The 57,729-nt window shown below is 41.4% G+C and overlaps 1 protein-coding gene across 1 annotated transcript; it reads right to left on the bottom strand.

The window, feature by feature from the left end:
• Nucleotides 1-15,515: 15,515 nt before the first annotated feature.
• LOC131839355 (thioredoxin reductase 1, cytoplasmic-like) lies at nucleotides 15,516-56,933 on the bottom strand. Its single transcript, XM_059186714.1, has 4 exons — nucleotides 56,770-56,933; nucleotides 25,694-25,866; nucleotides 19,558-19,618; nucleotides 15,516-15,718 (listed from the first exon to the last, which is right to left on the bottom strand). Exons 1-4 carry the CDS (start codon nucleotides 56,858-56,860, stop codon nucleotides 15,612-15,614), a joined length of 432 nt encoding a protein of 143 aa, XP_059042697.1. The 5' UTR covers nucleotides 56,861-56,933; the 3' UTR covers nucleotides 15,516-15,611.
• Nucleotides 56,934-57,729: the final 796 nt, after the last annotated feature.

Here is a 57,729-nt window from a genome sequence, read left to right as displayed (position 1 = left end):
AGGACTTCCCCTTAACCTCCTTCCTCCTTAAGCCACTCAGGTTTGGGTTTGTTATGTTTGTTTTAGGGAAAACTGTCTTTGATTCCAGCCGTGCCAAACCACCTGCCGCCGCCCGAGTGAGCCGCGCTCCCTCACACTTCCTGCTCTTACTCAGACTCTTACTCAGCACCTTGCATCAGTAGGTAGCTGCGAATATTTGCTGAGTAAATAAATGAGTGCATGAATGTCTCTCCCACTTCTTTGTCTGGGTGCCCGCCCAGGGAAGCAGGCGGGGGTGAAAGGACTGTTGGCTTCTTAAGGCTTCAGGGCAGCCTTGCCTTCTCTGAAGTGGCAGGTGAACCACAGTTCACACCTGTGGGTCCATTCATAAGCCCAGGTTAGAGGTTTCGTATAATGCCTGTCAGCTTCTGAACACACATGCACTTGTGCAAACACACACACACACACACACACAGAGCATACTGTAATGGTCACTCTCCTTGCAGGTTGATTGTATACCCCAAAGTGCATGCCTCACCTCCTCTGGGGTCCTTTGAACAGAGTATGGGTCTAGAACAGGTGTTCAGGAAACAACGAGATTTAAGAAGCAAAGGATGAACAATGAGAGGGCAAGAAAGCCAGGACTCCAGAGTGGAAAACATTTCCTCCTGGCTGCTGGGCCCAGCTCTGTTAACCATTTTTATATGCCTTAACTCATTTAATTTGCACAGGTAATGACCTATGAACCAGGGTCATAAACTCCTCGTTCCTAAAATATATAGAAACTACAGCTTCCTTCAAAGGTATGTCTCAAGATAGAGAGGGACTGTAAAATCACTTAACTGGAAATAATATACTGAAAGCAAGTGATAAGGATTGATTTCTATGAGCCTCTTATCATAGGTCAGAGTTGCCATAGTTTGCATCTTATAACAGCGTAACAAAAAAGGCATTTCTAACTTCAGTGTTCTTAAGTGAGCAAATTATAACACAAATACTTAGAGTTGCTCCATATAGCTTGTTTTTTAAGTTAACAAAAATCACTTTCAAAAATCATTTTCAAAAATCTTCACTTTTCTTTCAGACCTTTCTTGCTGCAGTTAAGGGCTCAGATGCCTTACGCTTGTCACAAAATACAGAGAACTCCTTAGCTACTTAGTTTCTGGGTAATGGGAGAAGTACCTCATCTCCCACCATTTCTCATCACACCGCATTTGGTCTAGACCTAACTCTAACATCTCTTGACTGAGCTCATGTTATTACACTGCCTAAAATAAGCTTCCTCCCTAAGGCCTACTCCTTCAAAGCTCATCTGAAATGTCATGTCTTCTGGGAAACCTCTGATTCCTACCCAATGCTGATAGCTTGTTCCCTATTCTGGGGGTTCCAAATACCTAAAAATAATTATAAACCATGTAAATCCAAGAGGGTTTTGGGGAGGCCAACTCCTGTCCCAGAACCTGCTATATGTAAGTTACTCAGGAAAGGCTGGAAAAGATCCTCAATGTTCCGGAGCTCTCCTGTAAGCACACTGTAAACAGAAGTAGGCAGGTATCTGATTGAGGGCCCTATTGTATTAAACTACCATTCCTCCTATAATAAGTTTCTCTCACACACATATACACCACACTGAGCTAGAACAATCTTCCTGACCTTCAAATCTTCTCTGCTCAAAACTTGTAGCTCTCCAAGACCCTCAAACTCCAAATTCCTCAATTGTACTGACAAGGCCCACCCTTGTTAAACCTAGCTCTCCACAAACTCCATACCTTACTAATACAACAAAACATTACTAGAGAAAATACAGAAATGAAAAGTGATGTCACTTCAAAGTCAAGATCCCAAACTTCAATGTGTCCCCAAAGCTGCCCAGCAGTCCTTTGTGTCTCTGGTAGATTTGTTTTCTTAGTTTCCAAAGTAAATACTTCATACTTACTCCTCTTTTCTCAAACCTCTCATACACCTATACCTTGCCATTAACTCATGACCTGCTTTCTACCTTAAGAAAATAGAATCAGTTGCCTGACTGATTGTTCTGTCTAGAACTCCCTCCCATTTTCCTCTCAATCACCAAGCTGCCATATTCTCAACCTTCACCCTTGTTTTAATGAAGGCCGATTCCTCCACTTGTGTACAGATTCTCCTTTCTTCCTGCCTTCTCAGTCTTCAATAACTTCACCCCTGAAATTAGCTTCCCTCTCCGGCATCATCAATTTCATGTTCTCTGCCTGATCATTCTCTCATCATATAGATACTGTAGTTTTCCCATTTAAAAAAAAAAAAAAAGTCTCCCATGAGCCCATGTACCCAGCCCCATAGTTACCATTTCATTGTTCCCCTTCACGGGGCGGGGGGGGGGGGGCCTGTTTTGAAAGAATTCTTTGTACCCTGAAGAAGAAGTAAGGTACAGAAGTTAGGAATGATCCAAGAATATGGCACTTGAACAGAGACCAGAGTGAAAGGAGGGAGCAAGACTTATGAGGGGGGAGATCTTCCTAAGCAGAGAAAACAGGAAGTGCTCAAGTCCTAAACTGGGAGCCTGCTTGACTTGTCCAAAGGTCCACAAGAGAATCAGTGTGTCTAAAACCCAGTGAACAAGGAAGAAAGTGGTAGATAATAAAGCCAAAGGAGTAGCCAGAGGCCAGAACGCAAAGGCCATAGGACTTTGGATTTCATCCTAAATGTGAAAAAAAGCCAAAGAATCACAAGATAGGACAGGGAAGTAATCTAGTTTGTATCTCAGAAGGTTTGTTCTGCTGTGTGAACAGAGTAAGGCAGTAGGGACTTGGAATGGAGGAGCACAGACCAGCTAGAAAGTTGTTATGGTGGTCCAAGCTAAAGATGAGCAAGGCTTGGGTTGAGGGGTAAGAAGAGATATTTGAAGGTAAAGCTCATAAATTTTGCAGGTGGGTGAAATGAGGGACATAAAAGAAGGAGAAGATTCGATGACTCCAGAGTTTTAGCCTTGGCAACTGGGTAAACAGGGTTTGGGACAAATCCACAGTATGGTTTTGAGAGACCTGTTGTTATCCAAATGGAGATGTGGGTAGGCAGCTGGTGTGCAAACCTGGAGTCGGTGGGGAGCAGGGGGGTGGGGGTGGAGGGGGGGGGTCAGTGCTAGAAATAATAATCTGGGAGTCAAATATAAAAGATCTTTAATACTGTGTATATTAGTCAGGGTTCACCAGAGAAACAGAGCCAACAGCATGCAGAGAGAGAGAGGGAAACAAATTGGTCCTCAGGATTGTGGGGGTTGGCAAGTCCCAAACCTACAGGACAGGCCAACAGGCTGGAAATGACAGCAGTCTTAATGTTGTGGTCTTGAGTCTCAAGGCGGCCTCAATTCCTTCCTCTTCAAGAGACCTCGATCTCTTCTCTTAAGGCTTTCAACTGACTGAACAAACCCCACTGGCATTAAGGGAGAGCAATCTGCCCCATTCAAAGTCTACTGTTTTCCATATTAATCACATCAGAGAATACCTTCACAGCAACATCTGCCCTGGTGTCTGGCTAAACAACCAGATTAAGATTAACGATCATACATCAGACTAGGTGAAATGACACAGGGAGTTAATATAGTTAAGAAGTGGAAGACATGGGGCGCCTGGGTGGCTCAGTTGGTTAAGCAGCTGCCTTCGGCTCAGGTCATGATCCCAGCGTCCTGGGATCGAGTCCCACATGGGGCTCCTTGCTCCACAGGGAGCCTGCTTCTCCCTCTGACTCTGCCTTCCACTCTGTCTGCCTGTGCTCGCTCTCGCTCGCTCTCTCTCTGAAAAATAAATAAAATCTTTAAAAAAAAAAAAGAAGTGGAAGACAGTCGGGACTGAGCCCTGGCAGAGTGCAGAGGAGGGGAAGGGTCCATTAAAGGAGCCGGAGAAGAAACTCGAGGGAGGTGGGAGGAAAACCAAGAGAATGTGGGGTCTCAGAAGCCAGTGAAGAAGCGCTCCCCAAGGGAGGGAGACCAACTATGTCAAGTACTGCTGAGAAATAGTCCAAGATACAAACTGAGTCATGGATGTCATTACTGATTTTTGTGAAAATGAGGGAGGAAACAAAGCCTGATTAGAGGAGGTTCAACAAGAAACAGGAAAAAAGGACACGGAGGGAGTGAGTATAGCCATATATTCTTTGTTTTTTTTCTATAAAAACAGAAAGGTAGGGGTGGGGGACACCTGGATGGCTCTGTAGGTTAAGCCTCTGCCTTCGGCTCAGGTCATGATCCCAGGGTCCTGGGATCAAGGCCAGCATTGGGCTCCCTACTCAGCAGGGAGTCTGCTTCTCCCTCTCCCTCTGCCTGCTGCTCTGCCTACTTGTGCTCTCTCTGTCTCTATCAAATAAATAATAAAATCTTAAAAAACAAAAAACAGAAAACTGGGAAAGTAGCTGAAGAAGGATGTAGGATCAAGGAAGGTGCGTCGTTTAGTTTTGTCCAGGAAGGAAGTTATTAGAGCTGAAAATCTATAATATTATATATATAAATACAACAAATATTAAATACAATAAATATAATATGATATAAATATGAAATATAATACATTTATGCTGAAAAGCCAACCTAGTAGAGGGAAATCTGGCAGTTTTCTAAGAAGAAAGGAGTGCGAGGAGGTCACTACAGAGGCAAAGTCCTCTGACTATGCATCTGTGATGCAGCACGAACTTCAATCAAACCCAGCATCTATCAGTGACTAGACTGTCCAGTTACTCAGCCTCTCAGCTCCTTCATGTCCTCTCTAACAAGATCCTCTGCGGTACTTGTACCTCTCTACCACACCCAAACCTGCCGTCCATCTCTAGACCCCAGCCACTGGCCTTTTTCTCAGTCTCTTTAATTACCTAACCATGGGTCTGTGCCAACTGCCAGTCGTTCAGCAGATCTGAGGTCAAGCAAGTAGTCCTTGAGGAAGCCATCACACAGGTCACATCCCCCAGTGAAATGCTCGGGTCGCCATGTATGCTTTCTGCTTGCTACTTATCATAACTGCAATTATATTTTTATTGATGATTATTGATCAAAGTCAGCCCCCCAGGACAGCACAGTTCAACAGAATTTTCTATGATGACGGAAATGTTCTGTATCAGCATGGTCCAACCCAACCACTGTCCAGCCAGCACTGTCCCACTAAGCACATGTGACTATTGAGCACTTAAAATATGGCTAGTGCAATTGCGCATCTGATGCTTTTATTTTATCTAAGTTTAATTTGTCTAAACGTAGGTTGCCCCATGTAGGCAGGTTCCAGGATTATTTATGCTCACCACAGTGTTCACCAAAATGTGGTGGTCCATCAACTTCAAGTAGGGAAAGCAAATAATGGTATGAGAAAATTGGAGAAGGCCTCACAAAGCAAGTGATATTTGAAACATATCTTGAGGAATAATGAAGGTAAAAGTAATAGGAGTGGGAGAAATGCCGGGAGAATGTTTCAGTGCTTGCCAAAAAAAACCCCTGAGGTATTAAAAAGGATAATTATCTCGCCCACTGCGGCCTAAATAACAATTGGCAGACCTGAGACTGACCCTTGGTCCTTGGCAATCATCATGATGCTATTCTAGCTCTTCAACAGAATTTGTTCTAGGGAGAGAGCAGTGCATACAAAGACACAGCCATAGGAAAGAAATGGTGCGTTTCCGCATAATGGGAGATGAAACTATAAATATATGTTGGGCTCACTTTGGGGTTCACAAGGCAGCTAAGCGTCTGGTTCTTTTCCCTACATTCTCAGTTAATCCTCAAAAATCATCTAAGCATTACACCAAATTAAAACTTAGAAACTGAGGGCCACCTGGGTGGCTCAGTGGGTTAAAGCCTCTGCCTTCGGCTCAGGTCATGATCCCAGGGTCCTGGGATCGAGCCCCGCATCGGGCTCTCTGCTCAGCAAGGAGCCTGCTTCCCCTCCTTCTCTCTCTGCCTGCCTCTCTGCCTACCTGTGATCTCTGTCAAATAAATGAATAAGTAAGTAAAATTAAAAAAAAAAAATTAGAAACTGAAATTTCAGGAACTTAAGAATCTTGCCAAAGGTCACAAAACAGGTATGCTGGAGTTAGGATATAAATCCAGGTGTGCCTGGGACAGCTAGGTGGCTCAGTCAGTTAAGCGTCTGTGTTGGGCTTAGGTCATGATTCCAGGGTCCTGGAATCTAGTCTTACAGAAGGATCCTTGCTCAGTGGGGAGTCCGCTTCTCCCTCTGCCTGCTGCTCCCCCTGCTTGTGCTCTCTCGATCTCTCTCTAATAGATAAACAAACAAATCTTTAAAAACAAAAAAACAAAAAATCATGTGTGCCTATCTCCAAATACATTGTCTGTCTTACAATTCAACAATATCTAATGTGGTAGTAGCCAAAAAGAGGCAAAAGCAACATGCTGTAGGGACAAAAACAAAATAAAACAAACACACAAGCAAAAAACCCATTAACGTCCTGACAAAGACCAGGGCAGACTTCATCTGTGAAACATCCTCTCTGAAAATGTCAAAATCCTGCCTGGGGGATCACGATCTCTGTGCTGCCTTCTCTGATCAAACACAGAACCAGTCACTCTTTAATTTCTTACATCAACCTACATTAAAACTGTTTACATGTCTGCTGTGCTGAGAAGAGTCACTTACGGAGCATGTCTGGGTCAGGAGCTTTACGTGTTCTCGTTAATCACGGCAATAACCCTTTGAGATGTGTATTACTATTTCCATTCGCAGACGAGGAAAGCAAGTTTAAGGGAGTGGGCCAAGCAAGGTCTGACGGCTAGGGCAGGATTTCCGTCTCATACTCTCCCCTCTCCACTACGGTATTTTTCACCTGAGGGCCGGGTCTTCGTTGCTCCAGTACCTGGCACAGTGCCTTACCCACAGTAGCTCACACTTGGGGTTTGAATTCAACTGGCACTACAGCAGGCTTTCAAATGTTAATGAAGTGAAGAAGTCCAGAGTGTTCTGGTCAACCAGCTTGGGAGGCTAGGGGCAGAATTTGTAGCCTTTGCCAATTTCTGCGGTATAAATACTCCCACTTTGGCTGATTTCCAGCTGTCAACCTGCTTGCAGAATTCCTCCGTGTTTAACAATGGAGCAATTCCATCCAGCACAACCCCTAAAGGCTCAAGATCATCAGGTACTAGCTCTTTCCCCTCCTACACCTCCTCCTCACACTTGACTGCAATCTCAATCTCAGAAGACTATAGATCATTCTACCTCTGTTTAAGCACCAGAGCCCCACAACCTATTCCTATTCCAGTTCCACGCGGTGTTAGGGGAACCCACATCCTTTACACATCCTCTCCCTATCTTCTGTCCAAGACTGTTCAAGCCCTCCTACCTTCAAACCTGTCCAGGTCTCCTCTTTTGTAAATATCTGACTGACCCCACAGCATCATCCAGCTTTCTAGTGACAGTAGTTGGCCCAGTAGTTGGGAAACATCCTTTGAAGTCACAGAATCAGGCTTCTCTGCGCAAGATGCATGCCCTTAGGCAAGTTCTGTTCCCTCTCTGTTTACTCATCTATAAAATGGTGATAAATCTAGCACCCCCACCTCATGGGGTAGCAGCAGGAATTAGATGAGTGAGGAGATGTAAAGGGCTAGGAATGTGGTAGGTGTTCAATGTCCGAGTTATTATCATCATTATGTGCTCACACACAGTGTAAATCTAGGAAGACCACAGAGTGGTTAAGAGATAGGATTTCCTCCTTTGACAAATTATTCACAGTAACCATCAAAAACGTGTTACCTGAGACGCTATTCAACACTTAATTCAGGGGGAAGCTATTCATCTTCCAAACTTAATCCAAGGGCAACCTAGTCATCTTTCTTTTAATCAGCAATCTATGGCTAAGCATGCCATTTTCCCCCAGTTATCTATGCCCATTACTCAGAACTTGTTCTTTACCTGCAGGAAGACAAATGCAATTTCCTTAAACAACTTGCTAAAAGAAATGGAAAAGACGTGAGGAACTTCTCAAGGAATCAGTACGTGGATCTCGAATTGCACGTCCATGTACACAAAGTATACACACACTGGAGCACGTGGAAAGAGCCCCCCACTGCACTCCCTTTGTTTTAGGTCTCTTGGTGTCGCATCCCAATTCTCGAGGAAAGAAAATTTTTTTTTTGTTTTCTGGTTTTTATTTTTTATTAACATATAATGTATTATTTGTTTCAGGGGTACAGGTCTGTGAGTCATCAGGCTTACACAATTCATAGCACTGGCCATAGCACATGCCCTCCCCAATGTCCATCACCCAACCACCCCCTCCCTCCCACATCCCTCCCCTATGGCAACCCTCAGTTTGTTTCCAGAGATTAAGAGTCTCTTATGGTTTGTTTCCCTCTCTGGTTTCATCTTGTTTCATTTTCCCCTCCCTTCCCCTATCATTCTCTGTCTTGTTTTTCAAATCCCTTATATCAATGAGATCATAAAATAATTGTCTTTCTCTGACTGATTTATTTTGTTTAGCATTTCATATATATACATATATATCTATACATATATAGATATATATGTATATATATGTCAGTTTGCATTCCTACCAACGGTGTAGGAGGGTTCCCCTTTCTCTGCATCCTCACCAACACCTGTCATTTCCGAACTTGTTAATTTTAGCCATTCTGACTGGTGTGAGGTGGTATCTCACTGTGGTTTTGATTTGTAAAGAAAATGTTTTTAATACAGAAAACCACTGGCCAGCAGAACCTCAGGAGACACAGGCTCTCTTGAAGTCAACTCTTAGATGTCTCATCTGAAAAAACCTGGAGATCAGCCACCCTTACCAGCAGCCAAAGGGTGGTATGAGTACTAATTAATAGTGGTAAATAGTTTTTAGATCCTACAGATGAAAGAGGAGCCATACAGTTTATTACCATTGTTAACCTCTAACTTCTTGAACCCTATTAGGTAGCTGATATTAAGAACATCCGCCTCTGGGATGCCTGGATGGCTCAGTCAGTTGAGCATCTGCTATAGGCTCAAGTCATGATCCCAGGGTCCTGGGACCAAGTCCTGCATCGGGCTCCTTGCTCGGCGGGGATCCTGCCTCTCCCCCTGCCTGCTGCTGATCCCCCTGCTTGTGCTCTCTCTCTCTGACAAATAAAAAAATAAATAAAATCTTTATAAAAAAAGAAGAAAAGGGGGGCACCTGGGTGGCTCAGTGGGTTAAGCCGCTGCCTTCGGCTCAGGTCATGATCTCGGAGTCCTGGGATCGAGTCCCGCATCGGGCTCTCTGCTCAGCGGGGAGCCTGCTTTCCTCTCTCTCTCTGCCTGCCTCTCTGCCTACTTGTGATTTCTCTCTGTCAAATAAATAAATAAAACCTTTAAAAAAAAAAAAAAGAAGAAGAAGAAAAGGAATGTCTGCCTCTAATTATCCCAGGAGCCCAAATTCCAGAATCCCTAGACAGTTGATGACTACAAGTTATATTTAAGACTACTGTCACCTCATGAAGTGGCCTTGGATCTTCCTGGATGGCAACTGATCATCCAGAGTCTGATTTGAGCTGAGAGTGATCTATGTCTCATTTAAAACCGTAGATGTACTAAGACCAACTTTTTCCACTATAAATGAGAACATTGTAGCTCTCCACCAAAAGATTTCTGAACTTCTTTATCTATGGATTTACAATATCTGTAATAATCTTTCAGAAACTCTTTTGAGGCTGTGTTGCAGTGGACAAGGTTGGACTACCTCCTACTCATCCTTGAAAAGTCAGGTTCAGTGTTAGCCATTAAGTGAGATAACTAGACCTCTAGTTCAGTCATTGTTCAGTCACTGGCCTTTCTAAGACCGCAAAGTATTTTCCAGCTACCATCATCTAATGACCATAGCAGGGTGCCTCTATACTTTTGATTTAAATAGGAGACAAATGTACGGCTCATATGGAAATTATTGAACTAATCTGCAAATGAACCAACCTCAGCTGGCAAATTCTGCTGGCAAACCCAGGATGTTATTAGCATCACTAACCAGACTCTTGATTTTTACCTGTGACTTGACTCCCAAAATAAAGGTTTCATTTCTCTGTCTCCCTTCAGCATATATATGGCTAAGGGACTCAATTCTGACCAATAAGATATAAGCGAACTATCAAGTGCAACTTTCAGGAAATGCTCTTAAAGGGAAAGAACAAGTCCTCCTTCAGCTCTTCTTTCAATTGATAGCTGAAGTTTGGACCCTCCTTTTTGGAACACAAGATGGAAGACAAATGCTGAGGAGTGTGGAACATGAACACAGGATTCAACATTGGATCTAGCACTGTGGAGTACCATAAAAGCCCTGGACAGACCATACCATCTAGACTTCTTTTAGGTGAGAGAGAAATAATAAGCTTTTTTTGTTTTTTGTTTGTTTGTTTTTAGATAGAGTCCAGGAAAGAGAGCCAGCAATGGGGAGGGGCAGAGGGCGAGGGAGAAGTAGACTCCCCACTGAGCAGGGAGCCCGAAGAGGGACTCAATCACAGGACCCCAGGATCATGACCTGAGCCGAAGGCAGATGCTTAACTGACTGAGCCACTTGGAGAAATAAGCTTATATCTAGTATAAGCCACTGTTATTTGGGGTTTGCTGCCACATGTGGGCAAACCAAATCCTAACTGAAACACTTTTATTACATTACAGGAAACATGTTGACATTATAGGAATTTTTAAAAATACATAAATAAAGCAAAGGAAGAAAAAAAAGTCCTTCAGAATCTCAGCATCTGGATGCAATCACGATCTAAGTCTCCTGTTTCAGTCCACAGACTTTCCCTGAGTGCTCTTCCGCACCTCCCCTAGAGTCAACCTGCCCAGATCTGTATCTCCCACTCATCCTGACCTATGTACCTACTGGCCTAGAATCCATGTTAGACGATCGTAACATGTCCAAAACCAAATTCACCATCTCCCCTAGACTAACTCCTGCCTCCTTCCTCAGTGACTGCTACCAGCATCCTCCATTCTTCCTAACGGAAAGTAAAGCAGCTCCCTCTACTTCATCCTACACTGAATTGTGACTGTCTCCCTTATTTAAACTAAAAAAAAAGAAAAGAAGAAGAAGAAGAAGAAGAAAAGCCTTTTCCCTGGGGCACCTGGATAACTCAGTTGGCTAAGCGTCCAACTCTTGATTTCGGCTCAGGTCATGATGGCAGGGTCACATGGAGTCAGCTTGAGATTCTCTCTCCCTCTCTCTCCCTCTGCGCCTCCCTCTATTCTCTCTCTCTCAAATAAATAAATATATAAATATATAAATAAAATCTTTAAAAAACGACAACTTTTCCCTGACGAAGAATCAGATCCTACTTACCTCTATTTCCTCAGTGCCTATTGCACTAGCAAGGTAGAGACACAAATATTTGAGGGATTATTCATATCTTGTAAATTTCTCTCTAGTCCTTTTCCTTTTAGAAACAAGATAGGACTATTCTATAAAGACTATTTTAGGGTGCCAGGGTGGCTCAGTGGGTTAAGCTGCTGCCTTCAGCTCAGGTCATGATCTCCGGGTCCTGGGATCGAGTCCTGCGTCGGACTCTCTGCTCAGCAGGGAGCCTGCTTCCCTCTCTCTCTGCCTGCCTCTCCATCTACTTATGATCTCTCTCTGACAAATAAATAAATAAAATCTTTAAAAAAAAAAACATTTTAAACTCTCCACTTTGTTTCATTAAACATTATAGTACAGAAAATTTCCCCATGCTATTAAAAACTCTGTGCATCCTTTTTTTAAAGTTTTATTTATTTATATATCTGTCAGAGAGAGAGAGAGAGAGAGAGTGAGAGCACAAGCAGGGGGAGTGGCAAGCAGAGGAAGAACTCGACCCCAAGACCCTGGGATCATGACCTGAGCAGAAGGCAGCCTCTTAACCAACCAAGCCACCCGGGCACCCCAGCAAGAAGCCCTTCATGGCAGTATCCATGAGCCACTGCCCTAAACACGGCCGGTGTTAACCAGTTTAACCACACAGTTCTGTGAGGCAGATATTTCTATTATCTCCATTTCACACATGAGGAAATGAAGGCACAAAGAGGTCAGACAACTTGCTCAAGGTCATACAAGCAGGCTCTTCCTGCTGAACTCTGATCTGACCCACGCTAATGACCTTACAGGTCCTAGTGCTCCTCACTAACTTACATACATACAGCCCTCAACCCCAAGACTTCTTTCTACACCTGTTTTTTTTTTTTTAAGATTTTATTTATTTATTTGACAGAGAGAAATTACAAGTACACTGAGAGGCAGGCAGAGAGAGAGAGAGGAGGAAGCAGGCTCCTTGCTGAGCAGAGAGCCCGATGCGGGACTCGATCCCAGGACCCTGAGATTATGACCTGAGCCGAAGGCAGCGGCTTAACCCACTGAGCCACGCAGGCGCCCTCTACACCTGTTTTGGTGCTGTCTGTGGAGATATCCACTGCACTGACTGAACTGCTTGTGCATGCTTTGCTCTTATATAAAGAGCACTGAGAGCACAGAGACCAATGGGTATGTAGCATTCACGTAAGAATCTGTGCATATACACTTCTATTCAAGTACATTTCTGTTTTGGAATGAATGCAAGGTGGGTGGGGAAGCTGATTATTTAAGAAAACGACTCATACCTTTTATGAAAGGATTTCTCTTAAGTAAGAAGTAGAAAATATATTTTGGTATCACTCAGACCTAGGTTCAAATCCATGCTAGGTGGGATAATGCTGTCCCTCTGTTTCAGTTGGAAGGATCAAATAGGATAATGTTTGCCTCTTAAGTACAAAGAACAGACTGGTAGTTGCCAAAGAGAAGAGGGGGGATGGGTAAAATGAAGATGAAGGGGATTAAAACTGTACTGAGTAATGTATAGAATTGTTGAATAATTATATTGCACACCTGACACTAATATAACACTGTATGTTAATTTTACTTCAATAAAAATAAATTTAGAAAAATAAAAAATAAACAGGATAATGTATATAATGCATCTAACATAGTGTTTAATTAATGTCTTCTTCCCAATGTACTTGCATATGAAAAAGCTAGATTTATAATTTTTTTAAAAAGATTTTATTTATTTATTTGACAGAGAGAGCACAAGTAGGCAGAGCATCAGGCAGAGGGAGAGGGAGAAGTAGGCCCCCTGCCAAGAAGGGAGCCCAACACAGGGCTCGATCCCATGATCCCCGGGATCATGACCCCAGCAGAAGGCAGACGATCAACCGACTGTGGCACCCAGGTGCCCCTAACTCGTGTAATATGTATCCATTAAAAAAGATTCACAGAGGGGCACCTGGGTGGCTCAGTGGGTTAAAGCATCTGCCTTCGGCTCAGGTCATGATCCCAGGGTCCTGGGCCTAGATCAGGCGAGGAGCCTGCTTCTCCCTCTGCCTGCCACTCCCCCTGCTTGTGCGTGTGCTCTCTCTAATAAATAAATAAATGAATCTTTTAAATAAGGGGGGTTCCTGTTACTATTATTATTCCATGATGAACATGAATACACAATTCAGATAATGAAATAAAACTCAGAAAATGTGCTACAACATATAGAAAAAACTGCCTCATTAATAATCAAAGAAATACAAATTAAAATAAAGACTTTTTTTTAACCTCTCAGATTGACAAACGATAATTTTTTTTATTAAAACCTCTTATTTCTTAATACTCAGTAAGTATGGGAAAACTCATTGTGAAAGGATTTAGAAATTTAGAAATGTTAATACTCTGAGCCAGGTATCGATTCTAGTAATCTATCCTACAATAAAGAATTTTAAATACAACAAAAAATTTAGGTACAAAGAAAAATATTTCTAACCTATTATTCCATAATAGCAAAACATTGGCAAAGACTTTGTCCACCAAAGAGGGATAGCTAAATAATAATATTACATGGAATATTTTACAGCAACCGAGAAAAATATTAAGAACGTCTCATAACATACAAAATATCTTAAAGTAACAAAACAGAACACAGGCTACATAAAAGGCATACAAAAATATTAATAGTGGTTCTTTTCTGGATGTAACTATATGTGGTTTTTGTGTTTCATTTTCTTGCACTCTACATAATCTCTAAAATGAACATTTTTACGGGCAAAATCAAAGTGTTTAAAGAACATTTTGAGCCTCATTCATCAAAATAAACAGAGCCACCTCCCACAGACCCCCACTTCTGTAGCATAAAGCCTCTTTACTTTTCCACTTTTGTCTCTCATCATTCTCCCTGCCGGGCACGGCTCACTAGAGTCGCTTTAAATGAACAAGCCCGGACGTTCTCTGATTTGTTTTGTTTACAGCTGTGAATTCCTTACTCACCACTTTGTTCTATCAGGAAAACACCTGTGCAACATGCGATCACAAGTACTCTGTGATCCTGCAGCCTCTCCGGGTACCAGATCACACTGAAATTAGAAGGGAGGCAGATGCCAACAAACAGAATGACCTTAAAGAACGAGGCTGTGCCTTCTTCATCTTTTTGCTTCTGCCAGTGCTTAGCACATAAATAGGTGCCCCAAACACACCTGCCACATGAATATACATCGATACCCATGTGATGAGCCCTGAGCTGGCCTAGGGTACCTCGGAATGTGAGGGGGTTTTGTTTGTTTAAAGAAAGCGGTCCCTGAAGAGGCAGCTAGGGAACCAGACAGACCTGGACTTGGCCCAGCAACACCGAGCAAGTTACTAAAATGCTGAGTATCTGCTTCCTTGCTTAAAAAGCAGAATTGCGGGGCGCCTGGGTGGCTCAGTGGGTTGGTTAAGTCGCTGCCTTCAGCTCAGGTCATGATCTCAGGGTCCTGAGATCAAGTCCCGCATAGGGCTCTCTGCTCAGCAGGGAGCCTGCTTCCTCCTCTCTCTCTCTCTCTGCCTACTTGTGATCTCTGGCAAATAAATAAAATAAAATCTTAAAAAAAAAAAAAGCAGAATTGCATTCGGCAAGCTCACAAGGTCATTGTGAGGATTAAGTCAGAGAGATGTGAAACATAGGCATTTTTTAAAAATGCTCATCACTATAACTTTAAATGTGAGTAAGTCAAGGCCAGTTCCTGTCCCTCTTGCTGAAGGCATTAAAGCCGTGCCCTCTGTAAGCAAGCTGGGGACAAGGCTGACACCCATCAGCACCCCCAAGCCGGTGAGTGACATATGGCATCCAGATACACTTCTGGCAATGGTCACACGAGTCCTCTCCGACCTCGTATCTGTTTTCTACATGGACAGCTGAAGAGCGGCAAGCAGCTACCCGACCAAATGAAGATGACTACACCGCTTCTCAAGATCAAAGCCAAGAGCGAGGCTTCCTAGACCAATGAGCTCTGTGAGTGATGGCCCTTCCACAGGGCTACCTGAGGTGCAGCTAGCACGGCGGTAGCTAGCACCACCTCCGGGCACAAGAAGCCACCGGCCCATCCAGGAACAGCCATCATAGTATCAATACCACAAACATCACACATGAGGCAGATCGGGTGAGTCATGAAAGCCTCTGAGGAGGTAATCAGAGGACCCCGAGGGGAGGCATCAGGAATTACCCGTGGGCTCACTAGCGAGCCAACCTCCCTCTGCATGAATACTTTTCCACATTTTGTTTCCTCATCATAACAAGGTGACATCACTGCCTACCTCCCTGATGGTATTCTGAAGATTAAGGACGAGGACACGCATAAGCCTCTGGCGCAGCGAGGAGGGCGTGCGTGCCCATTACCGCTGCCCGCGCACAGATTCTAATGCCATGCCTTCGGGTGCGGCGCTCTTCTCTCCAATACCAGTCCTGGTTGATCTGAGTTGATCCTGATGGTTGTTCTCAAATAATAACCTTCATGTATAGAGACTGGTCCAAGTACAGCCCAAAATAAGGAAGAAGAAACTGTCAGGGTGAGAGGGGAGGTTCCCTACTCTCTTTCCCATGCTTCATACTGAGCCTAGCACTCAGCAAGTACTCAGTAAACACGCTGGATGAAAAAATGCACCCGCTTGACTCTATCCCGAACACCCCCGCCTACCAAATGACGCTCTGGCTCCATGAGAGCCTACCAAGATCCAAGCACTGGGGAGATTGGGTAGCCAAGACTGGTGACAAAGTAATGCCTGTGGAGCATTCTCCGTGGAGCCAGGCCAAAACAGTAAGGGGCTGTTCATTGACAAAACCAGCAGGTAGAAAATAATAATAATAATAAAATTAAATTAAATTAAAATTAAAAAAACAAAAACAAAAACAAAAACCAGCAGGTAGAGACCGCAGCAGCAATTCCAGCTCTGTAATGAGGAGCTGCCTGCAGACATCACTACCTACCTCATCCCTGATCCCGCATCTCTCCTGTGTGACTGGCTGAGGCCCAGCACATGTTGTACAGTAAGCCTCCAGTGCTGGAGACTGGTCCATCACACAGAATCCAAATTTCTCAGATTTTTTTAAAGTTTGTTTTTTTTTAAGCACTCTCTACACCCAACATCAGGCTTGAACTCACAATCTGAGATGCAGAGTTGCACACTCTTCCCACTTAGCCAGCCAGCTGCCCCCAAAGTACTTAGAGTAACACTCACACTTCCTACTTGCCTTGGGATTCAAGATGTCAAACTTCTGGTGTCGGTACCCCTTTACACTCTTAAATAATTATTGAGGACCCCAAAGAATATTTTATATGGGTTATAGCTATTAATATTAATACACATTAAAAATTAAAACCGAGACATCTTAGAAATATTTTTATCCTCTTAAAATTAATAATAGTAAACCCATTATGTGTTAACATAAATAACATGCTTTAATTAAAAATAACTATATTTTCTAAGTCAAAAAAAATGTAATGAGGTTAGCACTATTTTACATTTTTGCAATTTTTTGGTGTTTTTTTTGTTTGTTTGTTTTGGGGTTTTTTTAAAAAGATTTATTTATTTATTTATTTGACAGACAGAGATCCCAAGTAGGCAGAGAGAGAGGCAGACAGAGAGGAAGGGAAGCAGACTCCCCACCGAGCAGAAAGCCCAGTGCCAGACTCTATCGCAGGACCCTGGGATCATGACCTGAGCTGAAGGAAGAGGCTTTAACCCACTGAGCCACCCACATGCCCCAATAGAAGACAGATTCCCATATCTGCTTGTGCATTCAATATATTGCAATATATGTTGTTTTAGTAGAAGTATATGAAAAAAACCCATTCTCACAAACACAAGTAGTTGGAAAAAGGAGAAATATTTAGTAGTATATTTTCAGATAACTGCAGATATTCCTTGATACTACACCAAAACTCCACAAGTAATAGCTGATTAAGGTAAGTTGCAATGTAGAATCTGAAACCACATCAATGAGCTTTTCATACTCTGTCACATGTGGTCTATCTTCGACTTTGAATGGCTCTTTTACCCATGAACAACTTTGTAAGATCATACATTGATCATTCAGAAAATATGCATTTCCTGAGTTATACAGATCTTTCAAACATTGACATATTTTAATCCACAACATCAAAAAATTACATTCATAAATATTATATCCAGCCTCATCAGAAAAATCTTTAAGTACTGAAAAACTATTGAGCTCACATGCCAGGTACAACTTCCAAAATTCTTATTTTCAATTGAAAGCTCAAATTTTATCATGGGCAACGAACACTGTCAGTAGTTTTTCTTGAAGTGACAGACTTGCTTTGTTCATTTGAGGGAAAATGTCTGCCAGATACCAAAGTCTGAATAATCCAAATCATTTGAATAATCTGACTGTCACTGACTCTTCCAAGTATATATGGTATCCATGAGAAAAGTAGCTAGTTCAGTTTGCAACGCAAACTATTAACTGTACAGTGCTTTTCCTTGAGAGAACCATCGTGCTTCATGCAACAAAAATACTTGATGTGCAATTCCCACATCACACACAATATGAAAAGATGTACTCTCAAAGGGTCGAGACTTAATAAAGGTAATGATTTTACTTCTTCCTCCAGAATAATCTTAGGTAAAATCGCCGTTTTCTTTTTTTATCAGCTTGATGGTGAAGACTATAATATAACCTAGCACCATCTGGCACCCCTAGTTTGGTTCACATTAAGCCTTGGGAATTTTGCCCACAACTGCTTTCTCATCGCACCATCAGTGGAAATGTCAAAACAGTAAATAACATCTTAAACATTAACAGATAACAGTTTTGAGTTTGAGGAACCCCCAAAAAGTTGCAGCCCCCCGCCCAGGGGTGTGCAGACGTTTTGAGAACCACTACCTTCCTCTATAAATCCTGATCTGTTCCTACAAGCTCTTCCTATTAGCCTTGAGTCCAACCTCTAAGTAAGCATGAGACAGAAGACAGCTTTTTTGGGGGAAAGAAGCAGCAAGTGAGGACAAAGAGGATGCCAGCTCTCTCACTCAGCAAGAGGCTCCCCACTTTCAGCTACAGAAGCTGGTTTGGGTCAAACCTATCCCAGCTCACATACTTCAGGTTTTCTTAGCTAGGACTTCACCAAGGGGTGAGTGGGAGCTCTCAGCTGAGATCTGCAGATCCACAGCCACTTCCACAGTAAAGGGAAAGAGCTTCCGGTCTGATTAGTGTTGCCAGAGTTAAAATGTCAAGAGTACACGACACTCACCTTTACTGGTCTCCCATCCACTTTTGGCACTTTGGTCATAGTCTTTGCCTTCTTACCCCAAAGCACCTGGTACCTCCGCAGTACCCAAACTCTTCCATTATTACGTCCTGTCATTTTCCCATCCTTAACAGATACGTTCATTTGCTTTATCTTGTTAGTTTAATTAGCTTGTTGCGAGTTTTCTGATTCACACCAAGCTGCAAGTTGACTTACCTCTCCCAGGAAAACATACATTTTTAAAAGTCTACTTTTGGGCCCACGCGAAATTTTAGTTATTGGGCTTTCCTTCCATATACTATGGAGTGTTGGGACCAAGAACATTCCTTGACAGAGAAACAGGAAGTTCATGATGTCATGCTAGGGGAGATAGCACAGTATTATAGGAAGAACGCAGACTTTGGAATTAAACAAGCCTGGGTCCAAACTACAGATCCACTACTTACATGACTTTAGGAGATTTGATTTTCCTGGAACTCAATTTCCTCATCTGTAAAATGGGGATAAGTTCCTTGCAGAGTTCTGGTGAGGATTAAGGGCTTTGCATACAAGCCCAGCACAGTCTCCAGGACCCACCGGCCCTCAATAGGTGGCAGCTATTACCTGACTCTCTATGCTCAGGAACATGCCTTTAGAAGCATCAAATAAGAGTTTCCTGACCCACAACTACCTCCTTCTTCCTGACCCTAGAAATGAGCTTTCTATCCCAATTACCATATCTTTCTAGCCAAGTCTCTTCTCTCTTACTTTCAAATACTATTTGGTATGACTTACCAGAAAGGTGGCAAAGTTACAAAAATAATAAAGTTATTATGAAACCAGCAAATACTGTAACTAGACTCAAGGCTAATAGGAAGAATAATTTCAACAACAGGAAGCTCCTAACAAGGCTATAAACAAGGTAGACTAAAGCCACATATGATCATTAGTCCCAAGGAATGGCCCAGTCACAGGGTCAAAAAGAGGAAAAAGCTCACTAAACAATAAAAACCTCACCAAAAAAAAAAAAAAAAAAAAAAAAAAAAAACAACCACAAAGTAGATTAAATAAAATGTACAGTCAGCAGATGTAATTCACATATTAAGCAGAATCTTACCTGCTTGATCAAGTTCAAGCAAAAAATAAGGAACACACATCGACTTAAATAACTTCTTCACCTGGAAAAACAAGGGGAGAATTTTTTTTAAGCCTTCTCTCTAGCTTTTTACTTTCCTCTTTAATCAGCTTTTCCTTTGCAAACTTACCAGCCCATTTTTAAACAACCCACAAGACTCTCCCTGTCGACAGTAATGATAATCAATGGGTATCTGAAGTCTGTTGGTTCTACTCTATGTTCAATGATTCACCTATATAGCTTCATAAAATACATTTTGAATGTTTAGTGACTCCGTCTACCCCACTATAAATGGGATTAATACTAACCATGTTTTCAAAGGCACTGGAATATGTAATATTTCCAAAACATATGTGGAAACTCTAAGAAAAAAAACTATATTCTACAGTAGTATTATTTATTTTTTAGCTGAGTAAAAAACCTCAACCAACAAATCAACAAAAGTCATACATTCAAGATCACACAACTTATTTTTTTAAAGATTTCATTTATGTGTTAGAGAGAGCATAAGCAGGGGGAGTGGCAGGCGGGGGGAGAAGCAGGCACCTCCCCTAGGCAAGAAGTCCAATGTGAGACTCAATCCCAGGATGTTGGGGTCATGACTTGAGCTGAAGGCAGATGCTTAACCAACTGAGCCACCCAGGCATCCCAAGATTACACAAAAATTGTAAAAAAATTTTTACTGAAAGGATAAGAGTTACTTTTGCCAAATTTGCACCACTAAATAACACATAAATTACTGATTTAAAAAAAAACTTTAAAATGACATTTATATGTAAGACACAATAGCCTGTCATTAATGCCTTAGGACAGCTAAGACCCACATTTCCTCCAGCTTCTACAATAAAAGGAAAAAGTTCAGAACTATGGCCTGGAGTTCACAAAAATTAACAATCGGAGAATGTGTTCTTTTCCCATTCTAATTTAACTATTAAAACGGTAGGTTAAAAGATTTCTATCAATTGTATAGGGCCAAAGACAAGATTTTGATAAAAATGGGAAAGTAGATTCATTCACACCGCTCTGGTGGCCCTCCTCTTATATTCACTGAGCAATATCTGTGCCCTGGTTGGAATTTAGCTCCCCGGCAACATACAGTTAAAAAGATAAGAATCCTTTTGAAGAGTGATGCGGTGAGTAAGGAGGACTTTAAGGAAAGGGCAGGGAAAGCTACAGCTGAGAGACCATCTGGACAAAAGTCAACTCATCTTCCAATGCTCATTTCCTAAGACTAAAAATAAAAAAAGTTCAAACACATATAAAATCATGGAGTCTTAAGGCTTCCTCAGCCACTTAATTTTAGAAATAAACCATTTGCAGTTTGTTACAAAAAACAAGTTTCCCAGATTTAGAGAGTAATCCTAAAAACAGCTCCTAAAAGTATCAAAATTTGACAATATGGGAAATGTAGAAAATATCAGCTCTAGATTCTAGAATACACGTGACCCCACTTCAAGAAACTCTTTGGTAGGTAATTTTAGCTCTGATGAAACTTTCATACTGCTCCACAGTACAAGATTAAAGATCTGTATTGAATTTCATTAGCACCGGTTTCCAGAATATTCTAATTGATAAAAACAGAGGATGGTCAACGTTGCCTGTAACATACACACACTATGGGGAAAGGGCAGTGGATCTGGGTGTCAGGCAACCCATAAGCTATATGAGACGTCATCTGCTAATTCCAACTTCCTACTTCTAACTTCCCATTCAAATACCTGTAAGAAACAAATAATCGCATTTTCTGAAAAGGTAGAAAGTTGTCTTTGCATTTTAAAAACCCAGTCTTCACAGCAGGATGCAGCAAATCACACTCTGTAATGTGTTATGCAACAAACAGGAAACTAACTTGCGTAGAAACTCATTTCTTTGTGGGCATTTCCCAGCTTGAATCAATGCAAATTATATTACTCATCCCAGAGAGAAATATAAATTCATCAGGCCAAGTACAGATATAAAAATGAAGTTTCTCCATCCTGATTTACTCACATCACAGCTGTTAAAAGATAAGATCAAAACTGAAGGAAGTAACCTGGGGAAATGCTACTTCAAGGTAGTTTTTAAAAATAATAAAATTAAAAATTAAAATAAAATAAAAAACCATGAATAGTCAAGTCTGTAAGTTGTACCCTCACAGAAGAAAATCACTATTTTTACCAGAAGAGACACTTCACCATCCTTCACAGCCAAAGACATTGAAAGTTAATTTCCATATTAATTGGCACAAATCTGAAAACAGCTTATATATTACCTATTCAGCAAAGCTTAAGAACTGGTATTTGTCAAGGTAAAACCAGGGTATATTTGTCCAAAAGACCCGGCACACCCAGGAATTACTCAGATAATGACATTAAATAAAGTTTCCAGAATTAATATACATTTTAATACAACAGATATGCAAATACCTACCACAAATTTTACAGGAAATGTTCATCATTCCTAGAGTATACTTAATTGAGGGGGAAAAAAAAATGCTTTGCCTTTTTAGAGTCAGGGAGGAGAGTCAGGAAATGAAGAAGTTAGTTGAATTCAGGGAGAAGATAGTAGAAATAAGAGCGACTACAAGTCAAAGAGATGGGAGACCGCAGAAAGCAAGCACTGAAACTGCCGGTCACCACTAGCAATCTTAACCACGCTGGCCCTGTCCTTCACTGCAGGCCTAGAGCAGAGTCAAAACTGCAGTTTTCCAATTCTTTAGCAATGTTGGAGCACCTGGGTAGCTCAGCTGGTTAAGAGTCCTACTCTTTTTTTTTAAAGATTTTATTTATTTATTTGTAAGAGAGAGAGAGAGTGAGAGCAAGCACAGGCAGACAGAGTGGAAGGCAGAGTCAGAGGGAGAAGCAGGCTCCCTGCGGAGCAAGGAGCCCGATGTGGGACTCAATCCCAGGACGCTGGGATCATGACCTGAGCCAAAGGCAGCTGCTTAACCAACTGAGCCACCCAGGCGTCCCAAGAGTCCTACTCTTGATTTCAGCTCAGGTCATGATCTCAGGGTCAGGAGATGGAGTCCCGTGTCAGGCTCCATTCGGAGATCTGAATGTCAAGGAGACATCCGCTCGCAGTCTGCTTGAGATTCTCTCTTTCCCGGTCCTGCTGCCTCTCCCCGCCGGCCCAACACACACACACACACACTCACACACATGTGCACGCAATCTCCCTCTCTCTCTCAAATAAATAAAAATTTATTTATTAAATTAAAATTAAAATTAATTTAATTAATTAAGAATTAATAAAAATAAATAAATATTTTTTTAAAAAATGAGGAGATTGACCAAACACCACCTGGCATATAGTAGGCTCTCAATGGTGGCTCCTAACACAAGCCTACACTGGAGGCTTCCACGTGCTTTCACAAAGACCTGAAATTCTTTGGTCCTCAAGCTGTGTATTACCAAGTATAGCAGAAAAGGCAGCATTGTCAAACTTATTGTTGAGAAAACGGATTTACAGAAAAGATCTGAGCCCTTGCAGCTGCGAATGTTCTCTCCATTACACCACCATGTCCACAGAGTTTCGAAGGGAGAGGTTAGTTTAGAAAAAGAAAGAAGGAAAGAAAGAAAGAAAGAAAGAAAGAAAGAAAGAAAGAAAGAAAGAAAGAAAGAAAGAAAGAAAGAAAACAGCCACTTTTTAATAGGAATAACTATACTGGGACTAGAGTGAGATATCTGTTGATTTCCACTCGACTGAGGCTCAGTACTGATGGAGGAAGATCACCATCCAACGCGTGAAGTCCTGATAGGGAAACAGGAAGGGCAGGGAGTTCTTTCATTAAAAAAAAAAAAAAAAAAACCATTAGGGAGCATTGACTATGTGCCAGGCATGTTCTGTGGCTTCTATAAATATTAGCTAATGTGATCGTCATGACAAACTTACAAGATATGTGTATTATTACCCACATTTTATGAGAAAACTGAGACACAACAGGTAAAATGAGACACAACAGGTAAAACTGAGACACAACTGGTAAAAAACTTAACCAAGTTCACATGACAAGGTCGAAACTCTGACTTCGAGTTCAGGCTCCTCACCATTATTTGGAAACAGAAATGACTAGACAACTCCATGATTTCAGAACTAAAAGGAATCTCAATGGTCAACTAGTCCAAGCCCTTCATTTTACAGATTACACAAATGAGGGAGAAGAGCCTTAAAAGACCACTAGGGCTATATAATGAAGCTCCCAGAGGCCAGGAATTATACAGTGTTTTTCTTTTTCTTTTTTTTTTTTAAGATTGATTGATTGATTTGACAGAGAGAGAGACAGCAAGAGAGAGAAAGCACAAGGAGGGGAGCAGCAGGCAGAGGAAGAAGCAGACTCCCTGCTGAGCAAGGAGCCTGATGTGGGGCTTGATCCAGGACCCTGGGATCATAACATGAGCGGAAGGCAGACGTTTAACGACTGAGCCACCCAGGCACCCCTGCAGTGGATTTCTAATACCCAACCCTCTTCCAAATTCTCTAATGTTTACCGCTGATGCTAATTACTTAGAATTTAGCATGGGTTACCTTAGATCATTTTTCTTTTTTTAAAAAAGATTTATTTATGTGAGAGAGACAGAACACAGGCAGGGAGTGAGGCAGAGGGAGAGGGAGAAACAGACTCCCCACTGAGGGCAGAGCCCAACTTGGGGCTCTATCCCAGGACCCAGAGATCATGACCTGAACCATGAACTGACTGAGCCACCAGGTGCTCCTGATCATTTTTTTTTTTTTAAATATTGCATTCATTCATTTGACAGACAGAGATCACAAGTAGGTAGAGAGGCAGGCAGAGAGAGAGAGGAGGAAGCAGGCTCTCCGAGGAGCAGACAGCCCGATGCAGGGCTCGATCCAAGGACCCTGGGATCATGACCTGAGCCGAAGGCAGAGGCTTTAACCCACTGAGCCACCCAGGCGCCCCGATCATTTTTCTTTTGAAGCCAAAGGTCTGCCTTCTCAGTTTGACTAAACCTCCTGGGGATGGGACTGGTGTCTCCTACCTCTTAGCAGCCCTGTTCCCAACATAATGTCCTGAACAAAAGGCTCCATGATGGCTTGGACAGGGATGAAGCAGACTATATGTTGGGTGAGAAACAAAGATGAAAATTTCTGCCTACTTTCAGTGTTTCCACTGCTTACCCATCTTCCCATTTTCCTTATTTAGAATAAGGGAGGGGCACCTGGATGGCTCAGAGGGTTGAGCATCTGCCTTTGGCTTGGGTCGTGGTCGACCCTGCTTCCCCCTATCTCTCTGCCTGCCTCTCTGCCTACTTGTGATCTCTCTCTCTCTGTCAAATAAAAACATTTTTTTAAAAAATCTTAAAAAGAACAAGGGAACATACACACACATCCGCACACACAGAATCTAAGAAGCATGTTTCTGCATAACCCTTCCAGAATAAAAAAGTCTTCTAAGGTCAATCTCTCTGAGAGCTGCAAAATCAGTCAAGAAACTGAGAGAAAATTGAACTTAATAAATTACCCTACATAGATGAACCCTGACTGAAGGCCAGTTATGTTGACTTAAGAATCCACATGTCTAGTCCTAGAGCTACCCTGAGTAAAATTTAAAGCTAAGCTTCAGTGACATTCAAACATCCTCAACCTTCCCATACAGCACCTGATCAGGTTTGTCTTTCAATTCTCCACATCATTCTGTGGTGAAATCGGGTGGACTAAACCACCCCTCTCCATAGCTGTGATCACTGACCTTTCCTCTCAGAAAATCTAAGACTAAGAACCAAGTGGAAAGCACAGTTTTTTCTTTGGGAAGTCATTTTTCCCATAATGAGCATGAAGAGGTACTTATCAAAATTTAGGAGTACCTTAAGTAACAGCTGCTCAGAAAATACTCTCTATAGAAGTGCCTAAAAGAGCAGCCAATCAACTGCTTTGGGAGCTCGCCCACCCCTAATCTGCCTGAACTTGAGAAAACATCTAGTGTTTTATAAAAGCTCAGGAGAAGATTACTCAAGCAACATTTTGTTCTCAAAGCATCACTCTCTAAAGACTCTGAAGCAATTTACACCCACACAAACCCCTTCCTCAGGTGAAATCCAACTGCTTATAGCAGAGCTCAGAAGTCTTGACTTTCTGGAAGCCAACAATGTGTCCCCGCTCCTGGAGGCTGAAGCCTTACCTCAGCACAGCGCTTGCACGTGGACTTGCTGAAGATGACTACAGGGTGGCTGTCTATATAGGCCCTAAGCCGGGCTCTGGGGTCCGAGACGCCTGGGCCGCTGGATCCTGAGGGGCCACTCACACCAGTGGCTGGGTTTGCTGGCAAGGGTTGACTAGGGAGATGATCCTTAGCTAGAAGTAATGGAAGCAAAGACGGTAATTATCAGAAAGGAAAACATGATGACGCATTCCCTAATATTAGATTCACTCGGCGAGCCTTATAATTTTAGCCCCAACCACCAAAATAAGAAGTCTGAGGAAGGATTCGAAAATGGATTACAGATGAAGTTCTGTCATCTGACTGCAGACTCCTGGCAATGCTCTGGGCATCTCCAATTTGTTTTTGCTTTATTCAAGGTCAGTTCTCAGGGCCCCTGAAAATGACAGCAGAAGCCTGAACCTCCCTGAGGTAAGAGACTAAGTCACAGGTTCTGCCACCAAGGGCCACACATTCCTCCACCCCACCCTACCCATGGTTTAAATGCAGAGGGGCCAGAGGTCAGAGACTGCCCCTGCTTCTCACACAACCCTGCCCAGAGATACAGGATTGGGCAACTCAAGCCAAGGCTTACTCCTTTTTCTCCAGTGAACTTCTGGACAAGCAGACACAGGCTCTTCAGGCCACAGGCACAGCAAGATTTTAAAAAACAACTTTCTTCAGATTCTGCTTTCCTCTCCAAGATTTTTCTGCAGCCGAATCTGGCAGCATAACAAACGTGACCCACCTCAGTGGTATGTTACCCCACATGACATCACTATTGTCCTGGGCATCATCACCAGCCAAAACCACAAAGATTGCTACCTCTGGCTTGTAAATATTTTAAACTAGCTATCTTCTCCAGGGCCACAAACAAAGCCAGCTCAATCCTACCCTTATTACCTGCTCCACAAGTTATTTCCTCTTTTTTCTGCTTGTCTAAGACCTACCCATTCTTCCTCAACCTCCTCATCATCTGCATAGTTGATATTAATGTTTACTCAGAACTAGACGGGAGTTAATATTTGTATGCATCATCTCATTTAATCTTTACAAGGATATCATTATACAAACACTGCTACCGTCATCCCTATTTTGCAAATAAGGAAACAGACTCCGAGAGGTGAAGCAACTTCTCCAAGGTTGCACAGCTTACAGTAAGTGATGGAACTGGGTTCAAATGTACATTCTAATTCTCTAGAACCCATATATATTTTTTTAAAAACAGCTTTACAACTTATAATTCATATGCCATAAAATTCACCAATGGAGGGGCACCAAGGTGGCTCAGTCGGTTAAGAATCTATCTGCCTTTGGCTCAGGTCATGAGCCCAGGGTACTGGGATCAAGCCCTGTGTCAGACTCCCTGCTCTATGGGGAGCCTGCTTCTCTCATGGTCCCCGCCACTCCCCCGCTTGTGCTCTCTCTCTCTCTCTCAAAGAAATAAATAAATAAAATCTTTTCCTTTTTAAAATGGAAATGGAGAGTACACAATTCAATGGTTTTTAGTCAGAGTTGTGCAACCATCACCACTATCAAATTTACATTTTCATCACCCCAAAAAGAAGCCCGTCAGCCATTAGAAGTTGGCTCCCATTTTCCCCAGCCGGCCCTTCCCCCTTCCCTACTTCTAGGCAACCACTCCCTTTATTTATGGAGTCATACAATATGCAGTCTTCTGTAACTGAGTTCTTTCACTTAGCATTATATATTTTTTAAGGTTAATCTGTGCTATAGCATGTATCAGTGCTTCATGTCTTTTTTATTGCCAGAAAATAATCCATTGTATGAATATAACACATTTTTAAATGTGTTCATCAGTTGATAGACCTTTGGGTTGTTTCCTATTTGGGCTGTTTCCACTTTTTGGCTTTTGTGAACAGAGCTGCTAGGAACATTTGTGCACAGGTTTGCGTTTTATTTTTATTTTATTTTATTTATTTTTATTTATTTATTTGTCAGAGAGAGAGCAAGAGCGAGCACAGGCAGACAGAGTGGAAGGCAGAGTCAGAGGGAGAAGCAGGCTCCCTGCGGAGCAAGGAGCCCGATGTGGGACTCGATCCCAGGACGCTGGGATCATGACCTGAGCCGAAGGCAGCTGCTTAACCAACTGAGCCACCCAGGCGTCCCAGGTTTGTGTTTTTAATGCTTTTGAGTGAATACCTAGGAGTAGAATCGGAAAATGCTATATCTTCTGAGGAATAATCTAACTGTTTCCAAAGCATCAACACCATTCTCCATTCCTACCAGCAGTGTATGAGGGCCCCCGTTTCTCCACATCCTTGCCAACACTTATGATCTGCTTTTTGATTCTAGTCTCCTAGTGGATATGAAGTAGTGTCTCACTGTAGTTTGATGCGTGTTCCTCTAATGGCCAATAATGCTGAGCAGCTTCTCATGTGCTTATTGATTGTTTGTATATATATCTTCTTTGGAGAAATGTCTGTTCAGATCCTCTTCCCATCTTTAATTCGCTATTTGTCTTTTTACTGCTGAATTGTAAAAGTTCTTTTTTTAAATTAATTTTTTGAATTTATTTTGACGTAGAGAGAATGGCAGCACAAGCATGCGGAGCAGCAGGCAGAGAGGGAGGGAGAATCAGGCTTCTTGCTGGGCAGGGAGCCTGATGGGGGGCTCATCCCAGAACACTGGAATCATGACCTGAGCTGAAAGCAGTGGCTTAACCCACTGAGCCACCCAGGTGGCCCTATAGAAAGTATTTTTAAGCTAGTTAATTATAAATTTTTTAAAACTAACCCCTACTATACATGGTCAAGGCAGGGTCAAAAAGTAAGTGACCACTTTTTCATATGCTAAACATTCAAATATTACCAATACCTGAAATATAGGTAAAGTAAAAAGGGATATAGAAATGCCCATATCAGGGCGCCTGGGTGGCTCAGTGGGTTAAGCCACTGCCTTCGGCTCGGTCATGATCTCAGGGTCCTGGGATGGAGTCCTGCATCAAGCTCTCTGCTCAGCAGGGGGCCTGCTTCCCTCTCTCTCTCTCTCTCTCTCTGCCTGCTTCTCCGTCTACTTGTGATCTCTCTCTGTCAAATAAATAAATAAAATCTTAAAAAAAAAAAAAAAAAGAAATGCCCATATCTAATATGAAGAATGGGTACATCTTAAAGAAAAACTAAAATCTATGCCAATTAATTATAGGATCCCAAAAGAGCAATGGGGCTTGGTATTTGCTGCAGAATGTTCCAGACCATACCAGACCTTTCATACCAGCTATCCAAAAGCTTCACCAATACCCTCCAGCCTCACCAATGACACTTCGAAGTTTTAAAATTAAACTCTGGTTTTCATATTCCCTTTTCCATGTTGCTTATTTTAGAAGACAACATGGAAATGAGGATTCTTCGTGGTAACAGTGCATGGAAAGAGAATCGCAGAATTGCAGCGAGGGAAAGAAACTGGGGGTCGGTAGGCCAACATATTCATTCAACTAATGAGGAAACTGAGCTCCAGACAGGTAATTAATTGGTGTCAGAGTCAGGGCTGCCACACAAGCCTCTTGATTCCATTATGTCTTACTGACTCCTCTGACTTCATGGGATGACTGACTCTAAAGGAAGGTGACAATTCCTTACATAACATCTCTGCTAAGGTCATCACCCACCTATTAAGCTCAGATAGCTGCCAGCACACGGAGCACAGAAATCAAGGCCATTACAGGGAAAGGGGTATCTTCTGTTATCAAAAAGAGCAGCAGTATTACTGGGGAGAGACTCTTCACCCAAAATAAATGAAAAATAAACAAATGAATAGATATATAAAAGATTGCCCCACTAATCAAAATCATTAGAACTTCTCCTTAAACTCTGCCTCTAACAAAATGGCAAATTTTATTTTTAAACGTTTCCCCTCATTTTGAAATAAAATTTGAATCAGCATCCAAAGAAATGTATTAAGGAAATGTGGCAAGAACAGCACATAACCATGTGGTTGGAAAAACTCAGATAAAGTTCTAATTATGAGTTTCTTTATTTTGCCCCAACTCTTATGCCTAAGATCAGTTCCTAATGTTTGGGTCAATGAAATACCTACTGTCCCCTTGTAAAAACTCATACCAAAAGTTAATAAGAAAAGTGCTCCATACTTAACACTCATAAAAATTATGTAAGTCAATGGAAGATACTAGAGAGCCCCAAAATAGACAAATATAAAAGAATTTATGATAAAAAGGCATCATACAAAGCAATAAAGGGAAAAAAACCCCATATTTTTAAAAATAGTATGGTAATGGATCATCTGGGTAGCTCAGCTGATTAAGCATCCTACTCTTGATTTATGCTCAGGTCATGATCTCAGGGTCATGAGATCGAGCCCTGTGTCAGGCTCTGCACTGGACATGAAGCCTACATGGGATTCTCTCTCTTCCTCCCCCTCCATCCCACGCCCCCACTAAAAAATTAAAGTAGCATAGTAATGATGGCTTGCAAATTTGGAAAAAAATATTTTCACTAATCTCTTACTATATAATAAAGCATGTGAAATGGACTTGTTACCAGATCTCTAATGAGGTGATAACTTCCTAAACTTAGAAATAAATACAAAGGAAAAGAGCAACAAATTATATTGCAAAATAATAGTAGTAATAATAATAATTTTTTTAAGGCAAAAGAACAGCCTAAAGAAAATACCTACATATGGGGTGCCTAGGTGGCTCAGTTGTTAAGCGTCTGCCTTCAGCTCAGGTCATGATTCCAGGGTCCTGGGATCAAGCCCCACATCGGGCTCCCTGCTCAGTGGGAAGCCTGCTTCTCCCTCTCCCACTTTCCCTGCTTGTGTTCCCTCTTTCATTGTGTCTCTCTCTATCAAATAAATAAACAAAATCTTTAAGAAAAAATACCTACATTTAAAAAAAAGAACTAAAGAACAAAAAGAACTCAAGACAATTGGTAAAGAAACAGCAAGACACAGATGATAAAGTGAATAAAGAATAGGAACAACCAATTCATTAGAAAGAAAAGAGCAAAACTAGAATAAAATGTCTATTTTACTTTTCTTTCAAAATCAGAAATGCCAATTAAAGCAATGATGTATCATTTCTGTTATAATATAAATGGAAACTCCCAGTGCTGGTAAATGGACACTGAAGCCAGTCCATGAGCATAAGGGGGTATAAAAGCTATTACTATTCTTCTTGAAAACAATTTGACAGTGTGGATCAAAAACCACTGAAATAGCCATACCTTTTAACCAAGGATTATTATTTATTTATTTATTTATTTCTAAGATTTTATTTATTTATTTGACAGACAGAGATCACAAGTCAGCAGAGAGGCAGGCAGAGAGAGAAGGGAAGAAGCAGGCTCCCTGCCAAGCAGAGAGCCCTATGCGGGGCTCGATCCCAGAACCCTGAGATCATGGCCTGAGCCGAAGGCAGAGGCTTTAACCCACTGAGCCACCCAGGTGCCCCTTATCCAAGGATTATTATATGAATTTATCTTAAAAACAAAAAAATTAAACAAAGAAAACAGTATATTTATAAAAATGACCCTCACCTTGTCATCTTCTCATAGGAAAAGCATCTAGTAATTTGTATTAATATAATTAGCATCATCTAGTTAATGGGAAAATCCCCAAATCTCTTTTCAATATGAGTTCTATATCTTTAGAAATAATCATGTTAACTTCCTGTGAAATTCAACAGAACAAAATAGGCCAGGGACCTTATCGACATTCTCCACTCCCTGCCTCCTGAATAGGCGTATCACCTTCCTAGGACAGGGACAAAGTTATATCTTGTCTCTGCTGCCTTTCTCTTTTCAAAGGCTAAATTGAAAACAGATTGTATTCCTACTCTCCAGGCTCCTTTACCCCTTTCTATTCCCATCCTCAATCTACTTTTTTTTTTTTTAGATTTTATTTATTTATTTTGGGGGGCGAGAGAGAGAGAGAGAGAACACAAGTGAGGAGGGGCAAAGGGAGAAGCAGACTCTCCACTGAGCAGGGAGCCTGATGAGGGGCTCCAGCTCAGGACCCTGACATCATGACCTGAGCCAAAGGCAGAAGCTTAACCGACAGAGCCACCCAGGCACCCTCAATCCACTCTTTTTATCTACATATTACCAACACAGCATCATCGATTATGGTAAAAAATTGGAAAACAACACATGTCCAACATTAAGGGAATGGCTAAATTATAGTCGCTTTCTTTCTTTTTTTTTTTTTTTTTTTGAAGATTTTATTTATTTATTTTACAGAGAGAGATCACAAGTAGGCAGAGAGGCAGGCAGAGAGAGAGGAGGAAGCAGGCTCTCCGCTGAGCAGACAGCCCCATGCGGGACTCGATCCCAGGACCCTGAGATCATGACCTGAGCCGAAGGCAGCAGCTTAACCCACTGACCCACCCAGGTGCCCTTACAGTAGCTTTCTTGTTCTTCAATAATTCTAATGGTTCTATTCTGTGCAAGATTCAAAACAATATGGAAATGGTTTAGCATGTTATATGCAAGGAAACAGAATACCAAATCCTCTGTACCACAGTTTTATAATTATGTGAAACTTCATATACAGGAATCCTGAAAAGGGATATGCAATATGGTCAGAGAAGTTACATTGGCATGATAGAATTATGCATGACTTTTCCTTTCTTGTATTTCTCAAACCTAAACAATTTTTTTGCAAGACATAATAATTGGCCACAAATTACAATATGTGATCCTTAACTAAAGCCTCCAACTCACATCCCCAAGATCAAGAGTCACATGCATGCTCCATGGACTGAGTCAGCCGGTCCCCCACAACTGAGTAAACTTTCATATGAACTTACAGAGGATGGAATTATTGTGTCCAGTCCACCTGGTTTATGTGGAAAAGTATTTGTTGTTAGGAGACACGTACTGAAATTCTTAGGGCTGAAAGTCATGATGTCTATAATTTATTTCAAATGATTCAGGATAAAGTGTGTGTGTGTGTGTGTGTGTGTGTGTGTAGAGAGAGAGAGAAAGAAAGAGAGACAGAGATTGATTGGGAGAGAAAAGAGGATGTAAGGAAGAAAAATAAAGCAAATGTAGCAAAATGTGAATCTTAAGGCAAGAATAGGGCTATTCATTCTATTAGTCTCTCAACCTTTCTGTTTACTGAGGGAATTGCTGGACTAATAGACTTCAAAGCTCTTCTATAGAGCCCACAACAGTATATTCCTGTTCAGATTTGTGGGGAAAGTCTGGCTCATTCATCTTCATTCTATAACCTTCAGTCATGTCTCTGCATATGGCTGGTTTGAGTTTGGAAAAGTCGGGAAGTTCTAAGTCAGCCCACTTTGGGTGCATCAATCTGTAGCTAATAAGGAGTCTCTGAAACTGATTTCTTGATTTCCTTTGTGCAGGCAACATAAACATCTCCTTGACCAGTGGCCCTCAAGATGTGGCAGGCATACCTCTGGAATTCCTGAGGTCAATACTACTTTCAGAATAATAAGATATATTTGCCTTTTTCACTGTTGGCATCTTTGATAATGTGAAGGGGTACACCAAGACCAAAAGTTGGAAAATGACTAACCTTGATATTCTGAAAACTTTGAAAGGAAGAAAAAAAGAAAAGTATAGTTTCCATAGGAGCTAAATTTTTTATCTAGGACCAAAAAAAGGGGGGAAAAAATCTTCTCTTAAAACTAAATGAAGTGAACACAATTTGGCTTCTCTTCCAAAGCCTCCAAAACTAATTAGAGGCGGTGGTTCTTCAATCTAGGCTTCTCTTTAAAAAAAAAAAACAAAAAAACTTTTAAGATGCTTTTGTTGTTGTCGCTAGTTCTAATTCCATGCCACTTAAATTAAATGTAGCCAGAGGAAGAGGAGGAGAAAGGGGAAGGAGGAGGAGGAAGAGGAAGAGGAGGGCTTGACTCCTACTGAAGAACAAACAGATTCAACATTCCCCTCCTTTCTGGATCCTTACCCATTGCTTGAGGTTCCAGAAGCCTGCCTTTCTATGCTCTGGTTATAAGGACAAAAAACCCCAGTAGCAGATCACTACTGGAATTGACTGCTTACACTTCTGAGAGCCCAGATCAAGGCTGTCAAGAGATGAGAGAAGTAGCTCATAAATTTCAGAGCAGAAATTTACTGCAAGGGGGAAAGCAAAGAGGAACCCAGCAAAAGAAAGCAAAATGGCAAAGTTAAACACAGACTAAAATTGCCACTTGTTAGAACTTGAATTTCTGCCATTAATAAGCAACACGAGCCCTTCAAATGAGATGATAAAATTTTTATAGCGCTCCACTCTGCCTGCTGTCATCACTTTCTGGTTTGTAGATGTCACATGCATGTTTCTACCCTGTTGCCTGTAGTTAAAAGCATCTGGACTGTAAGACATCAGAAGAAATCAAAGATTTCTACAAATCCTAGAGCTCTTAAACTTTTTATTCAGCTCAAGAGTTTTGCAAACACACCACTACTCTTAGATCTCTTTTAACAAATTAACAATATTAACAGTATTTTATTCAACCCACAAGATACATAGAATATTATCACAGTTGGGTCTAACAAGACTCCATGAAATAACAAGTTATTCCATAAAAAACCTAAGAGTGGGGAAGCTTTAATTGGGAAGCATGACATGATCTATAAAGTGAGAAGGCAAGAAAATTATGTGTGCTTTTTAAAGTCTACAGGGTATGAGACATGCTAGAAAAATAAAACATGAGAACATAAGGAAGACTAAAGACTCCTTAATAAGACATGATGATGACTTCTCTGATGCTATTATATATTCATATATATGATATAAATATCATACATATATGATATATTCATATATATCATATGAATATGATAAATACATCTTAGTTTTTAGTGCTATTTATTTGTCAAATTAAAGCAAAACCCTAGGATGCTTTTTTAAGCCTCAGAGGGATTTTTAGTTCTCACAAAGAACTTGTCATGTGAAGTACTTACTATATTCTAGGCAAGCTACTGCAAACAGGCCTACAACATCCTGATGATAGCTCTTCTTCTTTATCTCCTTCAGAGGAGTCTCACTGGAAGGTTCAAATTAAACCTGGGTTGTGTTGAGGGTCCTACTTACTAAGAATTTCCCACTTGCCTTACCCCACAGTTGTACGCTAATGTCATTATAGGCCATGTCCAAGATCCCATAGCTATATGAGCCTGAGAATACACATTTGAAAGGAAATATCTCTTCCCTAAAGGACTGGATTCTGGAATGATTTATGGTGGGAGAAAATATGCCAGAAGCTCAAGTGTGTTGTCACTGGAAACTGACTCTTCCTGTGGGATAGGAGTGAGATGAGTCTTACTTACTAGATCACTCAGCCCTGAGATTATTCTGTCAGAGTTAGGATCTACTACAGGGACCTTAGCAGGCCCTCTGAAGGACCAAATAGAAGAAGAAGAAAATCCAACTTCCTTTTACCTAGTTGTTAAATTTCATATGGATGCTATTAGTAAGAAAATCATTTTAAAGGAAATACCGTAAAATTTTTAAAAATCAGAAGTGTAAAAACATAAAACATGTTGTATGAAAGAATAAAATTGAGAAGTCTTCCTTAATATGTTCTTTTAAAAAATGATCTTCATTGACTTGAGAGATAATATCTTTGATTTAATAATGCCTTCTGGATTTCAATTTCTTCAACTGTGATACGAGATGGTCTAGATACATACAAAACTTGGGCAAATACGCCCTTTGTGAACATAAAGCATCTACATGGAAGAAAATGTAGATGCTACCTTTGATTGTATAACATACCCACTAGGAAATATGAATTACAGTCATTAAAATATAAGAAGAATCTGCGGAGAATGACACAACTGATCCCTCACATGCATGTATGTGCACGCCCATGTGCGCGCGCGTGCACGCACACACACACACACTCCTACTAAATTCCACGTAAGAGCTAGCTAAAAAGCTCTCAGCTACACTAGTAGCTTAATTCTACATTAATTCCACATTAATTCTCATAATTCCAATAAACATGCTTCAAACATTTATACAGAAAATATTTTGCATTTTTCATATTCTTTGTTACCTAATGAGTGTTAAAACAGACAATGAATGACGTAATCATAGTATTTTAAAATGTCCAGTCAATGTGACCAACACTAGGATTTTGAAAAAAACTGTCTCAATCTTTCCAATTCCCTCAAAAAGGTTTAGAAACAAGAGATAAGGTTGTATTCTATTTAAGCAGATTTTTTTCTAACCCCAGAGCTTTAGAGAAAACTACAGAAAGCAGATATATTTAGTACTCCCTCTGATTCAGCAACATTTTCACATGTATACACACACACACACACACACATACACACACATTAAAGCATACCAGGAGGACAAAAAAATTAATAAAAGACACTCTACTAATCTAAACAATCTTGTCCAGAAAATACAAGAGGAAGAATTATTTTCCAACTCATTTTATGAGGCCAGTATTACCCTGATACCCAAATTAGATAAGGATATTACAAGTTAAGAAAAATATTGACCAATATCCCTCATAAACAAAGATATAAAATTATTCAACAAAATAATGGCAAATTAAGTCTAGCAATATTATATATATATATATATATATATATATATATATATATATATAATGAGCTAATGGCATTTATCCTAGGGGTACAAGGCTGATCTAATATTAAAAATTCAATCAGTGTAATCTACTATATTAATGGTCTTAAAAAACAAAAAAACAAAAACAAACAAACAAAAAAATCCACGATCATTCCATACGAGGGGAAAGCAAAGCATGGAATTCATGGTTTTCTCCCCATGATTCTTTAGTCTTGCAAAGTTAATTAAATTTTTTTAATTTTATTTTTTTCTTATTCTAATTTTTTTAACTTTTCCTCTTTCCTCTTTTAACATTTTTAACTAGTTTCTCTTAATAATACCTTTTTTTAAAAAATCTTTTTAAACATTCATTATTATAGTCATATTTTATCCTTCATTGTATCTAACTTTAATTTTTGTATACATACAGGGTTTTGTCTTCTAAAAAATTTCTGGGATACAACTTCTTCTAATAGATCAAAATATACCCTAAATCTAGCACAGGGCTTTGTTCTAGTATCTAACCTTAGCAAATCCTCTCTACTTCCGTTTTCTTTCTTTTTCCAACCAATTTATCTTATCAATTCCTTTTTTAGAATTTTTAAAAAATTTTTATCCTTACAGTCATATTTCATCCCTTCATCGTGTTTATCCTTATTATTGTATATATATAAGTTTTTCTTTTTCTAAAATTTTGGGAGGTAGTTTCTTCTAAGAGACCAAAATTCACCCAAAATCAAGTGGGTGGCTCTGTTCTATTCACCAGTCTAATAAACATGTATTTTTTAAATTAAAAAAAAATTTTTTTAACTTCTTTTTACCCCCTTCCTTCTCCCCCTGATTTGGGGTCTCTTCTAATTTGGTTAGCATACATTTTTCTGGAGTGTTTGCCACCCTTATAGTATTTTATTCTCTTGTTCATATGTTCTTATCTGGATAAAATGACAAGGCAGAAAAACTCACCACAAAAAAAAGAACAAGAGCCAGTACCGAAGGCTAGGGACCTAATCAACATGGAACATTGGTAATATGTCAGGTCTAGAGTTCAGAATGACAATTCTTTAGGCTCTAGCTGGGCTCGAAAAAGGCATGGAAGATATTAGAGAAACCCTGTCTGGAGAAACAAAAGCCCTTTCTGGAGAAATAAAAGAACTAAAATCTAACCAAGATGAAATTTTAAAAAGCTATTAATGAGGTGCAATCAAAAATGGAGGCTCTTACTGCTAGGATAAATGAGGCAGAAGAGAGAATTAGTGATATAGAGGGCCACATGACAGAGAATAAAGATATTGAGCAAAAGAGAGACAAACAACTACTGGACCACGAGGGGAGAATTCGAGAGATAAGTGATACCATAAGACAAAACAATGTTAGAATAATTGAGATCCAAGTAGAAGAAGAAGAAAGAGAGAGAGAGGCAGAAGGTATATTGGAGTGAATTATTGTAGAGAATTTCCCTAATATGGCAAAGGGAACAAGCATCAAAATCCAGGAAGCACAGAGAACCCCCCTCAGAATAAAAAATAGGTCCATACCCTGTCATCTAATAGTAAAACTTACAAGTCTTAGTGATAAAGAGAAAATCCTGAAAGCAGCCTGGGACAAGAAGCCTGTAACATACAATGGTAAAGATATTAGATTGGCAGCAGACTTATCCACAGAGACCTGGCAGGCCAGGGAGAACTGGCATGAATATATCCAAAGCACTAAATGAGAAAAACATGCAGCCAAGAATATTATATCCAGCTAGGTTATCACTGAAAATAGAAGGAGAGATGAATAGCTTCCAGGACAAACAAAAACTAAAAGAATTTGTAAACACCAAACCAGCCCTACAGGAAATATTGAAAGTGGTCCTCTAAGCAAAGAGAGAACCTAAGTAGTAGACCAGAAAGGAATAGAGACAATATACAGTAAGAGTCACCTTAAAGGCAATAAAATGAAACTAAATTCATTTCTTTCAACAGTTACTATGAATGTTAATGGGCTAAATGCCCCAATCAAAAGACACAGGGTATCAGAATGGATAAAAAAAACAAATCCATCAATATGCTGTCTATAAAATACTCATTTTAGACACAAAGACACCTCTAGATTTAAAGTGAGGGGGTGGAAAACAATTTACCATGCTAATGGACACCAAAAGAAAGCACATGTGGCAATCCTTATAGCAGATCAATTAGATTTTAAACCAAAGACTATAATAAGAGAGGAGGAAGGACACTATATCATATTCAAAAAGTCTTTCCAACAAGAAAATCTAACAGTTTTAAATTTCTATGCCCCTAACATGGGAGCAGCCAACTATATAAACCAATTAATAACAAAATCAAAGAAACACATTGTCAATAATACAACAATAGTAGGGGACTTTAACACCCCCCTCACTAAAATGGACAGATCATCCAAGCAAAAGATCAACAAGGAAATAAGGGCCTTAAATGACACACTGGACTAGAAGGACATCACAGATATATTCAGAACATTCCATCCCAAAGCAACAGAATACACATTCTTCTCTAGTGCACATGGAACAGTCTCCAGAATAGATCACATCCTGGGTCACAAATCAGGTCTCAACCGATACGCGGAGATTGGGATCATTCCCTGCATATTTTCAAACCACAGTGCTCTGAAGCTAGAACTCAATCACAAGAGGAAAGTTGGAAAGAACCCAAATACATGGATGCTAAAGGGCATCCTACTGAAGAATGAAGGGGTCAACCAGGAAATTAAAGAAGAATTGAACAAATTCATGGAAACAAATGATAATGACAACACAACTGTTCAAAATTTGTGGGACACAGCAAAGGCAGTCCTGAGAGGAAAATATATAGTGTTACAAGCCTTTCTCCAGAAACAAAAAAGGTCTCAAATACACAACCTAACCCTACACCTAAGAGAGCTGGAGAAAGAACAGCAAAGAAAGCCTAAACCCAGAAGGAGAAGAGAAATAATAAAGATCAGAGCAGAAGTCAATGAAATAGAAACCAAAAAAACAGTAGAACAAATCAACAAAAGTAGGAGCCGGCTCTTTGAAAGAATTAATAAGATTGATAAACCCCTGGCCAGACTTATCAAAAAGAAAAGAAAAAGGACCCAAATAAATAAAATCACAAATGAAAGAAGAAAGATCACAACCAACACCAAAGAAATAAAAACAATTATAAGAACATATTATGAGCAACTATACACCAGCAAATTTGACAATCTGGAAGAAATGGATGCATTCCTAGAGACTTATAAATGCCGAACCTGAACCAGGAAGAGACAGAAAACCTGAACAGATCCATAACCAGTAAGGAGATTGAAGAAGTCAACAAAAATCTCCCAACAAACAAGAGCCCAGGGCCAGACGGCTTCCCAGGGGAATTCTACCAAACATTTAAAGAAGAATTAATACCTATTCTCCTGAAACTGTTCCAAAAAATAGAAATGGAAGGAAAACTTCAAACTCATTTTATGAGGCCAGCATTACTTTGATCCCAAAACCAGACAAAGACCCCATCAAAAAAGATAATTACAGGCCAATATCCTTGATGAACACAGATGTGAAAATTCTCACCAAAATACTAGCCAATAGAATTCAACAGTACATTAAAAGGATTATTTACCACGACCTAGTGGGATCTATTCCAGGGCTGCAAGGTTGGTTCAACATCCACAAACAATCAATGTGATATAATACATTAATAAAAGAAAAAAACACGAACCATATGATACTCTCAATAGATGCTGAAAAAGCATTTGACAAAGAAGATCCAAAAATCATTTGACAGCATCCTTTCTTGATCAAAACTCTTCAAAGTGTAGGGATAAAGGGTACATACCTCAATATCATCAAAGCCATCTATGAAAAACCCACAGCAAGTATAATTCTCAATGGAGAAAAACTGAGAGCTTTTCCATAAGGTCAGGAACAGAGCAGGGATGTCCATTATCACCACTGCTATTCAACATAGTACTAGAAGTCCTAGCCTCAGCAATCAGACAACAAAAAGAAATTAAAGGTATCCAAATTGGCAAAGAAGAAGTCAAACTATCATTCTTTGAAGACAATATGATACTTCATGTGGAAAACCCAAAAGACTCCACTCCAAATCTGCTAGAACTTGTACAGGAATTCAGTAAAGTGTCAGGATATAAAAACCAATGCACAGAAATCAGTTGCATTTTTATACACCAACAATAAGACAGGAGAAAGAAAAATTCAGGAGTTAATCCCATTTACAATTGCACCCAAAACCATAAGATACCTAGGAATAAACCTAACCAAAGAGGCAAAGAATCCGTGCTCAGAAAACTATAAAGCACCCATGAAAGAAATTAAGAAAGACACAAAGAAATGGGAAAATGTTCCATGCTCATGGATTAGAAGAACAAATATTGTGAAAATGTCTATGCTACCTAAAGCAATCTACACGTTTAATGCAATCCCTATCAAAATACCCTCAATGTTTTTCAAAGAGATGGAACAAAGAATCCTAAAATTTATAGGGAACAATAATAGGGAACAATCTTATAATGATGATGTCTTATCATCATCAAGACAGTATGGTTATAGCACAAAAACAGACACATAGATCAATGGGACTGAATAGAGAGCCCGGAAATAGACCCTCAACTCTATGTTCAACTAAGGTTTTGTTTTGTTTTGTTTCATTTTGTTTTGTTCAACTAATGCTTCATAAAGCAGGAAAGAATATCCAATGGAAAAAAGACAGTCTCTTCAACAAATGGTGTTGGGAAAATTGGACAGCCACATGCACAAAAATGAAACTGGACGATTTCCTTACACCATGCACAAAAATAGACTCAAAATGGAGGAGAGACCTCAACATGAGAAAGGAACCTATCAAAATCCTTGAGGAGAATACAGGCAGCAACCTCGTTGACCTCAGCTGCAGCAACTTCTTCCTAGAAATATCAGGAAAGGCAAGAGAAGCAAGGGCAAAAATGAACTATTGGGACTTCATCAAGATCAAAAGCTTTTGTACAGCAAAGGAAACAATCAACAAAATCAAAGAGAACTGACAAGAATGGGAAAAGATATTTGCAAACAACATATTAGATAAAGGGCTAGTATCCACAATCTATAAAGAACTTACCAAACTCAACACCCAAAGAACAAATAATCCAATTAAGAAATGGGCAGAGGACATTAACAGATATTTCTGCAAAGAAGACATCCAGATGGCCAACAGACACATGAAAAAGTGCTCCACATCACTCGGCATCAGGGAAATACAAATCAAAACCACAATGAGATATCACCTCACGCCAGTCAGAATGGCTAAAATTAACAAGTCAGGAAATGACAGATGCTGGCGAGGAAGCCGAGAAAGGGGAACCCTCCTACACTGTTGGTGGGAATGCAAGCTGGTGCAGCCACTCTGGAAAACAGCATGGAGGTTCCTCAAAAAGTTGAAAATAGAGCTACCCAGCAGTGCGATTGCTGGGTATTTACCCTAAAGATACAACTGTAGTGATCCGAAGGGGCACGTGCACCTGAATGTTTATAGCAGCAATGTCCACAATAGCCAAACTATAGAAAGAACCTAGACGTCCATCAGTAGACGAATGGATAAAGGAGATGTGGTATACCTATACTATGGAATACTATGCAGCCATCAAAAGAAAAGAAATTTGCCATTTGCAACAATGTGGATGGAACTAGAGGATATTATGCTGAGCGAAATAAGTCAAACAGAGAAAGACAATTATCATATGATCTCCCTGATTTGAGGAATTTGAGAGGCAAAGTGGGGGGTTTGGGGGGTAGAGAAGGAAAAAATGAAACAAGATGGGATCAGGAGGGAGACAAACCATAAGAGACTGTTAACCTCACAAGACAAACTGAGGGTTGCTGGGGGGAGGGGGATAGGGAGAGGGTGGCTGGGTTATGGACATTGGGGAGGGTATGTGCTATAGTGACTGCTGTGAAGTGTGTAAGCCTGGCAATTCACAGACCTGTACCCCTCAGGCTAATAATATATTATATGTTAATTAAAAAAAAAAACCCACGATCAATTGTATGCCAACATATCTTCATGAAATAGACAAAGTCCTAGAAAGTTGTGTTACCCAAACTGACTCAAGAAGAAATGCAAATCTGAATAGACCTATAATAAGTGAAGAGTTGAGTCAATAATCAAGAAATCTTTCCACATTGGGGTACCTGGGTGGCTCAGTGGGTTAAAGCCTCTGCCTTCAGCCCGGGTCATGATCTCAGGACCTGGGATGGAGCCCCACATCCAGCTCTCTGCTCAACAGGGAGCCTGCTCCCTGCCTCCCTGCCTACTTGTGATCTCTGTCTGTCAAATAAATAAATATTTTTTAAAAAAGAAAGAAAGAAAGAAATCTTTCCACAAAGAAAAGCCTAGGCTCAGATTACTTCATTAGTGAATTTTTTTTTCTTTTAAGATTGTATTTATTTATTTGAGAGAGGAAGAGAGAGCACAAGAGACAGCATGAGCTGGGGGAGAGGCAGACTCTCCACTAAGCAGGGAGCCTGATAAGCGACTTGATTCCAGGATCCTGAAGTCATGACCTGAATGGAAGGCAGAGACAACCATTTCAGCCTCCCAGGTGCCCCATCAAATATCTTTTCAAGATTTTATTTATTTATTTGAGAGAGTGAGAGAGAGAGAGTAAGAATGCACAATCAGGGGAAGCCTCAGGCAGAGAGAGAGGGAGAAGCAGGCTCCCTGCTGAGCAAGGAGCCCAATGCAGGACTCCATCCCAGGACCCTGGGATTCATGATCTGAGCCGAATACGGATGCTTAACCAACTGAACCACCCAGGCATCCCTCATTAGTGAATCTAACAAACATCCAGAGGAGAATTCATACCAAATTGTCATAAACTTCCAAAAAAACAGAAAAGGAAGGAACACTTCCCAACTCAATGTATGAGACCGCTATTACCCTGAAAACCAAAAGAGGACATTACATGAAAAGAAAAACAAAGAACAATATTCCCTATCAACACAAAAATCCTCCACAAAATATTAGCAAAACAAATCCAGCAACATAGAAATAATTATATATCAATGACCAAGTGGCATTTATCCCAATATTAACTTTGCACAGGTTGATTTAACATATGAAAAATATCAGTTGATGTAACCTTATATTAATAAAATAAAAGACAAAAACCCCATGATCATTTCAATAGATGCAGGAAAAACATTTGACAAAATCTAATAATCTTTCATGATTAAAAAAATACTCAACACACTAAGCATAGAAAGAAACTTTCTCAACCTGATAAAGGCCACCTATGAAAAAACACAGCTAACATCATACTTAAAGGTGAAAGATGGAATGCTTTCCCCCAGTATCAGGAACAAGATAAGGATGATCGCTCTTGTCTTCTATTCAACACTGTACTCAGAGTTATAGCCAGGGCAATTAGGCAAAGAAATAAAAAGTATCCAAGTTGAAAAGAAAGAATAAGACTATCTATAGTCACAGATAATACAACTTTCTATGTAGAAAATCCTCAGGAAAACACACACACACACACACACACACACACACACACACACACCCCTCTCAGAATAAATAAGCAAGTTCTGCAAGGTTGTAAGATATAAGATTGAAACAGAAAATCAATTATATTCTTATATATGAACAATCTGAAAATGAAATTAGGCAAGCATTTTTTTCCATTTACAACAACCTCAAAAAGAATAAACTACTTAGTTAAAAGTTTAATAAGAGTGCAAGACCTGTACTTTGAAAAGTACAAAACATCACTGAAAGAATTTAAAGAACTAACTAAATGAAACACATCTCAAGTTCACTGTAAGACTTAGCATTGTTAAGATGGCAGTATATAGAATCAATGCAGTCCTTATCAAAATCCTAGATGTCTTTTTTGTAGAAATTGACAAACTGATACTAAAATTCATATGGAAGTACAAGGGAACCAGAAATGCCAAAACAACCTTGAAAAAGAACAAAGTGGGAGTACTCACACTCTCTAATTTCCCTAATTTCAAAACTCACTATAAATCAATAGTAATCAAGTTAGTGTGAGACTAGCATACGTCTACATACAGATCAATGCAATAGAATTGAGATTCCAGAAGTAAACTATTGTGTTGATCTTGGACAAGGGTGTCAAGACAATCCAATGTGGAAAGATTTGTCTTTTCAGCAAATGGCATTGACATAACTTGATATCCACATACAAAAGAATGAACTTGGACCCTTTCCTCATACCATACGTAAAAAATTAGCTCAAGATATCTCATACAATATAAGACTTAAAACTATAAAATCTTGGGGCACATGGGTGGCATAGATGGTTAAGTGCCCAAATATTTTTTTTTCTTTTAATTTGACAGAGCAGGGGTGACACAAGCAGGGGGAGTGGGAGAGGGAGAAGCAGGCTTCCCATTGAGCAGAGAGCCCTACGTGGGACTTAATCCCAGGACGCTGGGATCATGACCTGAGCTGAAGGCAGACACTTAAGGACTGAGCCACCCAGGTGCTCCTAAGTGCTCAACTCTTGGTTTCAGCTCAGGTTATGGTCCAGTGTCGTGAGACTGAGCCCTGTGTCGGGCTCCACCCTTAGTGTGGACTCTGCTTGAGATTCTCTCTCCCTCTCCCTTTGCTCTTCTCACTTGGGCTCTCTCTAAATAAGTAAGTCACTCTTAAAATTTTTTTTTATAAAACTATAAGGTTCTTAGGAAAAAACATGATAGTAAATCTTTGTGAGCTTGGGTGGTTTCTTAGATAAACATCAAAAGCACAAGCAACAAAAGAAAACAACACATTGGACTTCATCAAAATTTTAAAAGTTTTCTGCTTCAAAAGACACCATTGAGTAATTAAAAAAATAACCTCCAGAATAGGAGAAAATATTTATAAATCAAATATCTGATAAGGGACTTGTATCTAAAATACATTAAAAAAAAAAAAACCTCTTGGAACTCAGCAATAAGAAGACAAATAGCCCATCACAAAATGGGAAGAGGGTTTGAATAGAAATTGTTTCAAAGAAGATATATAAATAATCGATAAGCACATAAAATGATATTCAACATCTAGTCATTAGGGAAATGCAGATCAAAACCACAGTGAGCTGCCACTTCACAACCACTTACATAGCTATAATAAAAAAGCCAGATAATAACAAGTGTTAGCAAGGATGTGGAGAATTTGGAGCTCTCATACATCACTGGTGAGAATGTAAAATGGTGTGGACCCTTTGGAAAACAGCTTGGCAATTGTTCCAAAAGTTAAATGCAGTTATCTTATGATTCAGCAATTCAAATTTTAAGTATATAACCCCCCAAAAAGAAAACATGCCCCCACAAAACTTGACAATGTTTATAGCAGCATTATACATAATTGCTAAAAAGTAAAAACAACCCAAGTGTCCATCAACTGATGAATAAATAAAATGTGGTGTATCCTACAAGGGAGTATTATTTGGCAACAAAAGGAGATGAAGTACTGATAACATGCTATAGCATGATAAAGCTTGAAAAATACTAAGTGAAAGAAGCCAGTCACAAAAGAATATACAGTACATGATTCAGTTTCTTTGAAATGTCAGAAGATGCAAATCTATAGAGACAGAAGGTAGACTGGCTGTTAACAGGGCTGGTAGGGTGGGGGTGGCTAGTATTTACTGGCAATGGGTACAGGGTTTCTTCTGAGGGTAGTGAAAATTATTACATGGTTGCACACTGAACTATGTACTTTTATTTATTTTTTTATTATAAAGATTTTATTTACTTATTTGTCAGAGAGAGAGCAAGCACAGGCAGACAGAGTGGAAGGCAGAGTCAGAGGAAGAAGCAGGCTCCCTGCGGAGCAAGGAGCCCGATGTGGGATTCGATCCCAGGACGCCGGGATCATGACCTGAGCTGAAGGCAGCCGCCCAACCAACTGAGCCACCCAGGCATCCCTGAACTATGTACTTTTAAATGTGATTTTTGTGGTATGCTAGTTATATCTCAATTTTTAAAAACAATTATACAAATGTTTACAGTAGTTTTATTTATAATTTAAAAATGAAAACAACCCAAATAACCTTCAATGAATGAAAGGTAAATTATGGTACATTCACACAAAGTTAATAAATGCAATAAAATGAGGGCGCCTGGGTGGCTCAGTGGGTTAAAGCCTCTGCCTTCAGCTCAGGTCATGATCCCAGGGTCCTGGGATCGAGCCCCATATCGGGCTCTCTGCTCAGCAGGGAACCTGCTTCTTCCTCTCTCTGCCTGCCTCTCTGCCTACTTGTAATCTCTGTCTGTCAAATAAATAAATAAAATCTTTTTTAAAAATGCAATAAAATGGAATAAACTGTAGTTGCACACAACAAATTGGATGAACCTCTAAGGTATTATACCATGTGGGGAAAAAAAAATCTCAAAAGGTTACCTATTGTGTAATTCTATTTAAATGACATTCCTAAAAATGCAAAACTATATTGATGGAGAACAGATAGTGGTTCTCAGAAATTAGAAGTGGGGGTTGGCTGTGTCCACAAAAGGACAGCCCACATCAGGCTCCCTGCTCAGCGGTAAGCCTGCTTCTTCCTCTCCCACTCCCCCTGCTTGTGCTCTCTCTCTCGCTGTGTCTCTGTCAAATAAATAAAATCTTTAAAATACAAAAAACAAAAAACACAACAACAACAACAACAAGACTCAACAGAAATCTTACTATGTAGAAGAGGGACATGAATTTAAGGATCATTCCTTTCAGAGAATGGGTTCCAGAAATATACCTGAATCTATGCACACTCCTCTCCTTAAATCTTTTAAAAATGCAATGAAGATATTATTTGGATCTTAGTGTATTTATTACTTTAAAGCAAGTTCTTTCCTGCTATGTCAGAAGTTACTGACCTGCCCACATAAAATGAAGTGAATGAGTTAAAATCTTAGTAGTTATTCAGGCATGCATTCTAGCAGCCAAGACCGGAAAAAAGACATGTCTTAGATAATACATGTGAAATTACCTGTCTATTGTGGAATCCTATAAAATGCTAGGTATTTTTATTTGGAATTATTACCTTTCCTATGTATCTGGGGACTCGATGATTAACGTTCCTGGGAGACAGATAGGCAGAATATTGGAACTGGAAAGGACTTCATTTTGGAAAGGAAATCAAGGCCCAGAAACGCTATGGAACTTGTCTAAGATCATACAGCTACTTGATGGTACAAGAAGAACTAGAACTTTGTCTTCTTGACTCTAATTCTCTTCCCATTGCCCCTCACGTGACTTGTGGAGCCATACTCTCAATAAGCAGCTCTCAAATACACCATCATTGTAATGACGGTGACTATACTGGGGACCCACCTTGGAAGCCAAGTTGTTTTATATCAAGTTCTTCCAGTCAGTTCAAGGTTATACTCCAGGGACACAACTGATCTTGTGGACATGACATTGGTAATTCTACCTGCCTGAGATGTCCCATTTGTAGGATTCCAAAGAGTTGGGAAAAGAGAATTAGATAAAAGAAGTTTCCAAGGGGAAAAAAAAGATGATCCTGGGTTGACTGTTACTGGGATAGAAAAATCAGACAGTTAGGGTGCCTGGTTGGCTTAGTTGGTTAGACACCCAACTCTTGGTTTCTGCTCAGGTCATGACCTCGGGGTCATGAGACCAAGCTCTGCCTCAGGCTCCATTCTTAGCATGGAGCTTGCTTAAGATTCTCTCTCTCCCTCTCCCTCTGCTCCTCCCATGTTTGTACGGGTGCATGGGCTCTCTCTCGCTCTCCCTCAAGAAGGAAGGAAGGAAGGAAGGAAGGAAGGAAGGAAGGAAGGAAGGAGGAAAATATCAGATAGAAGGGAATAACTTGTCTCACTTCATTCAAGCATTTATTGAGCATCTACTATGTGCCATGATACACCATCCCAAACAGGGACTTCAACTCTGAGCAAGACTTCCTTGCCCTGGGAAGTCAGTCTTGTAGAACACACTAAACAATGCACCAGATGTCCGAGAACAGGAATGGAAAGGGCCATAGGAGTCCACAAAGGGCAACACTAACTCTACTTGGGGAATCACAGAATTGTCATTTGGAATGGGTCTTGATGGGTAAGGAGAGTGTGCGCAGCAAAGATGAGAAGGGAGAGTATTCCAGGCAGAAAACCAAATGTTCAAGAACAGATGAATAAGGGAGCTTGGCAAGGTCAGGGAACAGGAAAAAAAAAAAAAAATGACCCAAATGCAAGAGAGAAGGGCTTAAAAGAAGCCTACCCTGTCAAAGGTCTTTTGTTCTTAAAAGAAACTTCACTAGGAGTTCCAGCATTGGTCTAATCTGGTAAGAATTATTATTATTCAGTACCTATGGAAAAAGAAAAGATTTGACATAGAACTTTTTTTTGACATACAATTTTTTAAAAAATGTACCCCCTCCTGGGGCGCCTGGGTGGCTCAGTCAGTTAAGCATCTGACTCTTGGTTTCAGCGCAGGTTATCATCTCATGTATTATGGGATCAAGCCCTGCATCAGGCTCCCCACTCAGTGGGGGAATTGGCTCCAGAAACCCCCGCCCCTGGTTCATGTGCTATTTCTCTCTAAAAATAAATCAGGGGTGCCTGTGTTGTCTCAGTTGTTAGGCGTCTGCCTTTGGCTTGGGTCATGATCCCAGAGTCCTGGGATTGAGCCCCGAATCCGGCTCCCTGCTCAGTGGGAAATCTGCTTCTCCCTCTCCCACTCCCCATGCTTATATTCCCTCTCTTGCTGTCTCTGTGTCAAAAAAATAAATAAAATCTTTTATAAATAAAGTAAAAATAAATCAATCCTAAAAAAAAGAATCTTCTGGGGCGCCTGGGTGGTTCAGTGGGTGAAAGCCTCTGCCTTCGGCTCAGGACTTGATCCTGGAGTCCTGGGATTGAGCCCCATCTGGCTCTCTGCTCTGCTCAGCAGGGAGTCTGCTTCCTCCTCTCTCTCTGCCTGCCTCACTGTCTACTTGTGATCTCTGTCTGCCAAACAAATAAATAAATAAAATCTTAGGAAAAAAAAAAAAAAAAAGAATCTTCTCCCTCTCCTTTCCATACTAGTCCACCCACACCCAGAGCCAAAGATGTTGATTTGATCTTGTTTTGTTGTGTTGCTTTAATAAATACAATTAGCATTCTTCAGCAAGGGTGTTTCAGTAGTTGCGCCTGAAAACCAGCTGCCAGACACACATGGCCCAAGCTTTCTCCTCCCTCCTTGCCATCCCTACCCTCAGCTGCCTCTTTGTGATACCAGAGAGCTATTACTGCTATTCCTCTGCCTGGCTGAGGACCAGATCCCTGTTCAGCTTCTGTCTCATTCCACGCTGGCCTGGACACCCCAACCAGCCAGATCAGCTAGATCAAACCCTGAGCATCATACTACCAGTCTAGCAGATCAAAGCACACCCAGAAAGATCCCATGGAACCCTGCTACAAACAGGTACAAGGAAACCTCGCTTCCTGCTCTCCCAACATCAAGACTGCTTAGCCCAGCATTACATTTCTGACTAAACCGGATGGGATAGAGAGCCGCTTACCAAGTTCTAGTTCCTTCTACTACCCCCACCCCAATTTCTTCTTTGATCTCACAGCATACATAAAAGAAAAGAAAAAAAAAAAAAAAAACCCAACCCTAGCCGTTTGTCAAATGCATACAATTACTTCAATAAACCTAAAGCAAACACCATAACCAAGAGCGCGGTATCCACTTCAGAGACAATCCTTGTGATAAAGCACTCGATGAAACAAACATTAACTGGAGAGACAGGGGCGCAAGTCCTCACTATGCTCCCATTGCGGGTTTTTTTGCAGGCTGTGGCACAGAGCTGAAAAGTTAGTTGAATTTGGGCAGCCCATTGAGGAGGGAGAAATGAGAGGCTTAAAATACCATAAAGTAAGTGAGCGGTAACTCCACAGTAATCATAACTATGGTATAATATCCACGATCTTAAGAAAAAGTACCCAAGGGGCGCCTGGGTGGCTCAGTAGTTAAATGTCTGCCTTTGGCTCAGGTCATGATCTCAGGGTCCGGGGATGGAGCCCCACATCAGGATCCCTGCTCGGCTGCTTCTCCCTCTCCCACCTCCCCTGCTTGTGTTCCCTCTCTCGTTGTATCTCTCTCTGTCAAATAAATAAATAATATCTTTAAAAAAAAAAAAAAAAGAAAGAAAGAAAAAGAGAAAAAGTATCCAAAACTTGGAAATACGACGAGGACGACAATGGCATTTCAATGTCATACTGGGACATTGTTTAACTAGCCCACTAAAGGATCATTCAGTCCTTTAAGAGAATGTACCTGTTCTTGATTTTGTTATTTACTATTTCATTAGTGTCCAGACACTGAAGTTTTGTTGTTTTTTTATTTTTTTTAAGATTTTATTTATTTGACAGACAGAGATCACAAGTAAGTGGCGAGGCAGTCAGAGAGAGAGGGGGAAGCAGGTTCCCTGCTGAGCAGAGAGCCCGATGCCAGGTTTGATCCCAGGACTCTGGGATCATGACTTGAGCTGAAGGCAGAGGCTTTAACCTACTGAGCCACCTAGGTGCCCCAAAGATATTATTTTTAAGTAATCTCTATACCCAGTGTGGGCTCGAACTCACAACCGTGAGATCAAGAGTCCCATGCTCTACCCACTAAGCCAGCCGGGTGCCCCCAGGGGTGTTTTATGATAACTTAAATGCATCTGTCCAGTAATACCAGAGGTGATAGTTTTGTTGCCCTGTAGGACATTAACCAGTTTTGGAACTCCTAGGAAATTCAATTCAGAAATTCTTTTACTGATTGATTCTCTATTCCTTGGTTTCTCCTTCAAATCAGTAGCTTTACCACCTACTGATTCCTTCATACATTGTTTAATAAATTTTTTATGTATGTTCATCTTATTTTTTGCAAGAATCATGTTTTTAACTTTTTGAAAAGTCATACTTCGGTCATTACATTGTTCATTCAGTCATTCTCTGCGTTGCGTTGCTATGTACGAAAAGCTGTGTTCTGCCCTGGCTACTTCTCCACACATTCAAAAGGCCCCCTCCTTTTTTTCCTTGACGTATGCCAGCTTCACACTACAGATTCTCAGACCATAATGACCTGCGACCCGATCTTGTTTGGCCCTCAGTGTTTTTATTTAACTGAATTATTGCTGACATTTACAAATGGGAAGAAGTCACAAAAACAATACATAAATATGGATTTCTAGTTTCTCTGGAAAAAAATCTGAGGTTCTGGCAACCCGAGAGTCATCCTCCTACCCCACAAAGGAGAGCTGGGCCCCTTTGTGCACATTCTGTCCCCCAGTCTCCTCTGCTCTCTATTGTTACCTGCCTGTCCTTGCAGTGAACTTAAACCTTTAATCCCAAAACGGTGGCCTGCTCATTCTTCTTGAAAGCTGATCCTCAGTCTAGCCCACATCTCACCACCTGCTCAGCTCAGCTTTTCATCCAGTAGACACTGACATCTGAAGTGTATGGGTCTGTGTATACGTACCTTACACACACACACATATACATATTCAATTGTGACCAAAAAATAACTTTTAAATATTGACCGAAAGTTGGCAGCACATTTTTAAGTCATTCTCAACACACCTGACAGTTCAGAGCTAAAACCATGGCAGTCATTTAGACCAATAGGTAACAAACTGGTTTTCATTACATGAAAACATTACATTTCATGAATCTCAAAGAGAGATTCATGATAGCGATATACCGCGGTACAATGTACACTAGTTTTTTATTAAGATTTTATTTATTTATGTGTGTGCATGTGTGTGACTGTGTGTGTGTGTGTGTATGTGAGAGAGAGAGAGAGAGAGAGCGTGCGCACAAGCGGGGGGGGGGGGCAGACAGAGAGAGAAGCAATGTTCCTGCTGAGCAAGAAGCCCTATGGACACAGGACTGGATTCCAGGACCCTTGGATTATGACCTGAGCTGAAGGCAGATGTTTAACTGACTGAGCCACACAGGTGTCCCATATGTAGTGTAAGGGCCTATTCAGCCAGAGCAGCCCCACCCCAGTTGAACTGCCATTTTGCTGAAAAGCTTAAATTGACCTTGATCCCCACCCAGGGGAATTAATTTAAAAGCAAATCCGAGAAACCGTCCCACGTAACAAAGTCCAAATACAAGGGTGGGTCAGGACAGGTGGAGACATTCAGTCAGTGGGGGCACATACTGTCTCCTAGCTACCAAGAAGTATGGGCCCCCACCCTTTGGGAGCCTTTTGGCGCCAATCCTAACCAAGGTGTGATAGGCTGAATCAAATGTCTACTAGGGTAAATTGTAATTCAATTGGTCACCTAGCATCACTGTGGGGTTTCCTGTGTGTGTTACAATCATTGGCCACCTGTGTGTGGCCAGGGCCAACCACATGGCCTTTGCTCTATAAAAGTTAGTCTGGAAAGTTGGTGGAGGGGGTCGTCCTCTCTGTAGGGGCGGCCCTGACCGGTCTGTTTGACGGTCGGTCTGATTCCTGATGCTTGGCGCAAAATAAAGCTTTGCTTGACCTTTGCTTTATATCAGTCTCGCTCCTTTAATCATGGACCCATTATTGGGGTACCCAATTTTGGGGGGACCCAACAGTAGACTAGTTTCTACCAGCAAAGTAAAGTTCAGAGCTTAAAAACAGGTTATAAGGAACATTCATGAAATGTTCAGTGATACTGTATGAAGGTTAAACCCGCCCCAAAACCTTACATGTTAGTCCCTTCTTTCAAGGGCCTAATCCAACTGCAGATCCAAAATACACTTTTAAAAAGAAAGACAATTTTAAAAGCTTTAATTACTCAGAAAACATTAATACAAAGAGGTGAACTTTCAAGTGCGAAAATTCAAACAATGACCAAAGACTTTTATTTAAATTATCAGGCTAATGTGGGCTAAGAGCAAGTTTTCCCTTGAATTATCTAGCAAATTATGCAATATTATCTTCTAACTGCATATTCCTAGCATGTCAATCAGGATGACCTTAGTTTCTATACCACAGATTTCAATTTTCTCTTATTACATCCTCCACTCAAACCTCAACCCCACCCCTGAGGACAGGAGCCTCTCCCCAGGAAAAGGTGGGTTCTCTCTGGCTCAGACACCTCACTCCCGTGTTCTCAGACCTTAGTTCAAACCACCTGCAGCATCAAACATGGCGATTCCTGGCCCAATACCCGGAGACCTGATTTAGTGGGTCTGGGATGGAGGCCAGGAAAACAAACTTTTAACCTACACACACCCACCCTTTAAGTAATTAATTCTCTTGCAGGTGGTATTAGGATACACACTAACAAACACTGTCTCCTTGCCTCACTGGAAAAGCTGGCTGTGGAAAGCAAGATGGAGTCACTCATGTCAAGCAGGGGCCTGTGTCAAGCGATGACCCAAGTACTTAAGGGTACTGCAGCTAAGAGATAGCAGTGAGACCAGTAGCAGCTGACACCCCAGAACTGGTAACAAGCAGAAGCAGAGGAGGTCCGCAGGGGCCCAAACTGATTAAATCACTCTAAAAAGGGAGGATTTTTGCAGCAAACTGTCAGACTCCTCAGACATGACCCCTCTACATCTGACTTTAAAAAGGTACCCAAGGGGGCGCCTGGGTGGCTCAGTGGGTTAAGCCGCTGCCTTCGGCTCAGGTCATGATCTCAGGGTCCTGGGATCGAGTCCCACGTGGGGCTCTCTGCTCGGCAGGGAGCCTGCTTCTCTCTCTCTCTCTCTCTCTCTCTCTGCCAGCCTCTCTACCTACTTGTGATCTCTCTCTGTCAAATAAATAAATAAAATCTTAATAAATAAATAAATAAATAAAAAGGCACCCAAGGCTCTGCCTTCACGGCTTGAGCCTCGTAAGCACTAAGTGTGAGAGCGGACCTGGCTGAGAGAAGGCTTATCTCTACTATGCGCCCGCAGGCGGACTTCACATTTGGTTTGTTAACTTCTACCCATTCTGTTATCTTGTTTGTTGTGTGCCGTGTGAGAGGCCAAGTTTATCATATCGTGACATGTTATTGAGCTTGGAATCCTGAACCTGCTTTATAATTATGTTAAGCCTGCTTTATGACTGAATAAAGCTGACACTGCAGAAAGACACAACTCGTGTGTGCACCTCCGCAGTGTGCTTGGGACACCGGTCAATGTTAGTAACACTGGCTTTTGGAAACTTTCTTGCTTACAAAAAGTTGTCCTTTGCCATATGGACCATATGGATACACTTACCGAGTCCTAACCATCTGTAAGGCAGTATGTCAAGGACTGTGGTAGATAAGATAATGAACAAAATGTATTCCTAACTCTCACAAATCCGGCAGGAAAAATAAATGTTTACAAGTTAATTAAAATAGAATGGAATATGTGTCATGGCAGGAATATAAACTCTAAGCACTACCATTCTCTGCCAGCATCTTGTACCCATACGTCTTTTTGATTACACATGATGACACAGCGTTTTCCATGCTCTCGCTGTCCACGAGACTGTATGTTCAAGGGCTGAGATCATGCCTTGCTCACTCCTGAGTTGTTAGTAACTGATAAGTAATAAATGCTGGGTTGAAGAGTCATTTAATCTAGACATTCTTCATCATTACAACTTGACCCAGATTGTCAGAAACTTCACATTAGAATCTGGCTGCTCATTTAGGAAGTCAGTTCCTTGAAACCTAACCATGTAACTTCACATTTGGAGGGAACTTAAGAAAATGTAGTTCAGCATGTCACTAAATTTGGTGTGCAGATCATTGGTGGTACTCAAGGAAGATAGCTTCTAGAGTGTTTATGGGTGATATATGAAAAAAAAATTTTAATTTCAATAGGAGGCATATCTGTGTGTAGATAGAAAATATCTAGAACAAAGCAGTACTTTTCATAGATTAATGCTTAAAACAGTGCTTAACTTATTTCAAAAATAAATGTTGAACAGGTGAACTTTTATGCTTTTAGAAATCCTAGTGGTTGCCCTTGGTATGAGAGTAAGAGGCATGAGGGGGCTTTTGGAGTACAGGAAATGTTTCTTTAGCTGGGTGCTGGCTGCACAGGGACGGTCGGTTATAAAGCTGTATTACGGCAACTGCTCTTTTCTGCCTGTACAGTATATTTCAACCCAAAAGTACTCTTTTAAGTGGATGTAAATAGTAAGTAAATGATAGCACATGGACACTGGAAAAATCCTGAAGGTAGAAAAGGAAAGGAAAATTTGGGACACACAGACTCAAATTCCATTGTGTAGATGAAAAAAAAAAAAAAAAAAAAACCTCAAGTGACTGCCACAAATGAGCTGCTTGGTCTGGAGCAGGGGCTGCCTCCACCCAATCTTCTGTCCCCTTCTCCCTCCACGCCCCCCCCCCCCCCGCCCATGCCACGTCCTCAATTCCAGCAGGATATGCGCCCTGTCTCTACGACGGTTTTATCGGCTGCTCCCCGCTCAGACGCCCCTGCCAAATCCAACTCTTCCAGGGGAGTTAATTGCCTTCCCCACTTGGCTGCTTTTTTACCATTCCTCTAAGCCCTTCGCCATATGCTGCCTTGTAACTAAATTGTAACCCACGGAAAGACACGGATTGGTCCTACAGCATTTAACAAGTCCATCTCTTGGGCAAGTTACTTTTCTGGGTCTCGCTTTCAACGCCTGTAGATCCAGGGGGTGAGGAGCGGGGCGGTATCAAGATTACGATCTGGGGTTTGGATCAACAGCGGCGGGCATCCCTCCCAGTTCTACCACTTAGTGCCCCCCCAGCTTTGGGCGACGTTTCATCGTCGTCTTGTGCCTTACTTAGCCGCTTCAACTGCAAAGTCGGGGTTAGGATACGCCCAACTTCTAGTGTTGTGGGTGCAGGGAAACGAGACGATCCGTGGGGAGTGCCGGACACCGTGTTTGGTAACCGTTAGCCATTATCGCCATTTCTGCCACGTGGAGAAAATACAAGCGCCTTTCCCGCCGGAGTCCCTGAAAGGACAGCGTGGGCGGGCGCTGTCAGCATGTGCCTAAGACTCAAGAGGGAGAGAAGACGGGGGAGGGCAGGAGGATGTGATGAGTCTTGAAGGCGGAGGGTGTGTTTGGGCAACTGGGGGACGCGCGCCCCTCCCAAGACCTAGCAAGTCCGAATCTCCCGTTACAAAGGCCCAAGTTGCCCCTCGGCGCCTAAGCTCCTTTGCTCTGGTGTCCGTCCCCCCGCCCCCGGGGTCTCGGCTCCTTGAGAGGTGAAGGGGACTTCGCGGACGAGACACGGTGCTTGGAACAAGGGCGCAGCAGCAGCCCGCGACCAAAACCGCCTCCGGGCTCGCTCGCTCCGGAGCGGGGCGTCTTCGGGCAGGTCCTGCGGCCGGCACGCTCCTCCTTCCGCCGCCTACCTCTCAGAAAGATACCGGCCGGGCCGCCCCTTCGCGGGGCAAACTTGGGGAGGCCGCTCGGCGCAGGCCGCGGGGCACCCCCGGCGCCTCTCGGCTCCCCTGCGTGGCGCGCGTCGGCCGAGGCCTGGGGCTCCGGGGGCGACTCAGCCCGTCCGGAGGGCGCTTCCCAGTCACCGCACGCCCCAGGTCCGCCCGGCCCCGCGCTCTGGGGCCGTGCCTTTGCCCTCGCTCGTACCTGGCGATGGGATGCCAGGGCGGCTGCGGCTGCTGACTTCCGAACGCGAGCGGACGGCCGCCTTCAACTTCTTGCTCTTCCCGCAGCCCATGGCGCGCAGGGCCGGGTGGGAGTTCCCGGCGGACCGACGCCGCAGCCGAGCGGGGGCCGCGCGCCCCCTGCCGGCGGTTAGCGGGATGGCGGGGCGGTGGGCGGGGCGAGGGAGGCGGGGCGGCGGGTAGCCACGCCCTGACGCCCACGCCTCCTCTTTCAAGCAGGTGGATTTTTTTCACATTAAATTACACCCACCAGGGTGCGTGGGTGGCTCGGTTAAGCGACTGCTTCCAGCTCAGGTCACGATCCTGGAGTCTTGGGATCGAGTCCCACATCGGGCTCCCAGCTCCACGGTGAGTCTACTTCTCTCTCTGACCTCGCTCATACTCTCTCTCACTGTCTCTCTCTCAAATAAATAAATAAATAAAATATTTTTTTAAAAAATTACACTCACTAGGGGCACCTGGTTGGTTCAGTGGGTGAAAGCCACTGCCTTCTGCTCAGGTCATGATTCCAGGGGCCTGAGATCAAGCCCCGCATCGGGTTCTCTGCTCAGCAGGGAGCCTGCTGCCTCCTCTCTCTCTGCCTGCCTCTCTGCCTACTTGTGATCTCTGCCTGTCAAATAAATGAATAAAATCTTTTTAAAAAATAAATAAAATAAAATACGCTTGCTAAAGATAAGTAGGAAAATGTAAAGTGGAAAGAAGTGGGGAAAAGGCATTCTCCACCGTCTTATCTTCCAAATTACTGTTGCCACATATACTATTTCTTTCCAGTTTTTCTGCCCTCAATTCTTAGTTTTGCACCCAGGTTTTCACTTAATACTAGCATTTTCTGTTCATAGTCCTGTAAGCCCTGCAGATAACTTGCTGGCTCCCACTCTTATCTCAGGCTTTGCCAGTGGATTAGATTGACAATGACCATTTT

Source organism: Mustela lutreola, chromosome 8 (assembly GCF_030435805.1).
Source record: "Mustela lutreola isolate mMusLut2 chromosome 8, mMusLut2.pri, whole genome shotgun sequence".
Lineage (NCBI taxonomy): Eukaryota > Metazoa > Chordata > Mammalia > Carnivora > Mustelidae > Mustela > Mustela lutreola.
This window is presented reverse-complemented; position numbering and strand designations above follow the sequence as displayed.

Coding starts and splice junctions, on each gene's coding strand:
- LOC131839355 (XM_059186714.1), bottom strand. CDS start 56,860: ATGGGCTGCGGGAAGAGCAAGAAGTTGAAGGCGGCCGTCCGCTCGCGT. Junction 25,867..56,769: donor CCCTGGCATCCCATCGCCAG/GTACGAGCGAGG, acceptor CATTACTTCTAG/CTAAGGATCATCTCCCTAGT. Junction 15,719..19,557: donor GCTTGAACTTGATCAAGCAG/GTAAGATTCTGC, acceptor TACTTGGACCAG/TCTCTATACATGAAGGTTAT.